This window comes from Antechinus flavipes, chromosome 4 (genome assembly GCF_016432865.1).
Source record: "Antechinus flavipes isolate AdamAnt ecotype Samford, QLD, Australia chromosome 4, AdamAnt_v2, whole genome shotgun sequence".
Lineage (NCBI taxonomy): Eukaryota > Metazoa > Chordata > Mammalia > Dasyuromorphia > Dasyuridae > Antechinus > Antechinus flavipes.
Window position 1 is genome coordinate 416,503,756 of NC_067401.1, and position 72,089 is coordinate 416,575,844.

The 72,089-nt window shown below is 38.9% G+C and overlaps 1 protein-coding gene across 1 annotated transcript; it reads right to left on the minus strand.

Moving 5' to 3' along the window:
* Positions 1–12,338: 12,338 nt before the first annotated feature.
* On the minus strand, positions 12,339–50,125 carry FAM20B (FAM20B glycosaminoglycan xylosylkinase). Its single transcript, XM_051998864.1, has 8 exons — positions 50,022–50,125; positions 31,946–32,455; positions 27,397–27,483; positions 26,309–26,418; positions 21,979–22,150; positions 21,569–21,760; positions 18,713–18,772; positions 12,339–16,779 (listed from the first exon to the last, which is right to left on the minus strand). Exons 2-8 carry the CDS (start codon positions 32,320–32,322, stop codon positions 16,548–16,550), a joined length of 1,230 nt encoding a protein of 409 aa, XP_051854824.1. The 5' UTR covers positions 32,323–32,455; positions 50,022–50,125; the 3' UTR covers positions 12,339–16,547.
* Between the last annotated feature and the right edge of the window lie 21,964 nt (positions 50,126–72,089).

Genomic DNA, 72,089 nt, shown 5'->3' on the forward strand with positions numbered 1-72,089 from the left:
AGGAGAAAGGATTATAGGGACTGAAAGCACATCACAACATAGCATTTTCACCTTTTTATTGTCATTTGTTTGCTTTATTTTCTTTCCTTTTTTTAATCTGATTTTTCTTGTGCAATATGATAAATGTGGAAATATGCATAAAAGAATTATATGTGTTTAATAGATATTGGCTTACTTGCTATCTAAGTGAGGGGAAGGGAGGGAGGAAAATTTGGAATACAAAGTTTTGCAATGGTGAATGTTGAAAATTATGCATGTGTTTTGAAAATAAAAAGCTAAAAAAATTAATGGGAAAAAATAAAAAACAAATACTCCTGTGTTAAAGCTATGTGATATTATTTCATGAAATTGGGGAGTCATTAACTGGTGAGTGATATTGGAGAAAACATACCAAATGGGAGCTCAAGAGCAACTACTAGAAAACTCTTCAACTCCCAAGGTTGCTCCTAGAATCCTGAGGGGATCATAGCATGCTCTGGAATCTGACCTGCCAATACAAGTGGGGGATGAAAGAGTGAATGCAGAAACTAGGAGCTACTCCTTCAATGAGCAGCAACCAGGATATTGTAACCTGTGATCTTCCAGTGTTTGGTTTCTTACCCAAGACGTGTAATCTCTGGTGATATTCTGTAGGTTCCTGCTGGCAGCATCCTTTGTAATAACATGAATCATTACAAGTGGTTGGCAGTTATTTGTCTGGACAAGTTCGGGGAGTCTTCGTCATGTCTTGGATGGATGGCTGGGGAGGATAATAAAACCTATTATTGTTACCCGGTTAACAAATACATAATTCTGTATCCTTAAGTAAGGAAGTCAGCAATCACTATCAGGTTTTTCTTTTTCTTTTTTGAAAACCTTTATTAATTGGGAGACCCTGAGTCAGGCTCTCATGTGTACCATTGTCATTGATAGGGAGACTGGGCTGGGTAGACAGAAAGGAAGGGGAAGGCAAGTAGGCTGGCAAGTGGGGGGTCAGCAAGGACAAAGGTCTGATCTAGTGGATCGGAAGACCTTCCCTTCTTGCTTCTAATTGGAGAGGTCTTTCACATATTGCTCCTTCCCCTCTGCAGAGATCTAGTCAGTGGAGTCAAAGGGCCTTCATCTCTTTATTTATTGTGTCTTCCAAAGTAGCTTCTCAGGTGTCTTTCCCTTAGAGTCTGTGCATGTGGCCCAAGAATGTCAGGACAGTGCTGCTCTAAAACAAGGTAAAGTCTCCATCTTTGAACTTGAGGAGTGAGCTGCCCATGGAGACAGCTGGCTTTGAGGTATCCCTCTCATTTCCATTACTACATCCTCCATGTAGGTCTGGCCTTCATCCACCACTACCATCTGGAGGGCTTCACATTGCCATCAGATGAGAAAGAGGGAAAGAAGGCAAAGAAAAATGGTATAGGAAGGCAGAATAGGAGCAGTAAGTCCCTATACTTGTCCTATTCTGGCCCTGTTTTGCCAGATCTTCTATCTCTTGAGAGCTTCTGTAGCTCTACTTTATCATTCTTTGGAAGATAAGCAGCTGCTTCCTTCTCAAAGCATTGAGATCTCTCTTTAAGAAGAGTCTTCAATGGGGTTTTTATAGATACAAATATACGCTATTCCTTTTCCTTTCCTTCCTCCCAGTGGGTGACATTCTACTTTCTGACCTCTTGAAAAAGGTCAGTGTTTTTTCCTGTCACTTTAAATTACTTTTCTCCTTCTGTGTGTGTGTGTGTGTGCTTTAAAGAATATTTCATTGTCCCTGATAACCTGAGGATGAGGCATTCTTCAAATTAGTGTTACAGAAGTGATAAGAGGGAAAACTTGGGAATAGCAGGAAGCTCACCTACCCTTGGAAATGCAATTTTCTAAGAATTCAGGAATAGTACTGATAGGATCTCATAGCTTAAAATTCCCTTTATTTATGACTAATCATGACTAAAAGAATGGACATTCCCCCCATTGGCAACGAAGTGATGGATATAAAGTAAAAAATCAGAAATACATTCTCAGTCATGAGCAATGTGGTGCTGCTATATTTTACTTCACTATATGTACCTATATAGATAACATACACACACATGTGAATTAAGATAAGGTTTCCATTCAGGGATGGGGGGAGAAGGTGGGATGTGGACATGAGGAATGAATGAATGAAAAAGCACTTATTAAAACTGTCTATAGAAGTTTCATGTGTGGTTACAGAGGGTTACAGAGGGTCTGTGTTCAATGCCTGGGGAGAAGCTCGATAGTGTGATGAAGCTACCTGGAAGTGTCATCTTGTTCTACATTAAGAGGGGCACAGACAGCTTCCATAAATAGGAAGATGATAGTCTCGTGGCACTCTGCCCTCATCGAATCTCATTTGGATCTCTGTGGGATCAGTTCAGAGTACCAAGGCTTAAGAAGGACATTGATAAATTGGAGGGCATTCAGATAGGGCCATCAGGATGGTGAAACACCTGGAATCCGTGACATAAAAAGATCAGATGAAGGATCCAGGCATATTTAGCCTGGGCAAGAGAGGACTTGGGGGAACAAGACAACTCTTGTATTTGAATGACTTGCGTAGGGGAAGGGCTGGGATTGTTCTCTTGGGTCCCAGAGAGCAGAACCACTGTCAGCTGGTAGAATTTACAAAGAGGCCAATTTATCCCCAATGTTAGAAATGATTTCATAAAATTAGTGTTATACCAAAGTGGAATGGTCTCCTTGGGTGATCCTAGCATCAGGCAGGGCGGTTGGAACTGCCCCCAAAACTCCAATGCCTGCCCTCTGTCCTTTGTGCTCTTCCTGGGACCTGCCCGGATTTGTCTCAGGATCTTGTGAAACTGCAGATTCTGTTGTAGATTCTGAGGTTTGCCCGGGGAATCTAGAGTTGATTCTTTCTCTTTGAAGAATAATGAATCTCTAAGCAATAATGGAGGGTTGAGGAGGAGGGTGGAATAGAGGGAAGAGAACATCCTGTTCTCTCCCAAATTTGATAAATGTATTTGGTAATGAGGCTTATTGCAGCATTGGTCGGGAAATCTTTGTTGAGTAAAATCAAGTATATAAATTTAAAAACTAATGACAGTAGCTGAATGCTTGTGTGATATGACTTCACAGACTCTTGAAACTTGCTGTTAGCTAAGTCATTCAACCAGGAGTGAATATAAATGGATGTGAATTTGTGGGAGGATGACAAGAAAGCTCAGCTGGATCCCAAATCACACGGTGATTCATACTGCCTGTAAGAATACAATTAAAATAGGAAGAACTCAGTTTAGGAGCTTCTAACCAGTAGTTTGGAATCTACCAACAGATATCAAAGACTCATCTGATAGATATTCATGTCTTTTATCAATAATAAATATTCTGTCTTCTCCCAAAGTCCTTCCGGGTTTCCTGGAATTTTTCAGAGAGGATGGCAATAAAAGGACTACAGTAAAGTGGAAAAAATACCAATATGCCCAATTCTAAATCTAGGATCCGATGATATAACTTATCCTTCTGGCAGCCTGATGGCAGAAATCTGCTGCTAATGCAGAAATCAGACATCAATAGAACCCTGGCTTACTCTGGTTATCATTCTATTCATGGGGAAAAGGCATATCTAAAACCAGGGCAAAGAATAGGCAGCTTCGGTCCTGCTGCCAAAAGTTATAATCCTGTTGTGCCATTTGTACCACCCTCCCAGTTCATAAAGGCATTGATCTTGGCTTGCCCACCTTAAAAGTTGCTCTTTGTCACCTCCAATCTACGCTGTCCTTTTGGACAACGATACCTAGATGACCTACTTGAAAACTGTCCCTTGTGGTCTGTGCTGAATTCCCGGATAATTAAGCTAGGAGTACCCCCTTAAAGCCCCCTGCCTGCCCATAGGCAGCTCATAGACTTCAGACTTTGAGACTTTAGGCACTCTTCTCAGCTAACTCTACTGAAGGCTAACACCTTTACTTATTTAGAACCTCAAAATCTGTCATATCCTTATAGAGTCTTGGTCTTTAGGGACCTCTCTGTTTTTTACTGCTTAGACCTAACACTGTCTTTTAAATTTTATTTTTCCCAGTGAATTTAATAATCATTAAAAACTACAAGCAATTCCATGTACAAAAGAAAAAGCATTATATAATAAGCTAAACTGTTACAATTTGGGTATTCAAAATATATGTATATATGTAATTATATTTATGATATGTAGCTTTCATATATCTGTGATATATATGTGTATATATATATATCTATATATACATATTTGTATATATATACGCATATATACATATATACACACAAGAGGCAGTGTGTCAAGCACTAGTGATACAAAATAAGCACTAGTGATACAAAATACAAGCAAGGAAGCAAGATGGTCCCTCCTGCCAAACAGTTTCATTCTAACAGATGAAGACAAAATATTATAGGAATAGTGAATAGAGCAATCATAAAATGGTGATGGAGTTGCTGGGCAAATTATTGACATGTTCATTTTAGGAAGAATAGTGCTGTTTTCTGTGCTTAAAACTAGCAATGAATCATGAGTAGGAGTCGGGGTTGGGAAGGGAAGTGTTGTGGAGGGGGGTGATATGAAGATAGCCAGAAATAGCCTAGAACCAAGCAAGTAATTGTGAATGCTCACCAATTAGAGCCCAGGGTCAAGGAGGTAGGCAATAATGGACTGGGGTTGGGGGTGAGGGCAGAAATAACAATAAAACATTTTTTAAAATGCATAGAAGAAACAAAAAGATGCCTAGAAAGAGTCACAAACTGAACAATGTTGTTACTGTTTTGTGAAACTTAAAATATTTATTTTAAAAAAACATATATAATATGCATTCGGAGAGCCAAGCAGAGGCTCTTAGCCCTGAAGAGTGACTTGGCAAACTCACAATCTTTGAACCAGAAGGAAGACTTGACTCATCCTGAGGAATTCCTGAGAACACACTGTCTGCATGAGAGACTGGGAAGGAGGAGAGGGGATCCTGGACTCAATAATCAAAAGGAGAAATTGCCGAGAAACAGTTGAAATGGGGGTTGACCTTGGATGGAGAAGGGAGAGATGGAGGTAGGTGATTGAGCCTCGCAAGTACCTTGAACAGAAGACTTGGACTGGAGTTATTGGTTGTTCTTGTCATTCAGAAAGTAAGGTGAAATGCCCCCACAGGGCTGCTCTTTCCCAAGCTCACCTTCTTCCCCACCTCCAGCCTATCCAACCACAGACTCTGTATTCAAATCCAATGACATTTTTAGCCTAAATGTTTCCTGCATCCTTATTTTTGCCTCAAACATGGAGACTAGAATTTAGCTAGATACACAGAAAACTAAATTAGGATAAAGAGTCAAATATCTTTCCTCACATTAGAAATTTTCCTAACTAGAGAATCTGAGATATTATGATTGTACTAATAAACTCTACATAAAAAAACAAAGGGGCCATGTGGACTTGAGGCTCAATAGACTGACCTGTGAAAAACAATTATTTCTCTCTTCTATTAATAATAATTACTGAATCAGAACCAAGGTTTTTCCCCTTTTCTACTTCCTCATCCTGAAATCAACCGCGTGGGAAATCTTTCTCATAGATTTACTCAGACCAAGATATAATCAGACAATAAAAAAAATTCTAAGTTTAGGCTAATGGGTATTTTCCTGCTCATGATTTGCTCAGACAGGTCTGGGGAAATGTCAGATTTTCCCTTTTGTCAGACAGATGATATGGAAATTCATGTTTCTTTGATCAAGAATTAAGTGATCCAAGTCTTATACCTCAAGATGCTCCCATTCATCATAAGATAGTCCAACCTCTTTTTGTAATATTAATTTTACTGTTAATCAGAGTTAATTGTTATCCTTGGGACTATTTGCTCTTCCAAGATTATATATAAACTGTGAATCCACTGCCATAATGAGTCTTTAGCCTAAGACAGAGAAGTTCAAATGATCATTCTTTTATTAAAATGTTGGCATTATCAATAAAATGACTAAATTCACCAGAAACTGTCATCTCTCAAACTTTCTTAATAACAGATCTTAAACCATGGGTTTTTGCAGTGTAGTCTGGGGGATCTCTGGGGGATCTCTTGCCCCTTTCACGGGGTCTCTGATGCCCAAACTATTTTTATTACAAGTGATTTTAATTTCATATACAGTAAATATAAACATAATCCACATAAACAAAAGCTCTTGGGGGGGGTCCTCAATAATTTTTAAGAATTTAAAGGAGGAGGGGCAGCTAGGTGGTGCAGTGGATAGAGCACCAGCCCTGAAGTCAGGAGCACCTGAATTCAAATCTGACCTCAGACACTTAACACTTCCTAGTTGTGTGATCCTGGGCAAGTCACTCAATCCCAATTGCCTCAAAGAAAACAATTTAAAGGGGTCTAGAGGCCAAAAAATTTGAGAACTGATGCCCCAGGCAAAAAATGAGCTAGCTACTATAAAAAGATATTGATAATTAATTCTCCAGTTTCCAAAGTAAGAAAAGCAGCAGGTTGGACAAAGTCAAGGTGACATTATGCTGTACAATTCCTGAGTAGAACGGAGCACTTTCCACATTGCAACAACCAGTATTACAAACAAACGTTTAGTTTCATTTGCAATCCTCCTTACTGATCTTGGTTTTTGTGAAATGTTTTTCTTTGTTGATGATTACTAAATTCATAATAAAAAGGAATATCAGAAAATAATTCTGCTCTAGAGATACAGAGCATACTCAAGTGCAAAACTGTGACAACACAGCCGTTCACAAAAGCATCTGATGAAGGAAAGAAAACAAAATGCTTCACAGGTAGAGATGAGGAAGGCAATTAGCTCAGTGGAGAGAGGGTTACATCTGGAGGCGGGAAGACTCACCGGCTTATCTTCAAATCTGGCCCCAGATGTTAACTAGCTGTGTGACACTGGGCAAGTCACTTAGCCCTGTTTGCCTTGATCCACTGGAGAAGGAAATGGCAAAGAACTCCAGGGGGCTCACAAAGACAGATAGATATAGATAGATATGTATATACAGACACACATATATGAAATGAAAGAAATAAATAGGTAGAGAGTGAAAAGAGTACTGAAGACTTGGATTCGTATTTCTGTTCTGTCGTTCACTGCCTACACACCTTAGGGCAATGGAACTTGATAAGGGCTGCTCGGATGTCAAAGGAAGCATTGGACTAGATGAACAGTTTTAATATCCTCTGATTCCACCATTCCCAATAAAAGGGCATCAGTTAGAATTAGCTGGAGCTGGCAGAGACAAGGCAAAAACCTCTTGGAGTTAAATTGGAGGTTGAGGAAGGTTAGAGACAAAACAGTTAAGGATGGGATGGTGTTAATGGACAGAGAGCTTTTCAACTTAGTTCATTTTCGTTTTTTCTACCAAGAAGAATGAATACTGAGACCAGGAAGAACTGAATCAAAATGTTTACTAAGGGACAGAAATGCAGGATAAGTGTGGAGATATAAAGGTAGTATCTCAGAAGCCTTTAATTAGGTCGTCACCAGGTTTAGACAAACCACATCTGAGAGCTCAAAAGAAAAAAGATGTGTAAGACTGGGTAAGTTGTCAGGAATTTTTGGACAAAAATGAAAAAAAGAGGTGCTATTAGACAGAAGATGAGGAAGCAGACCGATTTCTGAAAGGAGGAAGAAGGGGGAGAGAGATTAGAAACTCAAAGCTGATTTTGGTTTGTGACAAAATTCTAGAAGGTATTTTTAAAGGGATGCTGTGTGAGCATTTTAAAAAGGGAAGTCCTGATGACTAAGAACCATTATGAGTTCATTAAGAACAGGACGTGACAGGCTAACCTCATTTCCTTTTTTTGACAAGGTTGCTAGACTGGAAGGTCAGGAGACTGCCATTGACCCAGGATTTCAGCTCAATTCTGACCAAGTCTCATGATCAAATGAGCTAAAACCAAAATAATTTTCCAAGTAGAAGGGAGAGAAATGGTCTGGAGGCCAAATTAGATTCTGAATTGGTCCAATAAACTAAAAACAATCATTAATGACTGGAGGAAGTTTTTAACCTATCTCTCTTTGGTCCTTTGCCATTTAACATTTTTGTCAATAATTTGAAGGAATAGAAAACTTACTTATCAAATATACAGATGACACAAAACTAGGAAGAATCACAAAAGAATCTAAAAAAATCACCTTGACTGACTGACCATAAGCAGCATGTTCTAGTACAAGGAGGGTCAGGGTTCAAATCTCCCCTCTCCCATTTATTACCTGGCCATTTAAGGCTCTCTGAGACTCAGTTTCCATGGATGAGGAGGTTGCAGGAAATAATTTTCAGGTCCCTTTCAGCTCTAAATCTGTGGTCATATAACTAAAACAACCCACACTTAATAAGGTAAAACTTAATAGAGTTAAAAGTTATCTTATACTTGGGTTTAAAAACTATCCACCACATGAGTTCAGGAGGGGTGTGATTTGATAGTAATATATATATATATATATATATATAAAAGACTTGGGTGAGGAGAACTGACTACAATAGCATAAAAGAAACACTTTAAGATCATAAGATCAGATCAAAGTGGAAAATAAAACACAATGGGGGGTGGGAAGGTGGTGGTTTACATGCAGGAGTAGAATAAGATCCTCAAGCAGATCCTGGTGGAACATTTGTCAGGCAGATCACAGAGCTCAGGCTTGGGCCGGCCTTGACCACCCAGAGGTTCTGGAACCTCTTGACCCACGAGATCTGGTTTCCAAGCCCAGGCCCTGTTGCGGGTGTCAGAGCAGTGACACTGATTCCCATGACTTCTCTTTCCTAGTAGACTTCTCCTCATACTTTGAGCCAGACGGCCCGGGAGGATGACGCAGCAACTGAGGCAACACCAGGAGGAGATTTTGGCTCTCTAGCTTTGGAGCTTCTGGGCAACAAGGCTTATTCTAGCCTCAAACTGTGCAAATGTCCCAGACAAATGTACTCAGTGCATCCCCTTAGTCATCTCTGTCTTGCCCGCGTCTCCATCCAGGCCCTACCCCAGGCCTGGAGTCACACCTCCAAAACTTCATGCCCAAATCCTTTTCCCTTTGACTCAGTCACTGAGTTCTGAGCCCTTATGGAAAAGCTTTCCTAGCTGGAAAAGTAGTGATTCCTCCAGGTCACCCTCCACTTCCCCTCACTTACCATCCCATCAACGGCCCCTCTAGTCTGGTAGCAGGTTCTTTTTTTTTTAACTTAATTACACTTAAAACCTTAATGCTGTCTCTGTTATACTGGAATATATTGAAAGCTCAGGGAATGGGTGCTTGGGATAGCAGTACCTTTACCTTCTGTAAATTGCAGCTTTACCTACAATTAGCTTTAAGAGAGTGCTTGATGATCACACGAGGACAGGGTGATACTTAGTTTAGAGTTTAAGTATTCCAAAATAACCCATACTTTGAGGCTGGTACCCATTTCTCTTTTTACAAAGTGAAACTCGCTGCCTGAATGTGTGGTGGACATTATTAGTGAGTTAATGGCTTCAAAGAACTTGTTCAAAAGACAAATTATTGGGGAATGTCTATCAGCATAAAGCTTTCTTGGGAATACCGGTCCATTCCATGAGCAGAACTCACCCTCGCAAGATGTGACCCTTACACTTGGATTTACCCAGTGGCTGAGCACAAGGAAGCGGGCACTGCTCTGAGAAGTGTGAGCCAATGAGAAGGGAGGTTGAGGAGAAGGGAATCGTTTCCACTAGAGTTACCAGTAGAACACCGATGCTGGAGCAGATCTTTGGCTACATCGACAATACACTCTGGTGAGCTGCTCACACAGTTCAGTCTTTCATTTCACGCATGGAAATGTGATGCAGAGGATAGCCTACTTTAACCCTATTTGATTATTACTCCATAATAAAGTAATTTGCACCTAAGTATGGGCATTTTAATGTGTATTTATCACACCCAGACCTTCAACTATAAGTCTATTCTCTCACACATTTATTTTCATGGAGCATCATTAAAAAGTCAGTTTTTCTAAAAGCATTCAGACGTAGAGATTCAATATCAGCAGGACTCACCTTGAACTGTTGTTTTTGGCTGAAATCTCCAAATAACCCAAGACTCTCAGGCCATCTAGGGGTTGGTATGGATATAACAGGATTTCTTGAACAAGTCTCAGGGGTCCTCAAACTTTTAAAATAGGAGGCCAATTCACAGTCCCTCAGACTGTTGGGGGGTCAGAATATAGTAAAAACAAAAACTTTGTTTTGTGGGCCTTTAAATAAAGAAACTTCATAGCCCTGGGTGAGGGGGATAAACATCCTCGGCTGCCACATCTGGCCCATGGACCGTAGTTTGAGGACCCCTGAAAGGCTTGAAATCATAAAAGGTCTTTTTTTTTATCTTTAAAATGATAATTTAGTACTTTTAGTTTAAAGTCTTTCAAGGGGGAAATTTGGACTATCAAAACATCTATCTAACAACCTTAAGGAACAGTTAACTCTGACATGAAAATAATTTTTTTTGAGACAGCAAATGATGCCCTCTTGTGGGAAAACAAGAAAAATAAGCTTTTAGTGTCTCACTATCTGAGAAGCAGTGGCCCCCTATGTAGTATAAGTAGTATTCCCATTTTACAAATGAGGGAACTGAGGCACATATATGTATACCTATATATATTGCATAGAGATAGTCACTAAAAAAACTCAGCTTCTTTCTCCAAATGCAAAACTATTATTTCTGCCACATCAACCCTGATCCTGAGAGTTCAACCATACTTCTCTCAGTTACCAGCAGCCTGTTTCCTCATGTGTAGAGAGGATTATTATTTATCAGTAGTTCTTGAAATGTGGTCTGTGGACCGCTTTGGGTACCTGAGTCACAGCTGTTTTCATAGTAATATTAAAATGTTATTTGCTTATTAAAATATTTCTTTTTCCAACTATATTTATGAAGCCAGACTTTCCTCACATACTTCAACCCAAATCATGCATTCACAACAGAATGAATGCAGAAACAGACGAGATCCCCACCATCTTCTATTAGGCCAAATATTAGAGTTACAAAAATATGTAAAACCATGATAGTAGTTCTATTTTTTTTGGCATGGGAGAAATTATTTTTCATTAAAATCTTAAAGAATGGGGTTAACTAAAACATTTAAAAAGTTTTATCAATTTTAATTTATAACAATATTGATAGCTATAATCCACCTAAATACAAAAAGGGTCCTTGGAGTGTTCCATTATTTTTAAGCATGTAAAGGGGCCCTGAGACTTAAAAGTTTAAGAGCAGCCAGTGTAGGGGCCTACAAGGTCCCTTCCAGTCTAGATCTATGACCTTATGCTTATAAAGCACTTTGTAAACCTTGGAAGAGTCAATGATACCAGTTAATATTTTGAATCTCCCTTAAGGCCCACATTCCACTGAAGAAATACAAATGCTTCACTTGTAGAGCCAGTTGGATGGCATGGTGGATAGAGTCCTGGGCCTGGAGTCAGGAAGAACCGAATTCAAGTCCAGCTTTAGACACTTATTAGCTGTGTGGGCAAGTCACTTAACCTCTGTCTCTGTTTTCTCACATACAAAAATGGGGATTATATTAGTGCCTATCTCCTAGAGTGATTTTGACATTAAAGGCATTCTGAAAACCTATTAATACTTTATAAATGCTGTGATTATGAACTTAAAACTATGATGCCCTTGAATTTCTATAGTCTTCTAATGCTCAGGTGCTAGCTCATGTTTAAATTCTATCAGTTCTCAAGTGTTAAAGACAATTTTAGTCTATAATATTCGGAAGCAGGTAAGATTAGTCATTACAAGTCATTTGGAATAAAAGATTAAGTCAAAGAACTTAAGACTCCTTCCCTCCTTACCACAGTGCCTACCTTTTTAACCGCAGGCTCTCATACACTGAGGAGCTGTGCTGAGATGGGATGACTGGAGGTCAGACACTGACCTCCCCAGAGTGAGTCGATAAAGTAAGCACAAGGATTGAATTTTCCCACGTTTCAAGTACAAATGATACTGATCTCAGCATGTGTAATTTTGATGGATGAAAGCCCCAAATCCTAGTTATTTTCCATTGTTCCCCAGTAATCCTTTTTTTTTTTTTTTTTGAAGAGCATGTAACACAGGGAAAGACCCTTGACTCACTCCTCTTGAATGAGATGTCCAGATGCCCTAATAGTTACTCCCTCAGCTAGTTGTTGAACCATCATCATTTACAATTCACCTTTGAAAAAAGTGCTAGCTAAAAAACATGCAGAAGCACACACACAATGATCCTGGAGTGTACACCTGGTACTGCTACCATCCCATATTGGAGTTTTGGGAACAAGTGAATTCACAGTCTCAGCCATTACAAAAACCCACTGCCTTTCTTATTCCCTCATGAAACAGGAACATCCAAGGAGAAAAAGAGATTCAAGGGCGAAAGATGGCACACCAGCATTTATTAAAGTCTTTATTTGCTTCACGTTTCTTGATTCAGATCTTGAACCTACAGAACATATGTAGAAATTGAGATGTGGTTTTGATGTTCTATGGAGCATCTCTTTTTACCAAGAATGACCTTTAGCAGTATAGCTAAAGCTTTGCAGCTTCAAGCAGAGTTCTTGCCCACCCTTCCAAGTTGCCATTAGTGAATAAGTTACCTTCTCAATAAATTATCCCCTATCCCACCCCATCACCTCACTCGTATTTGTTTGAATGAATGATGATTCAGTTCAGTCTCTGGCATTGTTGATTGGTGGGCTCCCTTTCCTTTCCCTTCTAACCCTATTATTCTGTCAGGATCCTTGGCAGAAAAATTGGGTATCCATGCACCTAGTTCTTATTTTCAAGGACTGGGAAAGGATCTTTTACCCACTTCAATTTCAATTCTTAGAGCAACATGGACCCTGCCAAAGTTAAGCATGTTCTGTGGTCTGTGACTGTGCCTGGGATGTGTAGGGATTTTCTTGTATTTAGGGACCCAGATCAACCTTCTCATTTTCCACAGAAGTAAAGGTGACTTCCCAAAACTCACTCAGCATCTTGTTCTTCTAAATTCTTAGCTCAGGCCACCATCTCCAACATTATTACTTTTCTGAAACCTTAAAATTGTAGGAGATGCTGCCTTATTTGAGTATGATAGCTCACTAGTGGTTATAAAACCCTAGGTTGCTTGTGGTCCTTTGTTCTCCAAGAGAATCAAAATGACATCTCTGTTTGAGTCAAGTTAGCGTGTCTGACTGCAGCTGATCAGACCAACACAGGTTCGGAAGGCTTGCCCTAGGTCCTGGAGCACAGAGTCCCTCTGAACATCTGGGGGCTTCTCTAACTTTGTGCATCTCACAGTTCTTCTGGGCTAATTCAATACTGCTTTGCTACGAGCACCTTCTCTGATGAAGATACACCTTGCTGGGCGATCCTGTGCCAATGTCTCCCATGTCATACAATCAAATCTAAAGTTCTTAAGAGTGTCTTTTTCTGACCACCAAGTAAGCCTTGGCCTATGTGAGTTCTCCATAAAATAGTGACAAAAGTATGTTTTGGTAAGCATACTTTTACTAGTGGACAAAAGATTGGTAGTGTACTGGAGAATTTGGGAGATGGGTGGAAAATGGAGGGGAAATGTACTGTGCCCTGGAAAAGAAAAATGAATTCCCAGTGGAAAATGAATCATGCTGATTGATAGTCATTCCACTTTCTTTTTCATGCACAGGATTCATTTTTTTCCTACAAAGACCTCCAGAAAATTAATAGTCCAGTCACCAGGTCTTCTATTCTCTTCTTAATTTTCAAATCTTGACATGCAACATGTTAGCTTCAAGTGTGAACACGCAGAGAGAATGACTCACTGGGAATATATGATCTGTGAGCAAATAAAATCCTATCCAATAATCTTCAATTTATTTACTTTTTTTCTCCTCCTCACAATGTAAGCAACACCTCATTTAACAAGCAGTTTTAGAATAAAACTTGCAAAAACACTTCCCTAAGCTTAAAAATTAGGGTTTCAACAAGAACCAAGAAATAATTTCTTAATCCTAAAATTTTGTGTGGGATATATCAAAATATAATCTATCTATTCTAAAGACTTCCAGGTCCACTTAGCTTTGGATTCTTATTTCAATGCACACTTGAGCTGACATCAGCAAGCCTGACAAAAATGACCATACAGTGGCTGAATTAAGCACACCTTGTTTATAAGTAGCTCAGAATCCTAATGAAATGGACCAAAGCCCAAAGGCATTTTATTATGATGATTTATAGGTATCTCATTTTTTAAGGTGAACTCAAAGGATGAGTGAAATTTATAGTTACTGACTTATGGCTGATTTTCATTTAGAATCTTCTAACCCCTTCCCAATTCTATTTAATCCTAACATAGGACACATTCTACACACCAATGGTAGAGAAATTTAATTTTAGTAATAAAGCTCTAGCTTTAATTATCATTCTGGTCCTGAGTCTCAAAGTCCATGAATTTGTGCTTGGTAAGAAATGGAAAATGAAACAATGAATTTGTTGCAATAAGGAAGTGAATCAATGTTCTGGGGATGAAAAAAAAAAAGGCCCATTTTAACCAAGCCACCTCTATTTTCTCTCTTCTTCCTTTAGCAGAATAATTTACTTTCAATCACCAGAATGAAATGCCCAAGGTTTCAGAAGTTTCTATTCTTTTCAGTTTGACCTCATAAAGGCAAGAGGTATGTCAGGAAGGATGTGATCACATAATCTTCTTTTATTCATTTGTATCTGTATAGCACGAAAGTAGCATTTATCATAAAGAGCAAAGCTAATAGTCTTGAGATCCAACTCTATCTCTGCAGCTATCTCTCAGAGATTTTAAGATAGGTGCTATCCAAGTGACTCTCAGCCTATGTGAGAATTTTCCTGGATACACAAAGTAAACTATCTTGAAACCGAAATAAGCTTCTCCCTTTGACATAATGTTAGCATTTTGTGTGATTACTTTCCTTCCATTCACATGGCAAAATCTTTTTTTCCCTAATAGCCCATTCTCAACCTGGTCTCAGATAATGTGTACACGGTATTTTTAAAAAGTGTCCAACTTCCATGATATTGCCAAAAGGTTACTCAATATTGTTTCTTAAATTCAGAAAACTGGGCTTTGGATATCTTCAGTCAGTTTCAAGACTACTTCCCAATGACTGAGATCAAACATGTTCAATTATCATATAAATAATAGTCTCTAATCAAGGGAAGTATAAACCTAGAAAAGTAATAAGGACCAGAAGCAGATGACCCATGAGTGACACAGCCTACTCTTAGAGCTGACAGTCCATCAGGCCCGTTTACCTCACACATCCAGAGCCTTTTTTTCCAGAATACAAACACAAGCTTTAGTTACAACAACCTTGAGTGCCCCCGATCTGGAGTTACGGAAACGCAGCCAGAATATCACGATGCAGGGTCAGGACATAAGATGAGAAGAAGGGTGAGATGGGATATGAAACATGTGAGTCTTGAAAGTTACACGTGTCGATACCGACTCCAACCGAAAAGCTCGGAAAGCCCCTGCCAGTTCTCTCTCTATCTTTCAGAAGGCCCCCAATTACAACCCCCTGTCACAAAAGGAGCCCTGACTGTTCCTAGAAGGGAGATGGTTTTTCTCACCAGGACCCCCCGGAGCACTCTCCTCTGAGGGCCTGAGAAGTCTCCATGACTCTGGATCCCCATGGAGCTTGAGCCTTAAAGGCAAAGGAATTCCAGACTCTCCGAGGTGCCCCGGACCTCTGAGGCCGCCTGACCCACGCCGTCCCTGATGGCTCTCCTACCACACATAGGGCTGTTCTCGTCCAGACGCAGGGAGGACCCGGCCCGGGCCCAGGCCCCCCTCGCTTCTTTCTGCTTGGAGCAAAAGTTAAGCCTGGGCTCCAGACGCCGGGGGCGGTGCTGGAAGCTTTTACATTTCTTGCAGTAGGATGGAATCTTTCTCCCAGGACTCCCGAATGCATAGGAACCTAACCTGACTCTAAATGAAGGTGACTTCCTGCTTCTGTTCTTGGAGGGCAGATTCATTCTAGCAACCACAGGGTTTGTAAAGGGCAGAGCAGGGGGCCCTGTGTGCCAAAGGTGTGGGCTCTGTTTGCTTGGCGACGGCTTTGCTCACCACCACAGCCACCTCTCTAAGAGGGGGAACCGCCGTCTCCAGGGAGAACCAAGCTGCTGAAACTGCACCTGAAACACTTTCAAGTCTCTTTAGATGATGAGTGAAGGAAGGGTGGGCAGAGGGGACAAAGGATGGAAGGACTGCAGGGTTCAACCGAAACACACACACGCGCACACACACACACACACACACACACACACACACTCCGGAACCCCTCTGGGATTCACGTTCCGACTCCAGACTTCGATTAGTCCTCTGCAACCGGACACCAGTTATTATTGTGATGCCCTTTACCAGAGATGGACACGCCAAAACAGGGCAGCGCCAGCGATGTCAGGGGCCGTGCAGGGGCCTCGCGACCGCCTGAAGCTTTCAGTTAGTGCTTTAGCTCGTCACGGGAAAGCACAAGACCCAAAGACTGCCCGTCCCCTGTGGCCAGAGAGCGTGTTGCCAGTCTTTGCCCATCCATCCCTTTGGAATCATTTGTGCTGTTTCTCTATCATTTGTAAAAAGAAGTTTCAATTGTTTTCCACTAAAATTACAAGTGGGAGAGAGTCATCCTGTCCTCCACCAGCACAGCGTCCGTCCCAAACTGATCGGTGCACTGCTTCACGGTGGCCAAGATGCTCAGGAGTCGCTGATCCAGAGCCTCCAGGTGGGAGTCGGAGAGCACGGGGGAGATGGGGTCGTGAGCCGTGGCCGACTTTAAGGCAGACTTCAGCACACCGTTCTTTAGGTAGTTCAGCCTGTTCCAGGTGGAGACCCGAATTCTGGAAAACAAGAGGTGAGCGTCGGTCACTGGGAGGAAGCCTGCCGGGAGCGCGGCTGCTCCTGCCTCGCGCCAGCTCTGCCGGGACCCAGCTGGCTCCCCCCTGGGGACTTCTGACTGCTTCACTGGCCCAGAGGACAAGGGTGAGCCCCGAGGGCAGGGGCACACTTCGGCCCTTCTTCTGGCCCCAAACAGGCCCCTGACGAATGCCGGCGGACTAAGCTCTCATTAAATCTAAGCAAGAAGACAGGCCTTCTAAGCCAAAGTCAAGCCAAGTCAGGGGGGGCCATGTGGCTCTGTGTAAGGACAGTGCTTTCTAGGGTCAGTCATCCAGGGAGGCGGGAGCAGAGCTCTAGAGGCCGCCCTGCTCCATCTCCCGCCCGGCATTTGCCGCTCTGGGCAGGCTGGCTCCCACCGACCTTCCCAGTTTCACTGTATGTTACTGTGTCCTCCACACACAACAGCCAAGTCAAAGCGACTTTCTCACTCTTCCTCACACCCAACACTCCTTCTCCTGAGTCAGCTCAAGCACCCCTTGAAGTCTCTGAGAATCCAAGCTGCATTTAATGCCTTCTTTCCTCCAAAGTACCTTTATTTATTCTGTGAATACCTATACCTCTATCTATCTATCATTCATCTATCTATCTCTATCTGTCTATTCATTTACTCTCTCCCTTTTTCTAGCCCCACACTCAGCCTCAGTGAAAGGAGGTCAAGTTCCTTGAGAGCAGGATACCCGTCACTTCTGTCTCTCTGTGCTCAGTGCAGTGCTTAGCACATAAGTGCTTAATGAATGCTTGCTGACTGACTGAGCTAAAGTAAAACCTTGACAGTATTCATCAATGTACAGGGAATCTCCTACTTATAAATGGGGTGTGCTCCAGAAACGCATTTGTAAGCAATTTGGAACTCTAAAAATATTTGCTAGCAATTCAAAGTGCACAAACCATGTCAAAAATGGTGACTGGGTTCTCTAATCAACACTGAACCTCAGCATCAGTGGGTTGATAGGAAAGGGCAAGAAATCCAGAATTAATGAGGGCGCTACAGTCCTTGTGGTCCTCAGGCCACCCAGCTGAACATCTTTTCAATCACTCATACATGAGAAAGGCATGAACTATACTAAGTCTTCCCACATTGTGAGAAAGAACATATAAGAATAGTCAGTAGGAAAACATTTTGCTAAAGTCAAATATAAATTTAGGGCTAGCCTGTGTCTCTGCTTTTGTCAATCTGTAGAAAACCCAAAGCCAACTCCATTCCAATTATTAGTTGCTAATGAATCTAATGCTATCAAAGGAGAAAAATTAGATTTCTTGCTTCCTATGTCCAGTCCTGTGGATCGGGAGGACTTTAGGAAGCATGCCTGCCACCAGTCACACTCCTGACAGTACCCTGGGAGATATACAGGGCTTACAATACGGAGGACACAGATTTTGCAGTCTGGAAGAACTGAATTCCAATCCTGTCTCAGTATGTCCTAATTAGCTTGGAGATCCTGCACAAGATACCAAACCTGTTTGGTTAGTTTCTTCATCTGCAAAAATGGAATAATAAGAGTACCTGCTTTCTGGATTGGTTGGGATCACATGCAGAAACTCACATCAAGTGTTAGCTATTATTATTATTAATAGTATTGGTATTATTCTCTATGGAGTAAAATCTTACTAGATGTTCTTGAATATTCAAATCAGTAAAAACAAATTAGGGAGAGGCTTCACAGTCAGCATCCCATTTTCCTTTTATACTGTAGGTTCTAAAATGAATGTGCTTAAAAAAAAACAAATATGAAAAAGGAGAGCAAAATTGCTTTTGGCTTTAACTTCAAACTTCTGTAACTGTCACAAAACTTTGGGTTGGGAGGCTTATGTCCTGCCTAGGTCAGTATGACAGAGGTGTGAAATGCCAGCTTTGTCTGGGAAGGCTTAACTCACATGCAGCACTGGTAGAGAGGGGCGAGGATGCTTCTCTCATCCAGAGTAGGGTTTCCAAAGCTGAAAAATAAATGAGAAACCAGTGGATTAGATTCAGAAGAGCCAGCACTCTTCTCAGCCTCAGCAAGTTCTGCAAAGAATCCTAAAACTGGTCCCAGATAAGTTCATACTATACAAGCTCCAATCACTGAAATTAAAAAATAAACAGGGCATGACCAGACACAGGATTCCCAATGACTAGTTCCGAGCACCTAACAAATAAAAATAACAGTCCCTTTCCAGACTCCTTTCTTCTATCAAGATCTCCCAAGATGGTCCAGTACCGCCATTTACTATAAGATAATTGAATTTATATCATTCAATGATATAAAACAGCAATAAGGGTCAAAAAAAAAGGAATTATGATGGTGAGGGAGGTTCAATTTCAGGAAAGGGAAGGAAAAAAGTTACAGACTCCATACAGACCATTCTACAATCAAGCAGATTTCAAAAGAATTGCCTCACTGTCCACGAAAATGACAAAGGAGAGGCTCATCCTGTTACTTGCTAGCAGACTTCCTCTCCCAAAGTAGTATCCTCCCTGTTTCACAGAAGCTCAGGAAAGCCTGATTCATTGCATATTAAGCATTTGTGTTAAAATGATCTTGGCAGATAATTTAGAGACAGAAATGAGGGACCACATTCTTCACATTCCATTCTGGAAATGGAACAGCCCCATGTCACATTGAAACAATGTGCAGCACAAATCTGCATTTTAAAATGATAAAACAGCTACAATGATGATTCCAAGGTAAAATTCTGCTATAAATAATTAGGCTCCAAACAGGTATCAGAAAGCCTCAAGAGATGCTGTCACTTTGGGCTGGCTTGACTGTGAGTCAGAGAAGCAGCAGCAATGCTGGCAGGCTTCTGTCATTCCCCAAGCACCGGGTACCCCATGTTTGGTACAAGATGGTGGCACTTTTAGCAAATGCTGTGCATTCTTTTTTAAGAAGCAGCCTCAGTATTCCCAGAAGCAGTGTGAAACTTTCCCCCATTGTGAAGGGGGATGTAGCATTTGCTACATTCTGAGTGCCAGTCAAATATCACATTGCTGCCCTCACTTAGTAAGCACCATCAAGTACCTCAGAAAACATGGGAGAGACGGAGTATTAATCAGAATTAGGCTCTGCTTTGTTCCCAAATCTTACAAGAAAAAGAAAGAAAGTAAGAGTAAGTTTTTCTTTATCCCCAAAGATATTTTAGTCAAAGAGAAAGATGAAAACAATTTTTCTGTTAAATAATCATGGATTAATCTTTCTTCTTCTGATCACCAAAGGGCAATGTTTAGACAGCCATAACTAAAACAATATGGAGAACAACTAAATCTACTATATCAGGTGTTAAATTATTTGTACCTCTGAACAAATGAAATCTGAAGTTGAACAAGTGTCAGTGTCCATTGCACCTTCAGTTTTGCAAACTTGTCTAGCCTTCCTGGCCCCACTGTCAATAAAAGCAGCCCTCCCCCCCTACCCCCCCGACCTTTGGAAAAGTGACTTGACATTTCACTAAAAATTTGAGTGGAAAGGGCAAAGATGGCAAGTCATTTCTGAATGTTAGAAGGAGAAGGAAGAGGTACTGACAGGAAACTATATTCCCCCTTCCAGAGAAAGGGATGGCAGCAGAAAGGAGCTTAGAGAAGATAACATTGTAGGCCTGGAGCTGGAAGGAACCTGTATCTAATTCAACTCTCCTATTTGGAAGGAAGGAAGGAAATATGGAAGGAAAGAGAGAAAGAGGGAAGGAAACAGGGAGGGAGGAGAAAGAAAAGAAGGAGGAAAAGGAGGAAGGAGGGAGAAAAAAGGAGGAAAAGGGGAGGACGAAGAAGAAAGGGAAGATGGTGGTCATACACAGCAGGCACTGTGCTAAGTACCTCACTATTAGATCTCACAACAACTCTGGGCAGTATGTGTTGTTATTACCACCATTTTAGAGTTGAAGAAGCTGAGGCAGAAACAGATAAAATGACCTGTCAGGGTTACAAGCTAGTAAATATTTGAGATTAGATTTGGACTCATCACACCCTAACTCCAGGCCCTGAACTCTCCATATGATGCCTACCGGAGATAATTCTTGAGGGCTTTCAGTAGATCCAATCTTCTGTTTGCAAAATTTTGGCCTTGGGGTTCTATCTTAAATACCAGTAATGGGCAGAGTGAACTCCTCCCCTTAAATATCTTCAGAGCTGAGTAGGAATTCCATATTGCTTAAAACATCCCACAGTCGTCTCTGTCCCATTAAATAGAAAAGCTAGAAGCAGCCCACGGGCTCTCAGTGATCTGGCCAGAGTAAGGCCTGTGACAGTGGCCAAAAGCCCCCTTTCTTGCTATAGGGGGTTTGAGTATCATCAGTTCCTCGGGAGCTCCTGTGGGCATGAATCAGCACCAGACCCTAAACAGTGACTCATGTACTGGATCCGGGTCCCTAGCTTTGTCTTCCAATGTCTGCTCCTGCTTGACCCAAAGAGGAACCTATAAAAACTCAGCAGGCTTTCCTGGTTTTGCTGCCCCCTTCTCACCCCAAGGAGACCCCATACTCCCTGAGTGCTCTAACTCAAACACCATTAAGACCATCATATTGCTGCAAAACACAGAAAAACAAAGAACGTCCAAAGGCAGTGACGGCAAAAGCGGAGACAAGTGAGGACCACTAACAGGGGCCACACCCCAGGATCTCTGCTGGCCGTTTCCCGGCCCCACTAATCGGCACCACCTCTGAACGGTTCCCAATAACCTTTTGTGGCCACGTGTCTGACCCTGGGTCTGGGTTTCTTTCCAGGGCACGTGAGTCGCTCTCCGACAAATACAGACGCACCTCTTGGCGTTGTCCAGGAGAATGAGCATGCTGGCGCCCTCGTCGTCCTGAAAGCTCTCGTAGTGGTGGCGGTCGGCGTTGCCGATCAGATAGTCAAAGACCGCAGTGTCCACGATGTCCAGGAGCCGGGGCCCGGAGTCATAGGGGGACGTCTTCTTCACGGCATCGCAGTAGCTATCGTCGTACTCCCACCTGGAGGCAGGCAGCATCACCACGGTTATTACTGAGCGCCAACACTGGGCTCGGCACTGTTCAAAACAAAGAGAAGCCAGAGTCCCTGCCCGGCAGGCTCACGCTGGCTGCCCGGCCCCGTGGAGCCTCTGAGCGCCCGAAGCCTCCGAGCCAGTGGGCACCAGACCGAGCCCGAGGGGGATTAATTAGCAGCCTGCCCCCAGCTCTAGGACTTTTACCTGGCAAGCTTCCCCTCCCTGTAAGTCCTGCCCCACGGGTGCCGGTGTTTCTGCAGCGGCCAGACATCCGGAAGCCACAGGGTAACAGACCCTTCCATGAGGTCTCCGTCCGCACAGGCGGGCTCCGTTTCTCGGCAATAGTAACACTTCCCGTAAAAGCAAGTGTTGTTACCTTGGAGAGAGAAAGAGGCCAAATATGACATGGGAGAAATGGAAAAGCTCAAAGTCACCCCCCCCAAACATTGTAAAACGGCTCCACAATGAGAATGGGGGCCTGAAAGCTGGGTTCAAACCAAGAGCTTGGTTTAAACACAAATAAACTTTGTCTTTTTCATGATATAGGCCCGCCAAGTAGGCCAAATATCAGGCCCACTGCCATGCACAGAGTAGGAGTGCTTTAAAGGCTTGACCATTATATATTATATTATAAAAGGTACTACAGGGGGCGGTAAGTTTTGAGCACAACATTAGCCGGGAAGAAGGGATGAGAAAGAGAAAAATCTTCCTACAGAGTTCCAGCTTAATGTTCTTTTCATTGCATCACTCTCTTCTCACCAATGAAAAGAGGAGATGAAGAGGGAAAGAAAAGGAGAGAACAAGAGGAAAGGAAAAAAGAAAAAAAGGGAAGGGAGGAAGTAAGTTAGGAAAGAGAGAAGAAAGGGGAGAAGAGAAAGGAACAGAAGGGAAGGAGTGCAAAAAAAGGGAGAAAACTCTATTTCAAACTATCTCCTATTTTGGACAATGTAGATGAAAAATAAGAAGAGAAAAGGGCCTTTAAAAAAAAAAAAAGACATACATGAAGAGATCCTAAAGAAATGGAGGCAGACAATTACTAAGAGCTGTCAGGTCTGAGTTAAAAATAGAATGTGAAGACTAAGGGAGAATGAAAAGACAGAAATGACAATAAGGTTTTCAAAGCCAACTATTTAGAAAATAATATGAAACTCATAGAAACAGGTTATTCAAGAAATGGCATTGACATTGGGAGGGAAGATTAATTTGATTTTAGATATGGTGAATATGAAATATCAAATGACATACAAATGGATTGATAAAGACAGAGATTTGGATGTGACCTATGCAAAGGCAATAGCTGAAACAGTGGGAATACAAAAGATCTTTTAAGAACAAGCATAAAGAAAAAATGAAAAGTAAAGAGGAGAGTCTCTTGTCCTGTAGAATTTCCTCTGTTCTTTAAAATGACTTTATAGCGGGAATTTCATGGAAAATGACATCGGTTGCTATTCTTCAATGGATCAGAAGTAAAAATTTTATAAATCAACAATTCTCAAAAGGATACTTGCAATTAGTAATTTGTACTAATTATTAGTAATTAGTAATTATATTGAAGATTATTCCAAATCAGTAATAAGAAAAATATATATCAAAACAACTTTAAAGTTTACCTCACACCCAGCAAAATGGCAAAAATAACAAAAGACAGAACTGTGCTAGAGAAGCTGTGAAAAGCTCTACACTCTTGATAGAGATGTAAATTGGTTTACTCATGCTAGAAAACAACTTGGAATTCAAATTTATAAGAGACAATCAAAAAGTTCTGAGCAAGATCTCATCAGTAAGTGACTTACTCTAAGGAGGCAAATGAAAGGAAGAATATACCTTTTCTAAATACACCAAAGTATTTACAGCAACACTTTTAGTAGCTGTCTTTTTTTAAAAGACAAAGTAAATTCCCAGTGACTGGGGAAAAATCAAACAAATTTATGTTTTATGGGATGGAAATATAATGGAACCTGTGCCAAGAGAAATGACGAACATGAAGAATTCAGAAAAGCATAGGAAGACCTACATGAACTGATGCAAGGCAGAAACAGGAAAATAAGATACACAGCAATTAAAATAATATGAATGTAAAGAACAAAAAACTCCCAAATTCTATGCTGTATAATTATAATAACTAAGAAGTATAGTCTTAGAAGAATTTAGAAAATATACCTCTCTTCTCTCTTTGCAGAAATAGGATAGATGTGAAATAGTTTATATACTGTCAGAATCAAGTGATATGTTGGTTAGTTTTGCTGACCTAATTTTTCTTGGAAAAGTAGAAAGCAATTTGGTATAAATTAGATATAGGCCAATGTCTTTGCAGCATATTTCTGATAAAGATCTCCTATTCACAATATATAAGGAAATGATGCATATTTATACACAAGCCATTCCCGAGTAGATAAATTATCAAAGGACATGAACAGAAATTTTTCAAAAAAAAAAAGGAAAGCTTCAAATAACCATATGAAAAAATATTTCAAATCATCATCATTATTAAGAAATATACTTCACACCCATCAAAATGGCAAAGAAGAAAAGAGAAAAATGACAAATGTTGGAGAAGCTATGGGAAAACAGGCACATTGATGCATTATTAGCCGAGCTCTTAACTAGTCCAGACATTCTAAAAAGCACTTAGGCTTATTTGTCCAGGGATATAGGAAAGCTAAAAAGTAGAAATCCCAACTAAACAACTACTAGGCTTCTACACCAAAGTAATAAAAGAAAAAAAAAAAGGATCTATACATACAAAAGTACTTGTAATAGCACCTTTTGTAGTGGACCCAAACTGAAAACAAATGGGATGGGGGGGGGGGGGGGGTGTCCATCTTTTAGGAAACAGTTAAACAAATTATGGACTATGAATGTATAGAATATCACATGGTGAAAGACATGGTGAAATAGTTTCAGAGGAACTGGGAAGATCTCTTAAGTGATATAGTGAAATGAGTAAAATTAGGCAAAAAAAAAAAAAAACCAACTATGTGATTAACAACCACTTTACAAAGAAAAAGAACTTTGAAAGATGTTAGAACTCGAATCAACATAATGGCAAACTCTGAGGCTAGAGGACTGCAGATGGAACATACTACCCATCTCTAGGTAGAGGTTACCAGACTTAAAATAAAGAATGAAACATACATTAATGGCTAATATTGGAAAAGGTTTTCCTGGACTTTGTATATTTGTTACAAGAATTTCTTATAAAACATATTCCCAGAGGGGAGATGAAAGAGATAATAAATGCTTATTAAAAATAATTTGTAAAAATTTTTTGTGACCCAAAAAGGTTTTTCTGGACAGTGGAGGGGAAAAGACCATATTCAGAAATGAAGGTGTTATAGAAAAGATAAATGATAAAAATGATAAGTTTTCAAAAATTTAAATGACAATGGCTGGAGCAATGTTAAATGTGCTAGGCACTATGCTAGGTGATGAAGATATAAAGATAAAAATGAAAAAGTCCTCACCTTCAAGGATTGGACCTCATTTGGAAGAGATACTATGTGCCCAGGTTCGTATGCATAAAAGTATCAGATACATTTTAGAGGAAGGACATCAGCTGCTGGGTGAATTAGGAAAGGTTTCGTGTAGAAATTGCTTAAGCCCAGCTTTGAGAGAAATAAGAGATTCTAAGAAATAGAGGGGAGGCATGAAAAACTGCCAGTGCAAATGCTGAGAGATAGGAAAGAGCTGTGTATGTAATGGACAGCAAGATCAATTTATTTAGGCTATATAAAACACAGTTAAAAGGGAATCTGGTGGGGTTTTGGATTAAAACATTTGGAAAGGAATTAGGAAGATAGTACCACAAAACTCTGAATAAGAATGAAGCTTAGAGGTTATCCAGTTTCCCTTCTCACAAATCTACCACTCCCTTGCGCAACTCCCCTCTCCACCCCCCCAAGGATCCTGCCTATCTGTCAAAGGCTAAATAGGGACTTACAACTTCTGACAAAAGCACATTATATTTATCAGATGGCATTCATTATTAGAAAGTCTTTCTGCTGATAAGAAACTGCCTCTCTGCCCTTTCTATTGACTGGGCTAGTTTTGCTTTTTTTTTTGGAACAACAAAACAAACAGCTCTTCATGTCTTGGAAGACTACTATTGTGTCTAATCTTACTCTTACTCTTCTCTGGGTTAAGTGGGGATCCCCAGCTCCTTCAGTTATTCCTGTGATAGAGTACAGACACCTTTAGTAAAAGGTGCTGTGTTGGGAGCATTCCCTGGATGATCATTTGGCAGGTAAGAAGAGTAGAGATTCTTTTTTGTGAACTAAATAGCAACTCCTTCCAACTTTACAATTTTGTGACCGTCCTCATTATTCTCATCTGAACACAGCTTAGTTTGTCAATTGCTTTTCAGATACGATGCCTCAAAATGAATGTCACCGTCCAGATAAAAATAGTCTGATAAGCACAGAGGGCGCACGCCTTACTCACATATGTTAGAATAAGAGGCATGATCTAGTTTATTCCATTTCTAGTCAGTAGGCTGAATAATCCCTTATTTAAATATTGCTTTAAATTTCCTTACCAAGAGTTAAAAATGTGCTCAGTAACTGCTCTGTGGCAACAGGCTTGATCTCAGTTCGAAGATTCACAAATCTCCCAACCACCAAGGGAGCACGGCGGAAACCTAAGATTCTATCATGAAAGAAAAAAACAAAACAAGTCATTAGTAAAATATTTTGAAGGACATTTTTAGATCTACAAGCATGTGTCTAAAAGTTCCAGTGAGAGTAATTTCATTAACAAAAAATTACACTGCTTGAAATTAAAACTCCAAAGAACAATTCATACTGAGTCTCCTAATATTTGAAAAGGCAACTTTTGCTAAAGGCAATGGAGCCATTACTCTTTGGTTTAGAAGTCTGAGGACTGTTAATTTTATTCTTCTAGATTGTCAATATAGCAAATGTAATCTCAAGTATAAGAAAGAGCATAAAAGGTTTTGGTCCCAAAAAATATTCTTATAGCCAATTTGGAAATTAAAAATTAATCTCTATCTTTCCAGTGATGATCTTAATTTCAATCCAGATAAAGATTTTTTGATTGAGATTTCAAAAGACTCATAAATTTATAGAGTAAAGCCATTATTACTTGTTCTAATATCAAAAAACATGACCTTCAAGGTAGAAATATTCAACATTATACTTTCTTTTACTAACTAGTTCAATTGTGCTATTTTGGTTTAATTTTTGACTTTTGACTTTGCTGGTCTATTATTTGGACAGGAAAATCTTCTTTATATCTTTTATATCTTCTATATATATCTATATATATATATAGATATCTATCTATCTATCTATCTATATATATATCTTTTATATCTTCTTATAGATAAATCCAGCAATTATACATCATCATTTCTTGAAAATCAACAGAGGCCTTACTAGGAACTGAAATGGCTTACATGAGTTAGAATATTCATTTGGGAAGCAATGTTGTCATACAGATGTGAATAGTGCAAAAACAATGGGATTCTATTAATTTAGAATGAATTGAGAATTAAGCCAAAATTATTGAGTCACATGCTTTAGGAAAGCTTCTACAACTCCTTTCTAAGAGAGAAAGATTTAAAAGAAAAAATCCCAAGAATATGTAAAAACATAGTCATTTTACCTGTCCAAGTGAAAAGCTGCTACTTCTGCATTGTGCCTGTCATAACCAGCATAAGGTTCCCCTTCGACCACATAGTCTCGACTATACCTGCAAAAGACAGGCCCAAGCAGAAAGACAGAATGTGAATCCCATCAAGTCCAGTTCTGTCCCATAGATTCTGCTTTGGTCACTCCCTGGAACAATCAGGATCTTCAAACATAGCTAACAGATGGCAGCATTAAAGTGGGCCTCTATAATCTGTCCCCAGGATATCTTAATTTTTGTTTTTTAAATTACATTTGATTGACGTCCTCAGTATTCACATGAAAGTTATTTCAGCTCTCCTCCTTAACCCCTACTGAATTGTGACAAAGAAGAACAATTAAGAAAAAAATATTCAATCCAATGACTCCACAGGAAATAAATATATTTTAATTAATATTTTATCTCAGTAATTCTCCTTGTCTCCTTCATGTGAGAGAAATTAAGTTTCATTATATGTTGTGTAGATAAAAACCAATGAGGTTCCAGACTTCAACTTTCAATCAGAATCAGCTTCCTTTTCTACTTTGGTAGTTACTACTTGATTTGTTTATTTAATTTTCTAAATCTTAAGATATATCTTACCTCCATCTGAAATCCTAATATTATACCTAATATTGGTATAATATTACATTACATTCATATAACAAATTTTCAGTCATTTGCTACTGATATTTTAGTATATATTAGACCATGGTCTCCATCTTTTATTTCTTTGGAGGTGTTGACTCAATAATGGAACTATAAAGTCAAAGGTATGGATAAGCCAATCATTTTTCTTGTATAATTCAAAATTAATATCTAATTCAGAGCAATCTATTAGTTTGCCTGTTTTTCTAGAGCCCCCATAAATATCAACTGTTTCTACTTTTTTTACCATCTTTGCCAATGTTCAAATGATATGAGATGAAACGTCAGTTAAATTCAGATTTGTATTAATTAATTAATTAAGACAAAATATATCAGATGCTTTGCAGTAAATTTACATTTGCTTTCTCATTCTCTCAGACCTGCCCCAGGAAATGGTGCCTAATAGGAGGGACCCTGGATTTGTCAGAAGTCCTGGGTTCTCATCTTGGCTCTGCCACTACCTAAATATGTGAAGAAATTACTTAAATTCACTGTGCTTCAGTTTCTTCTTCTATAAAATGTGGAGATTGGGCTAAGTGATTTTTTAAAGCATTTTCTACTTCTTTGTTTGTCTGATTCTAGGTTCTTACGGTCATTCTGACAGAAGCATCACCTGAACAGAGCAAAATAACCAGGAATAAGAGGCATTCCTTACCATTCTTCCTCCCTAGTACAAGAAATGTAAATCAGTAACTATTCACCTTCCCCATACTTCCTGAGCTGGAAGTGGACCCCGAAAATCTCATTTGGCAACCGAGGAACAAAGATACACTGAGACGGAAGCAAGCTGCTGCAGCTCCCCTCTACATCCTCCCAGCTCCAAGGTGGAGACGGCTGTAGAGAAGCAGGGAGGAGAAGCACTGACCATAGCTACGGGATTTATTCAGGGTCACTCAACCAATATGTGTCAAAGGCAGAACGGGAACCTGGTACTTCCTGCTTTCATACTGGCTTCTCATCCACTACAAAAAAGCTTATTAAGCTATGGATCACAACCCCATATAGGGTCATGTAACTGAATATGGAGGTTGTGAAATTATGACTTATTATCAGTAAATATTTGATTAATATACCTATTTCATATACTTATATACCTGGGGTCATGTAAAAATTTCTTGGGCAAGAAGGGGTTACTGAGTGAAAAAAGTTTAAGAAGTCTTACGCTATACCACATTAGCTTCCATGGCCACCATTAGGGCTTTCAGAGAATCAATGCTTCATTGCTATGGATTCAAAGTCTTAGAGGCAATGTATAAGAAAAAAGGGGGGCTCTATTTAGATATTTTGCCTTTAGCAAATAGACTCCTTACACTTGTTCTACTGCTCAGAGATGAGGACATTAAGAACCAGTTATAAACCAAGATCACTGGTGACCTAAAGAGAGACAGACTTCCTTGTGTGACAGTGCTGAGGGTCCCAGTCCTCTCAGCAGAGAGTTATTCATCTTAAGTCACTGACAGAACAGCCAAGTGCATCTCATAACTACCATTGTATCATATTCTGGGAGAAAATGTCATTGCCTGATTCAGGCCATTAATCTGTTCTTATGCCAGTTTCTGAAGCACTAAGGGTCAGAATGACAATTTATTGGCCATTCCAAGGCAACCGAAGTCTGCAAATATGTATATTAGCCTCCACCTTCCTTAGTTCACCAAATCTCCTCTTGTATGGCAGTCTGGTAGGAATGGAGAACCACCTAATTAATAGCCAATTGGTGCTCAAATATCCAAATTAGTAGCCAACCATACTGCATGTGTATTAGAAGTGGGAGTGTACCCACTATATTCAGGGGAAAACTAAAGTCGAGCTAAATGAGATGGGGCTCATCTATTCTGAAATTAAGAACAACAAAAACTAGCATTTATATAGTGCCTAATATATACCAGGCTCTGTGCTAATCAGTTGACAAATATTCTCTAATTTGATCCTCACAACAACCCTGAAAGTACTACTATTAGCTCCATTTTGCAGATGAGGAAACTGAGGCAAACAGAGATTAAATGACTTGCCCAGGATCACACAACTAATAAATTTTTGAGGCTAAATTTGAATTCAGAGGACTGCAAGCCCAGTCCTCTCTCTACTGCACAACCTAGCTGCTCTGCTTCTATGTCAGAGTCACCGAAGTTATCTGAGAAGGGGCAATAGATTGATTAGTTTATATTTGGGAAGGAGTAATTTAACTATGCAACATGTAGGAAGGATGAGCTGAAAAAGGATTGCAGCTGTAGTTAGGGTCCAAAGGAGGAATGCTACGGGTCTTAACTTGGGTATTTAAAAGATCTCAAGGAGACAGGGTCTTCTTAGCCAGTCTTTGGGTTTGGCCCAGCAGTGCATAGGAAACCTACTGTTATCTCTCCTTATCATTACTCTGTTCTCTCTTCTTCTCCAAGGTAAATTCATCTCTTTTTATCACAAGCCTACTTCTAAGTCTTCACTCACATTTCATTTTGGTCTCAAATGCTACACAAAATCTTCCATTTGGCCATCTTCTCTTGTCTAAATGTAATCCACTTGTTTGCCTTCCTATACACGTATAATTTTATTTCTTGTGCTTTATTTGTGTTCCTTCAGCACAGTCTCTCAGACTATAAGCCCCTATAAATCAGGAAGTAGATCTGATGCTATATAATTCCCATTGGCTCTGCAAAGTACCTGCTTAATGACTTTGGAGGAGTTTCTACACCAATTAGGAAAACAAATTTAATAAACAAATATATTTCCTGCATAGTAGAGTGGAAAGAGAACTGGGTTTCTCTGATCATATCAGATAATCTCTAAATTTCCTTCTAGCTCTAAAGTTCCCTTAGTTCTGCATTATTTTCACAAAAGCAACCTTTATCATCACTATCTACCAAACACAAAACTTTAAATGCCAGCTAATGCCTCTCAATTATTTCTTTACATACTCTGCACTCCCCAGCTGTTGAAGGAGCAGGTGTCCTTCCTTTTCCTCAACTCCATCATGACCTTCAGCTGAATTATGTCTACCTGCCAAAGGGATCAGATTTAATGCTTCTATGTTTCTTTGTTCCTATTTCTTGTTCTCTCAAACTGCAGAATACAGAGAAATACAGAAAAAAAACTTTTCTTAAAAGCTAGCATTATGGAATTGGAAAGTGTCCTTACTATTTGAAAGTACTCTGAGAATCTGACAGATTTTGAGGGATTTCATTGGTATTACTGGCAAAAAAACCCCCACATATATACCCCCTTTCCCCCACATATAACCCATTTCACATTACAGCAAGGTCCCTATTACTGTGAGTAATTAATGCCCTATAGTAGTCTCATTATTGGAATTGTAGGTTTCCACTGGGTTGGAACCAATAGCCATACTTTACATCATTATTTTTGACTAGTGTAAACTCAAATACATGCGACCACTTCAGAAGGTTCAGGATTCACATCAATTGGGAACTAGTCATAGTTCAAGTTCACACATACTGACAATTATCAGTTTAATTATCTACTATTTTATGGCATGGCCATAAGCTCTGGATAATAAAGCCACAAACATCTTTGGAAATCATTATTGTTGTTCCCAGTATGAGCCAGAAGATGTCACTGTCAACCTTTCCACATTTCAGTTTTTAATCTTAGTTTATCTTAAACTTGAATCTTATTTAAATATTTATATTTATTATTTAGATTGCATATTTATATTAGTTTTATCCTATAGCTTAGTAAGTCACTTTAGTGGTTAGTTGTACAGCTTAGCTTTTTCCTTAAAATGAAAAACAAAACTCACAGACCCTAGTATAAAAGCTTAGTACTCCTAGTCCAAAGCTCTCCTGGAAAAGAAGAAATCGAGATAAAGAGAGCTTGTTACATTCACAGATACGTGGGCTACCTGAAGTGTGACGGCTGGGTTCCTCACATTACCTTGAAGACTCACCGCTTAGGTTTGAAGACAACTTTCTGTCCTCCTTCAAGTATCAGTAAGGCTTTAAGCTGTGTGCCCTTGTAGCCCACATCAGCCTTAATGATCTTCTTGGTTGCCATGGCATGCATAATGGCCCCCAGCTCTGGGGTCTCTTCTGGATATACTTCCCGTGGCACTACCCATTGAGCAGCAATCTCCCAAGGAGACTGCAACGTATGTTCCAGGCGGGGATCCAGCTCTACACGGAGGCTGGCCATCATTCGGTGAAAGGCCCGCTGGTCCTCACGGTTGGCAGCTGATGTGTCCAAGTTGTCAATAAGGAAAACTTTTGTAAAAATAAAAATGATGATGAGGATGACCAATAAGACAGCTCGCTGTTTCAGCTTCATGGTGGCCGCTTTCCCTTCTCCCTCAGCCCAGGCTCTCTCTTCGGTCAGAGTGAGAAGATGGCAATTAATGTGGAGAGTTCATGACTAACATTTGAACTAGTCCATCCCATCACTAAAGCATCCTCTAGGATTCCTGCAAGCGAAAACACAAAACCTTTGGTTAAAATTAATTGGAAGACTTGAATCTATCTCTTGATTCCAGGAATCAACTTCAGGAAATTTGTTTACTCCGATCTTCAGAGAATCAATTATTTTAAATTAATTTGTCTCATTGATTAAGCCAAATAGGATTAAATGTATCTAATTAATAAAAATTCTAATCCTTATCTTTTTGTGTATATTCAGGATTTATGCTTAAAATGGGTAATTCGTATTTGTAATATTATATATTACACACACACACACCATAGTTCCTGATCTTCAAATGCATAATGAAGTTGAAAATCAACATAGTAGCAGGGAGAAGAAAGTTATTAGACAAAAGAATACCATTTGAGAGGCTGAGAGGAGAATAGGAACCAGGAGTGTATTTCATTGGTATATAAATTCTTTTATGATACAGACTGACTATTCCTTTGTACCCTTAGGGTTTTAAAGAACTGCTTGGATCACTGGGAGCAGTCACACAGCAAGTATGTATGAGAGAACTCCATCATGAAGATGTCTCTTTTTCTTTGTACATTATGGCCTTTTTCTTTGTACCTTACTAACTTTTTCTTTGTACATTATGAATTCTACAAATGCCCTTTTAACCCTTGGCAGCCAAGAGTTTAGTGATTCTCCTGTTATCCAAACATGGTTTTTATATCACATTATTAAACTGACAAAAATCAAATAAGGTACAAAAGGAGAGGGCATCTCAACCAGAAATCCAAATTGTAACCAATTCCACATGTGTCATGATCAATGCTCATGTATTTAAACAAGACTCCTAGATATATCTCTCTAATCAGTCTCTACTAATTATTCTCCAAAATTAAAACCCCTGTAATATATGGATAATCAACTACAGTTAAATCAGGTAGCGGAAAAACATATTCTTACACCATCTGGCTATTAGCAGAACGTGACCAGAAAGCTAATAAGACAGCACCATCAGGCCATTGATATGAAATGGTGATAAAAATAAGACAAAACTGTCATATGATAAAACTTTTCCCCCTTTGGTTTGAAAATAATATTCTGAGCAGGAATCATTAGGTAAACCTTTTTATATTTAAGACCTCATACTAGAATAAAAATCTTATATATTAATTTCATCCTAAATACTGAGTCAAATTTCTTTCCATCCTAACCAGATTTATAAAAATATTCACAATCTACTATAGCTTCCACTGCAGAGGTGGAACATAGATCAACTCCATCCAAGTACATTTAATAGTTAAGACCATTCATCAAAGAAAGTGAACACTATACAAAGGAGGGTGATGGACTGTGCAGATGAAGTCACTTCTGCCCAAAGTTTGGGACTGCTTCCCTTAATTCTAAACAGGAGGACAATTGGCGAGCTAGCAGCTGTGAGGTTATTCAGTGATTAACACATTCTTCCTTTCCTCTTCCTTTTTCAAGTCAGGAGAACTGAAGGTGAGAGCTAAATTCCAATTCTAATTATCCCCAGCCACCTGTTTTGTTTCTTCACCATTACACAGAAAGTATATGACACTATTAGCTGAAACAGTCAAAGGCAATTCAAGTACATCTAAAATGTGACTGTGACTATAACAAGTTTAGTGTGAAATCCAATAAAACGAGCTGCCTGTGATTACTGACAGAAGAAAGATCAAGGCAATGCCATGGAGACCAGATTTCAAAAAGGTTTTTCCACTAGTTCCATCACCATCTTGAACAATTGTAACAGTTCAATTATTTGCAAAACAACCTTTGAAACCACATCAGCACAAAGCACCTCTGGAAACTTCAGAACCAAAGCTGCTGCTACTGTTTCTTGAGCACTCTCAGATCTGGCCTGGGCTGGAACAAAGGTAGGTAATGTTAGACAGAAGACCTGCAAAATCTGCCTTGTTTCCATAGGGGTAGAGGAGAGTGGAGAGAAAGGAGGAACATATTTAGATCAATCTATCAATATTTTTTAAAGTATGGCTAATACAAAATCATTTTTGGTTTGGTTAATTTTTTAAATAAGGAAATAATACTAGTGAAGTATATAATTCTCCAGTAATTTGATACTTAAAACATATGTTCAGATTCTTTCCAATAGGAAATGACAAATTACACTGTCTTTGAAAACCTTTTTTGTACCTTAACTGTAATAGTACCATTATTTATTTCTAAAAATACGTAAGATTTTCATAAATGAATGTATTCAATCTACCTGACATTGTGAACAGTCATTCACCACTTAACATGATAAGGATACATATCCCACACAAATTAAGTCTGATCTAACCAACTAGAAAAATAGTAAATGCTCTTGGATAGGGCGAGCAAATATAACAAAGATCATAATATTGTCTAAACTATCTATTTATTTAGCACTATGCCAATCAGACTCCCAAAAAACTATTTTAATGACCTAGAAAAAATAACAACAAAGTTCATGTGGAAAAACAAAAGGTCAAGAATTTCAAGGGAATTATTGAAAAAAAAAATCAAATGAAGGTGGCCTAGCTGTACCTGATCTAAAACTATATTATAAAGCAACAGTTACTAAAACCATCTGGTATTGGCTAAGAAATAGACTAGTTGATCAGTGCAATAGGTTAGGTTCAAAGGACAAAACAGCCAATAACTTTAATAATCTAGTGGTTGACAAACCCAAAGACCCCAGTTTTTGGGATAAGAACTCACTATTTGACAAAAATTACTGGGAAATTGGAAATTTGTATGGCAGAAACTAGGCATTGACCCACACTTAACACTGTACACCAAGATAAGATCAAAATGGGTTCATGACCTAGACATAAAGAATGAGATTATAAATAAATTGGAAGAGCATTGGATAGGTTACATCTCAGACCTATGGAAGAGGAAGGAATTTATGATCAAAGAAAAACTAGAGATCAGTATTGATCGCAAAATATAAAATTTTGATTATATCAAATTGAAAAGTTTTTGTACAAACAAAACTAATGCAGACAAGATTAGAAGGGAAGCAATAAACTGGGAAAACATTTTTACAGTCAAAGGTTCTGATAAAGGCCTCATTTCCAAAACACATAGAGAATTGACTCTAATTTGTAAGAAATCAAGCCATTCTCCAATTGATAAATGGTCAAAGGATATGAACACACAATTCTCAGATGAAGAAATTGAAACTATTTCTAGCCATATGAAAAGATGCTCCAAGTCATTATTAATCAGAGAAATGCAAATTAAGACAACTCTGAGATACCACTACACACCTGTCAGATTTACTAGAATGACAGGGAAAGATAATGCGGAATGTTGGAGAGGATGTGGAAAAACAGGGACACTGATCCATTGTTGGTGAAATTGTGAACACATCCAGCCATTCTGGAGAGCGATTTGGAACTATGCTCAAAAAGTTATCAAACTGTGCATACCCTTTGATCCAGCAGTGTTTCTACTGGGCTCATACCCCAAAGAGATACTAAAGAAGGGAAAGGGACCTGTATGTGCCAAAATGTTTGTGGCAGCCCTGTTTGTAGTGGCTAGAAACTGGAAAATGAATGGATGGCCCTCATTTGGAAAATGGCTGAATAAATTGTGGTATATGTATGTTATGGAATATTATTGTTCTGTAAGAAATGACCAATAGGATGATTTCCGAAAGGCCTGAAGAGACTTACATGAACTGATGCTGAGTGAAATGAGCAGGGCCAGGAGATCATTATATACTTCAACAACAATACTATATGATGATCAATTCTGATGGACGTGGCCCTCTTCAACAATGAGATGAACCAAATCATTTCCAATAGAACAGTAATCAACTGAACCGGCTACGCCCAGTGAAAGAACGCTGGGAGATGACTAAGAACCATTATATAGAATTCCCAATCCCTCTATTTTTATCTGCCTGTATTTGATTTCCTTCACAGGCTAATTGTACACTATTTCAAAGTCTAATTCTTTCTGTACAGCAAAATAACTGTTAAGACATGTATACTAATATTGTATTTAATTTATACTTTAACATATTTAACATGTATTGGCCAGCCTGCCATCGGGGGGAGAGAATGGGGGAACGAGGGGAAAAAATGGAACAAAAGGTTTGGCAATTGTCAATGCTATAAAATTACCCATACATATAACTTGTAAATAAAAAGCTATTAAAAAAAAGAAGAAGACATATCATACGATTTTAAAAATTGTTAGTTTCAGTCATTTCAGAATTTAGCTGGAGAGGGAAAATACAAAATATTGAGGATTGAACACTGTTGTCATATTCATTTGTTATTAGTTTTAGCATGTTTAAGGCCGGATGACAAACTCCGTCTTAAATCATCTTAGTCAATGACAGTAAATACAGGAGCTTACTTCCTGGTCTGATTTAATTCCACAGCTACCCGGGTCAGTTCATAGCTGGAGGACTACTGTGCAGTTCTGAGTGCCCATTTAGGGAAGCCGATGACAGAGTGTTGAGTGTCCCCAGAAGGCTCACCAGGAAAATTTGAGGTCACACTACTTATCAACAGTCTTACTAGTTGGGAGGACAGCCTGAAGTGATCAACCAATCAAACCTACTCTTATGGTGGGTTATCATCTGAAGTGACCAACCCACTCCATTAGGGACAACATGACCATACCCACCCATATTCTTTACATTCCTTTCACTCCACCCATCCCTCTGCTGAGTGTGCGCCTATCAAGGGAGACGGCCCCTCAGAAGTTATACCTTCATGCTATGAGCACCCATGGCAAATGCACAGGTACCACTGAGAAATTTCTGCTCTTCTCTGCATAGTTACCTCCCCATCCTCCAGAACACCTCATGGAGGGAGGGTAGGCAGGTCTTGTATTCTGGAAGAGTGCCTGAGAACACTGACTGGTAAGAGCCCAGCAATTCAAGTTATGCAGGTTCCCAGCCTCACCTTTTCATGTTTCCTCACTCTGAAGAGCCAATCAAGTGCTAGTAAATCTCATCACTTCTATTTCTACAACAACTCTTGCATATGTCACATGGGTACATACCAGTTCACCTCTCACCTCTAAATCTCTTCTCTCCATGTAATCTTCCACTTCAGCAGCGTCAAACTCAAAACTCAAATAGAAATAAGAGCCACTAATTCATACCTGAGTCCCTGTGGGCTTAGCTATATTAACCGAGCTTTAAAATTAATGTTGTCTTGTTTTATTGTATTTTTATTTATTTTACCAAATACTTCCCAATTAATTTTAATCTGTTTTTGACCACACCAGGCTGATTTGATACCTCTGTTCTACAACTTGCCAAAGTGATTTTCCTTAAACACAGATCTGAACACATCATTGCCCTATTTAATCTCTCTACTGAGTCCTTTATTTAACTACTATTTTTAAAATTGCAATTTTTCTGCATGTTTGATACTTGTGCTCTTGAGGACTGAAAGGTGAAGTGATTGCCAGCTGTATATTTGGGGTGGAGGCAGGGATTTGAATTCAGATCTTCCTTGGTTCCAAGGGCAGCTTTGCATCAGCTACATAATGCTGCATCTTGTCAGTAATTAATAGTTAAAAATAGAACCTAAACTGTCTCCAAATGCTGGATCTACTTAGTCCCCTTCCACCATCCTTCAAACGCCTATTCTGACAAAAATGAAATCAGATGGGCAGCTCTTTTTGAAGGAAATACAGACATGATATTTTCTTCTAGCAGTAGCAGCTGCTGCCTTAGAGAGAAAAGCAAGCCAAAATATTTGAAGGAACTAATGGTACTCAAACTAATGTGGTGAATTTTGTGCACCAAAAGTATTTTTCTAAGAGACAAGTCCATACTTAAGGGGAACTGTGAAGGAAAAAATTTTAGTGCTGAGATGTATAAAAATCTAATCACTTTACAAATACAAAGACAATCTATTATAATGTAAATGTTGGGAACAATCATTCAACTAATAATCATTTAATAAGTACCTGCCATACTCACAAATAATTGTGAGAAGATCAAAAAAGAATGGGGTTCTTGCCCTTTACTAAGCTTACAATCTTGGTAGTAGAACAGGTCAAAAAGATGTGCAATACTATACTAGACAAAAATTATAAGGCAGGTAAAATTGTTCTTGTTCAGTTGTTTCTGACTTTGTGATGCCAAGGATCATAGCATGTCAGGTCCTTCTATCCTCTACTGTCTCTCAAAGTCTGTCCAAGTTCGTATTCATTGCTTCCATGACACTATTTCTCCACCTCATCTTCTGCACTCCCCTTCTCCTTTTGTCTTTAGGCTGCCATTTAGGGCCCCTAAAGAGAGGGGCTTTTCCAGTGAGTCCCATCTTCTCATTTTGGGGCCAAAACATTTAAGTTTCAACTCCATTATAGTCTGGATTAATTTCTTTAAGTATTGACTATGAGCTATACCATGCAGGAATATCCTAGCTAAGTCATAATGAAGAGTTCTGACAAATGATCACTAGAAAAGGAAATAGCAAACCCTTCAAGCATCTTTGCCAAGAAAACTTCATGGACTCTATTAAAATGATGGGGAAAAAAAAGATGTATCAGATGAACCCCTATGTCTGATAGTGTCCAATATACTGCTGGGGAAGAGTGATGGGTAACTACAAGGAATTATAGTACCATGAGGCCAAAGGAAGCCCAGTTGTGGATGTGTCTGATGACAAAAGATTGCAAAGGAATCTGAAATTTAAGGTTCATGAACCAAGACAAGCTGGAGATGATCAAGGAGGAGATGGGAAGATGAGACAACATCTTAGATATAAGAAATATAAACTGTGATGCAATGTTACAAGAACCAGCTTCATGTAGTGGAAAAAACTACTGGCTCTGGCACCAGAGAACATGGGTTCAAATCTTGCTTCTGCCTCTAACTGCCTCAGTCCCATTACAACTCTTACTAGGCTCAGTTTTCTCATTTTCACATGAAGAGGGAAGAGGGAAGGAATACCCTCAATGGCACCTAAGGTCCTTGAAACTCTAAAACTTCAAACCTAGCATCAAAGGTTCCAACTTCTGAAGGGAAGCTTTCATGGAAGAGGGACATCTGGACAAGTGAATTGTTGGTCCTTCGTTCTTGAAGGGGATTATATGACATCAGGGAGATGACTATGACATGCAAGTGAGTTGGACTGAAACTCACTTGTGCCAGGTCCCCTGATGCACTTTCCTCTCCGGAGCCATCTGGGTCTAGTGGGCAAGATATATAGATCAGGATGACTCGAGATGGCCCTGGGTGCAGTGGGAGACCTTGGCCTTTTTAAGCCATGATCTTTAATAGGTCTCAGTTTGATTGAGGCTACAGGCTACACCCCTTCAAAGATTCAGGCTAGAAGAGGAAAAGGGAAGGCAGGCATTTCAGGGCAAGGGGAAGACATTCTACAAAAACAAATAATACGAAGGTGGGAGAAGTGTTGGATGTGAATAAGAGCAATGGAAAAGAAGTTTTCCTGGAGGGAGCAAGGCAAGATAGGATTAGGCAGGTACAGTTAGCATAAGTCTATGTGGAGTTTGGGCTTTATCTTGAAGATTCCTTCAAGGGGAGATCTTGAGGGATTAGGAGCATAAGAATGATATGATATGCCACATATAGAGATAACAAGAGCAGTAACTTTGAGGTCCTACTGGTCACCTAGAGCCTGCATTGTCAACTGCACAGATGTCTCCCAAACATCATCAGCAGCAATGTTCCCTTGAACATAATCTTGATCTACTTTTATTATCGTTAACCTGAGCTACAGGTCTCATCGAAGGACCTCCAAGAGGTGTTGTCCAACAACAAGAGATGAAGTCCCATTTTTATGCTCAGAGCAACTAAAAATGGCAGAACTATGAGCTATATTAAAGTGTCTGCCTCAGTTTCCTGAGTTGCAAAATGGGGATAATAATAGCAACTACCTCAAGAGAATTGTTGTGAGTATGTGATAATACTTGTAAAGTGCTTAGCATAGCGCTTGGCACACTGTAGGAATTTTATAAATGTTTATTCCTTCTTCTCAAATGCAGATTATAGGCAAATTAAGACTGTAATCTGTATCATTTCCCTAAGGAAGATGAACTTCTTCCAAGCATGGAGGTAGACTCTTATGGACACATTTTGTCTAGTCTGCTCTCTTTCCTGTGCCGAGTCCTGTTTTATTTCCTATATTATTTCCTGAAACACTTGGGAAGCACAGGTTTACTATGTAGCAAGTAGATGGGTTGAAATCTAAGTCCTTTCAACAATCTTCAAAAAAATTGATCTATATCTGAAATGACAAGCTTGGATATCTCCTTTTCCACTAAAATGAAAATAGGCTCTTTAATGTAAAGCTTTTTAAAATGCCTTGGGAATAGCACCACATCTGCAGTTATTGGAACAAAATGTCAAATTCTCCCAGGCACCCAACCCAGATTAGTCCCAGGGCTAAACCTTCCTTTCTGTTTTTCCCTTCATTTAAACATTTACTCAGATTGAGCTGTAAACTCTGCAGAAAGAAAGAAATGCTACCTGGATATTCCAGAAAACTGCCACAATGTTATGAGAGTTTCACAGAGGCCCTAATGGAAGATATTGTGGCCCCTTAGGTAGAAGCAGAAGCAAACGAATAAAGAAAGCTCTTACATGTCCTCTTCTTGAAAGCGCTCAATTCTCCTGACGATGTAGATCTACTTTTAGATTAGAGAGGAATCTAGGAAGAAGGCTTTCTTCTGGAGGCGGGATTGGGCAGGAGCTGACTGAGTGTTGGGGAATAAAACTCCCTGTTGCTATAAGGTCTGTTAAAAAGTCACTGTGGATGGATTTTACTCTGTATAGACTTCATGGACATACTTCAGCAACAGCATTTTCCTTTAAATGATCCAGAGAGTGAATATTTCTAAGTTTTATTCATTTTACTGTTAAGAGTTGATCATTTCTTCTTAAAAGTTTTATTATGTCATATCATTCCTAGATAGTATACAACACAGACTTTTATATATACAAAATACTCAGAATTATAAAGTGCTTTCTGATTTCACAGCTCTTGGAAAGGTAGGAAAGCATTATTTGGTACATAAACAAGTCCAATACCTCAGATATCTGTACACTTAAAGGAAGTGCCAAATTTACTTAAGTATTGAAACCAAATATTTTCACATTTTGAGGGCCAACATGATATACTAGTTACAGCTGGACTGAAGGTGGGAAAGTGTTATTGTTGTTCAGTTGTTTAGCTGTGCTTGACTCTGCATGACCCTCTGGACCACATTAGGCTGTTCTTGGAGTTTTCTTGGCAAAGACACTAATGTGGTTTGCCATTTCCTTCTACAATGCATCAAAGGCAAACAGAGGTTACATGACTTTCCCAGAGTCACACAGCTGGTGTCTGAGAACAGATTTGAACAGTCTTCCTGATACCAAGCCCAATGCTCTAACCCCCAAGCTACTTAGTTGCTTCAGTCAGAAAGACTAGAATTCAAATCTTGTACTGACATATACAGTCCATCTGTTTAATCTGCTTTTGCAGAATAGATTTCAATCTCCATCCATAAAGAAAATTCCTTCCCAGATCAGAAAAGAAAAAAAAAAAAAGATTGTCTATACTTCACGTAGCTTAATCTGACTCTACTAGGAGTAGTGAGAAGTTACAAAGAAAAATGAGACTTTGTTAGAAACAACTACAATTCCTAACAAAGTTAGGAATTAGAAAGGGGGAAAGGGGGGAAAGGGGAGAAGGGAGGGAGGGAAACCTTCCTAATAGTTAGAATTATCCAGAAGAGGATGAGAAGTGGTAGTGAATTTTTTTTTTTTTAGTAGTGAATATTAAAGCAAAACCTAAATGACCATGAGAAAAAGCTGCCAAAGGAATTTTTTTTGAGGGATGGGTTGGAGTAGAATCATCTCCTAGATCTCTTTTGATTCTGTGAACTTCAAAAACAGGAAGCATAAGACTGACTATTCTGGAGATATGTGTGCATGGCTCAAGATGTGTGGTTCCAGCTGTGGCTTAGCAAAGGTGGGGAGGAGACCTGGGCAAGGACTTCTGAACTCTCAATGGCTTGGTATTTAAAAACCTCCAGGCCCTGTAGAAGGGAAAACATTCAAGAAAGACCTCAAATGAATCCTCAATTAGGGTTCAGGTCTTTAAGGCTCTTGCAACTACCTCTCTTAACTTCAAATTTTGCTAGCTACATACATCCACTAAAGACATAACCCAGTACCTGGCACACAATAGATACTTAATATATTAAGACTTGACACTAAATAAGATATTTGGGGGGATCACAGAGTTAGAACTGGATGAAACTTTAAGGATAATTTAGTCCAGGAGAATTGACCTTTTTGGCATCATAGACCCTTTTGGCAGTCTGGTAAAATTTGTGGAGCTCTTCTCAGTGATGTTCTTAAGTACATAAAATAGGATTTATAGGATGATAAAGGGCACCAATTCTATTGAAATATAATTATCAAAATATTTCTGAAAAATCAAATGCATGGGACTGAGGTTAAGAACCCTTGATCTAGCAAGAATTCCCTGAGAGTCAGCACATAATAGATACTTAATAAAGGTTTATTGACTCACTAGTCATTCCAACTCAGTCATGTTACAGATGAAGATACTGAAGTTCAGTGAGTATAAATGACTTGCCAAAAGTCAGAGAAGTAATGAGTGACACAGAGCCAGTATTCACATCCATGCCCTTTGACTCAAAATCCAAGGTTTTTTCCACTGTACTATGATTCATTTGACGCCTAAACTACTGGCAGAACTAAAATAACTGACACTGACCTCAGTGAACAACTGGCACATTTCCCTTACACCAGTTACAGGCTATACCTGTTTCACACCACTAAGAATGACTCATCCTATACACACCTTCCCTAGGAAACTATTCAATAAAAATCAATTTAGCAAAAAACATCTTAAGTACCTACCAGACCCAAAGTACAATGCTAGTCACAAAGGATACAAAATGAAATATGATAAAAGTCCCTATACATGAGGAACTTTCAGTATAGTTGGGGGGAACCAGGGAGTGGAGAAGACAAAACCACATAACTAAAACAGAAGGTTGGAATGAAAGGACAAAATAACATAGTGAGAATTATGGATGATGTGGCACTGGAGACAATGAAGGAAGAGAAGAATTTCAACTCGTAGAGATATGAATGGGGAGAAAGAGGGATGCTACACCAGATAAAGGGGGCAGTGTGCACAGAGATGAGGAAGTTGGAATTGGGAGAATAAGATCAGAGAATATTGAGTAGCCCAGTTTTTTATAACAGCAAAGTGCATCAAGATAAGAAAAGGTAGACTAATGCCCTACTAAGTAGGAAAACATATAACAACTCTAAATGTGTTCAAGTCTATGAACCCAGCTGAATTGCACCCCAGGATGGTGAAAGAACCTGAGCCTAGTATACAATTTTACATATATAAGATATTTTTAAATGTTTGCTGAGAATGATTTCAGAAAGGCCTGGAGAGACTTAACATGAACTGACAGTAAGTGAAGTTGAGTAAAACCAAAAGAACCTTGTACACAGCAACAGTAAGATTATGTGATGTTCGATTTTGATGGATGTGGCTCTTTTCAACATTGAAGTGATTCAGGCTAATTCCAATAGATTTGTGATGGAGAGAGCCATTTGCATCCTAAGAGAGGATTATGAGGACTGAATGTGAATCACAACATAGTATTTTTACTTTTGTTGCTATTGTTTACTTGCTTTTTGTTTCCTTTCGCATTTTTTCCTTTTTGATCTGAGTTTTCTTGTGCATCATGATAAACATGGAAAGATGTATAGAAAAATTGCATGTGTTTAACAGATATTGGATTATTTGCTGTCTGTGAGGAGCAAAGGAGGGAGCTAAATTCGGAACACAAGGTTTTGCAAGGGTGAATGTTGAAAACCATCTTTGCATATTTTTTGTTTTGTTTTGTTTTGTTTTTCCTGAGGCAACTGGGGTTAAATGACTTTCCCAGAGTCACATAGTTAGGAAGTTTTAAGTGTTTGAAGTCAAATTTGAACTCAGATCCTCCTGACTTCAGGACTAGTACTATATCCACTGCATCACTTAGCTGCCCCATCTATGTAGTTTGAAAATAAAAAAGCTATTATAAAAAATGCTTGCTGAATTGAATTGAGATGCTGTTGATCTTTGAGAAACTCTGAAAACAGAAGATGATTAGAAGACTAGAGACAAGAAAAAGTTCTAGTTTTTAAAGGCTGGGAAAAAGGTATTTTGCAAACTACAATTCAATGAGCTTCACTTTGATTCTATATAAAATTCTATAGTGATTATTAAACAGCTGGTTTTCTGAACATTTTGAAAAAGATATAGGGGTCACTAGAAGCCAGGTCAAGTGCTCTAAAAACAAGTCAAGACAGTTGAAACTTATTTCTTTTTTTGACAAGATTGTAAATTTGGCAGAGCAGGGGAACATAGACAGGATGTATTTGGTATTCAGTAAGGCATATGACTAAGCTCATAATATCTTTTGTCTAGTTTGGTAGATCAAGAATTAATCATGGAAGAAGATCCAGAATGAGGATAGATGCTTACTACTCTCTTGGAATTGGGAAAAACTGCCTCTATGGTTTCTTCCAGATCTAATATTCTAGGCCATAACTTACTGGATCCTATTCTATTCAACACTTTTATCAATAATTCTGAAGAAGACATAGATATGCTTATCACAGTCTGAGGATGCAATATCTTGGGAAGAATCTGTTGACTGACAAAATCCATCTCCTTCCCCCCAAACATCTCGACAGGCTAGAATGATGAGCCAAATCTAACTAAATGAAATCTAATGGGAATCAATTTAAAATCTGAACTGAGGTTAAACAAGTAAATTATACAAGCATAATATAGGAAAGGTAAACCTAGATATATGTAAAAATAAGTCACTGGGTATAATTGACAAATTCTATGAACCAATATTGTGATATGACTATAAATGAGAATTTAAGTAGTATTAATGGAGTCTAGAGTAGCTAGATAGCATTTACATAGAGCTTTCAAATTTGCAATGCTAGTGTCAAGAGGCTGAATTTGACCCCAGGTCTCCCCTAACACCAAATCCAGTGATTTTTCCAGTATAGAGAAAAATACATAGTATAGCTTCTCTGGAAGAAATTATGTAGAAGAATAACTAGGAATTATAATCTTATGTGGATTCAAAAAACAAACTTCCCAAATACAAATTGGAGGAAGTATGGCTAGATTGCAGGTTGCTGAAAAAGATCTGGGTGTTTCAGTGGGCAATACAATCAATATGAGCTGACTATGCGATTTTGATAGCTAAGAAAATGAAAGCAAATCTGCTGCATTAAAGATCCAGGGAGATAAGAATCCTGCTGTATTCTTGCCCATCTGAAGGTATTGTGCTCAATTCTAGGCTTTACACTTGAGGAAGAACATGAGCTAGAGAGCAATGGGCCTCAATAATATTGGCTAATAATAGCAAACATTTCTAGACTATTTACTATGTGCCAGGAACTGTGCTAAATGCCTTATAAACATTATCTCATTTGATCCTCCAAATAACCTTGTGAGATAGAAGCTATAATTATTTTCACTACCCTTGAGAAAACTGAGACAAAGGTTAAAAGATTTGCCCAATATCACACAGCTGGCAAGTGTGTGAGGCTGAACTTGAACTCAGATCATCCTGACTCGAGGCCCTGTACTCTACCAGTGTGAGACACAGGTGCCACATGTCATTAGATGCTTTGCTTTTAGTATTTGGAGATATTTATTCTGAAATGATAAGACATAGAGAAAAAGATGTTAGGACAGCTGGGTTTAAATATCTCAAAGGTTGTAATGTGGAAACAAGATTAGATTTGTCCTACTTGGCCCCAGGAGGCAGAAGGAGAAGCAATGGGGAAAGATTGCAAAGAAGTCTATTAATGCTTCCATATGCAAAGAAAAATCCTAATAATTAGAACTATCTAAAAATGAATTAGAAAGTAGTGTGTTTCATTCTAATTAAAGGTCTTCAAATGATCAACTGTCAGATATTTTCTAGAGTTTCCTGTCTGGGTTGAACTAGATGATCTCTGGGATCCCTTAACTCTGAGGTCCTCTGTGAAAATGGGTTAAGGTTCAGTGATACCCACCTATCAAGTCCCACAAGGTATTGAGCCACCACAAGGAATGCTACCAAGACTGCTCCCAAATCTCTGTGAGACTAGATTTGTTACAGTGAAGTAGTAGGCACATCAAAAACTCTTTAAAAACATAAACTTTGACCATCTTCTGGTGATAGGTATAAAAGAAATATCCATTAGTTTACCTTGACAGACACACCTAGTCTTGTATCCTCTAGACCAAATGGCCTTCCTGTATTTCATTTTGCAGAGGCAAACTTGGGTGTGGTTTATGTAAGTTATCAAAAGGATACAAGTTTATTGGTAACAAAATCCAAGTTTGTCTTGGTCTCCTCAGTCTTTAGAACTACTTGGCTCTGACTAAAGTCCCCTAACTTCCGGTATTATGAGAGTATATCTCACTTCAATAAAATGTATCTATTTTATTATTAATAGAGAATTTTTTAGATTACAAATGGCATTGCTCTGCTCCTACTCTGAGACAATAATCAACTAAGACAACTATTGAAATTAACTATTTAAAGAGAAAGAAAAAGAGGAAGCAAAATCTAAGACCTGAAGATTTTGGCTTTAGGGTTATACCAATGAAAAGAAATCGACACAAAGGATAGGAGTTTAAGTTCTTAAAGCAAAGAAAACAAAGGGAATTTCAGTAAAGACTCAAAATTCAGAGGAGATAAAAAGCAGACTTCAAGGCTATGTGAGAGCCACTATTGTTAAAAGACATGGAATGAAAGCCCAAGAATAATCAACTCAATCTAAAATACCCAGATGCCCAAAAGATGATTTAAAAAAAAAAAAAAAAAAAGCAATACCATTTTGATGTTTTTTTTTTGTTTGCTCTCTCATCCAAAACATCTTAAACCTTCCACCTCCCAGATGGAGGTGGGGATAGGGGTGGAAAGATCATTTTTTCAACTTTTAATTTGCCTACACAAGATAAAACCGTTCTTGAAGTTCTAGGGAATCAGACAAAACAATTCAATGTCACATTTTAACCAGCCAGAGGGAAAGCTGTGCTTTTCATGGTTGCCTTTTTATTTCTATGTATGGCTGTTGCAGCGTGTTACTTAAGAGTCAGAGACTGAAGGTCTGGATCACTCTCTTGGGTCTCTTTACTATTCCTTAACTGCTTATGCATTTTCCAGGGGCTGATATACACACTGCTGACTGCCTGCAGTTCTGAGGATCTAGGTCTTTTTTTTTCCCCCCCTCTTCTCTTCCTTATCTTACTCTAGAGCTCTGTGAGACAACATACCCCATGGAACCCATGAATTTCTTCTTGCCCTTGGGCACAAGATGAAACCAACTCCACAAATTCCTTCATGGATCCTTCTAAGAAGATCCAATAGGCCATCCTGCCACAACTTCCTTGGGCCTGCAGGTTTTCATTTTCCCCCTATTTTAATCTGGTAGTCAAAGCATTGGGAGATAGAAATGAGCTATTATTTCCAATCTGCACTGGTCTTACTGGAGCTTGAGCAGATAATTTAGATTCTATGTGCTTCTGTTTATTTCTGGGGTATAGGAGAGAAATGGGACTAATACTTTTCTTTATATACCTGAAAGAATTAAGATTAAAGTAAGAAAGAATAAACCATGTGTGGTAATAACAAAGCATAGATTTATTCAGTATAATAAAGTGTATGAAGAACTTTCCTTATGACAAGCCTGTGAGAAGTACAAGCACCACAATTTCCATTTTTATAGATAAAGAAACTGAGGCTTGGGATGGCATGACCAAACTGTCCCCAGACTTAAACCTAGTAGTCCTGATTAAACCCAGCATTTTGTTCACTATATTGATGCTTTTGAGGTCTATTTGCTTAGACCCAATCACTTGGAACCAAGTTCCTATTTTAATACAAGTTATTATTTTATTATATAAATAGTACTTACCCAGTTTATCTACTTCAATCATGTTTACCTATGGAATTCTTCTCCCAGAATAAAAGATATAAGAAAGAAATTGCTTCTACGTTAACTGAATTAGATTCGAAGATTATTTTTTGTCAGACAAATGCCTGAAGCTCAGAAAGCTTAATGAAATTTTCCAAGATTAAGCAGCCTCCTATAGTGGAAATTCCAGATTACTAGTTTTGGGATTAGGTGAAATTTACTAGATGTGTGACCATAGACAAGTCTGTTTCCTTTTCTGCTAAAAAGATGAGAGGTCATCGACAGCATCTTCTCCAGAGGGTTATAGTGAAGATCAAATGAGACAATGAACTTTAAAGTTTGCAAGCCTTAAAATCCAATCTGCAATTCATCAGCTTTGAGAAAGTCACTGCTGCTTTATGGAGCAATAGTTAGTAATTACAAGATGCTTTTAAGCATTCACAAGTTACAAATTCTTTACCCACCCAAATAAATGGTGTGGCCATCTGCTACAACAGGTATTATCTTATAAAATAATCTCATGACTTTACAGCTGCCCTTTGTTACCTGGTTCTGAAATACACAGATAACACAATACTTATAAATCCTGAGTTAAAATTTATTTATGAACCAAAGTTATCTCTAGGCTGGTCAGTGCAATGAACATTTATTAAGAGCCTACTGTTATCCAATTTATAGTCTTAAAGAAATGTCTGAGGGAGGTGCTGAAAGGCTTTCCTAGGGTCACAGGCCCAATTTGGGAACACTGTTCAATTAAAAAAAAGCATTTAGTAAACACCTGCTAAATATCAGGCACCGTGCTAAAACACAAAAAAAGATAAAAGACATCTTCGCCGGGACAGAAACTTCCATTCATCTTTAGCAGTGATCTTTTGCTTATTATTATTATTATTTTTCTCATTCACACCCAGAAATGGAACCCTGCATGAAATGCAAACTTGCACCTTTTCTTTCCTTTTTCCTTCCTTTCTTTCCTATCCTTCCTTTCCTTAAGTTCTGTCCTACTCTGAAAAGTGTCAGCCCGACATAAAACAAAACAAAGCAATGTGCCTGCAAATTATGCCCAGCACAGGCCTTTAGGTGCCTCTGCTAATGTCCCACCGCCAGAAGGGTCAAAGCAGCACCAACACGGAGGGAGGAACGAGGTCCAAAAAATCCGCTAGCGAAAATAACACTGAGATGCTCTGCGGGGGGATGGGGGGGGCAGGAAGCCTCTGGGGGCGATGGGGAGTCGGAAACTCGAGCCCACCGACAGGAGACGGGCGGCCGGGAGCATCCTCAGGTGCGGCCCACCTCCGGCAGCCTCGGCACGGTGCCCGACTCGCACCCCACAGTGGGCCGAGCCCACCCTCCCGGGGGCTGATCTGAGCCGCGGCAGCGCCGGCAGCGGCGCGCCTCCGTCCCCGGCGCAGGTCCCGGTACAGACGCCAGGCTGAGCCGCCGCCGCCGGGACCTGCTCGAGCCGGGGCACCGCTGCTACCCGCTCACAGCGCGGTTAAGGCCGGGAGTGCCCCTGTGCGCCCGGGGGTCCGGCGGCCCCACAGCCCCGGAAGCCAGGGGGTCCCCGAGCCCGGGGCCCGTCCCGAGGCAGAGCCGCAGGGGTCGCACCGCCCGCCGGCCGGGCTCCTCCCACCCCTCCCCGGCTCACCTGCCTGCCCCGCCGGCCCTAGTAGCGCTCCATGGCCGTCCGCGGCGCGGCCTCGCCTCCGTCGGGGAGGGCCAGCCCGCGCTCGGCGGCCGCCCGCGCTCACCGCCCGCCGCGTCCGCGGCCGCAGCCGCAGCCGCCACTCGCGCTCAGCCCCAGCCGGGCCATCCCCGGCCCCGCTCCCCGCGCCCGCCGTCCCCACACCGTCCCTCCCTCCCCCTCCGCGGGCCCCGGCGATGGTAGCGTCCTAGCGTCACGCCTCTCGCGAAGCCAATCAGAAAGCTCCGCCGTCGCCTCTTCTCCTTCCCCAGCCCCCCTCCCGGCCTCCCGTGGGCGGGTCCGCGGGATCTAACGCGCTCCCGGGCCCCGCCCCCGAGGCCCCGCCCCCGTTGCTCATTAACCATTAACCCCTTCCCTTCCGCGCCCGGCCGCGCTTAACCTTCTCGGGCCCGGTCCCCGTGGGGGTCGTCCCCTGCGGAGCACTACTCTTCGCCCGCCTCTCCCCCCGCGCGAATCGCACGAGTCTCTCCCGCGGCTCAGGCCCCGTTCTGCTGCGCCGTGGTTCGCCCCTGCGCCCCCGAACCTCCGTCGGAGTCCAGCCTTCGAGTCTCCGGTTAATCCCGCGTCTCCAGGAGGCCCCTTAGCGTGCCCTTGCCCTTCCTGCTTCAGCCATAGCAATAGTAACACAGTTATCCTAATTCGTTATTGACATTATCAGAGCAACACAGTATCGAGGGCCCTTTCCAGATTTCATGGGCTTTGCAGCCTTAGTAACTGAATAATATTATTATATTAGTAATTGTATTATTGACAGAGTTATAACATTCGGCGTTTATGGAGCACTTTCTGCATCTCCTGCGTTTGCAAACTTAGTAATAGAAATAATAAAATAATTTAATAGAAATTTTATTATTGATATTATAGTAACACTTGGCGTTTATGGAGCACTCTGCATTTCATGCGTTTTGCAGCCTTAGTAATAGAAATAATAAAATAATAGAAATTCTATCATTGACATTATTATAGTAACACTTGGCATTTATGGGGCACTTGCCAGATTTGGGGACACTTGGCAGCTTTAGTGATTGTAATAGTAATATTGTTATATTAGCAATTCTATTGTTGACATCATAATAGTTGCACTTGGCATTTATGGAGCGCTCTCCAAATTTCTTGCAGCCTTAGGAATAGCAATAATAATATTGTTAGGAATTCAGTTATTGACGTTATCATAGTAACGCTTGAAATTGATGGCGCACGTTCCAGATTTCCTGTCCCTAGCGTCATCTGACCCTCCCAATCCTGCGGGTTGGGTACTAGAGGTACATCACAATTTTAGGGACTCCCTGAGTCTCAGGGAGGTTCAGCAATCTGCCTCTCTGGTCACGCAGCTAGTTAGAAGTGCGATTTCAACCCAGGACTTTTCTGATTTTTTAAAGGACTTTCTGAGCTAGTTCTACTACATGCTACTAGCTCTTCCTTCCCCCTTGCAGCCTGTGATGTGGGTTTCCTGGATATGTAGCGGGCTTAGGAAGGGTAGCGGGTTAGTGGGAATCAGGGTTTACTGATTGATCGGAATACATGGAAAGCATGAAACTGTCATGAAGCCGGGGAGAAGAGAGAGAAGGAAAGGGAATGGAGGGTGAGTTTTCAGTAGTTCAGCAATTCATCTATAACTTGTAGTCTTAGAAAGATGTCTGGGGCACTGAAAAGTTAGACAACTAGTTATGTGTTTGAAGCAGCATTTGAATTCAGGTCTTCCAGACTGCAAGGACTTTAGTCTTTCTATCAGCTAAACTGCCTTTTTTTTAGGATAAGCAACAACAAAAAACATGTTACCAAATAACTGTAGAGTCAGAAAAAGAAGTTGGGGGTGGGGGGAGAATATAGGAAGGCCTCCAGTATTTTGGGTGGACCACTTGTGTAAGATTAATGAGAGACAATCTACTTAACAGCTTCCTTTTCTTCCTTATCCCACATTTTCTCCTTTGCTCCAGCATGTTATGAGCAGGTAGCCTTTCTCCTTGCCAACTAAGGCTAATCCATTCACTTGTGTACTTGATCCCATCCTATTCAGTTTCTTCTGAGAACTCACCCCAGGTGAAAACCTCCAGATCCAGAGTTTGTGTTCTGTCTCTGTCTCCTTCTCACTTTCTTCTTCTCTTCCTTATTCCTCTTCCTCTTTCTCCTTTTTCTTCCTCTTCCTCCTTCCTGTTCTACTTCTTCTTTTGTTTCTCTCCCCTTTCATCTATACTATCTTTAATCTTTCCCTAGCTATTAGCTCCTGCCCATTACCTGCAAACTTACCTTGCTCTCCCCGTCTTTTTAAAAATAAAATAAACCCTTGAATTTATTCATCCATCTTCTTAAATTATTTTTCCAATATCCTTCCTCCCTTTCATTGTTGAATTCTTAGAAAAAGCTATCCAGGGTTCTTGTTTTCCATTTTCTGTCCTCTCATAAATTTCTCAATTCCTTGAAATCTGGTTTTCAGCCTCACTGTTCAATTGAAACAACTCCAAAGTTACCAATAATTCTAAAGCCCTTTGGCAGAAAAGACTTCTGGACTTCACTACAGATTTTAGTTCTGTTGACCATCTTTCCAAACTTGGTAATTTATCCTACATTTTGGTCAATATGTTGATAAACTTTTCTAGATTTAGGGAGTTTGGAATCCAGACTATATACATGCATTCTATCACCAAGCCCTTACTGTTAGACAAATACAGTAATAATCATATTATTCCACACACTATCCAAAGTGGTAACTGTCAAAGGGTAAATGAGGCTTTTTCTCACTGAGTTGACATGGGAGAAGTTGATTCTCTCTATAGCTGCCTTGCACTTCATCTCTCACTCAGTCCTCTCTAATCTGTATTGCTATACTAAGCAATGACCTAGATTGCCACTACCAAGGATCACGCTGCTGTGGCACCCCTTTCTTGAAGCTGGACTGCTCTCACACAAACCCTGGAGGCCATGATAGCCACATTTATGCTCAAACTGTCCTCTGCATACCACTCTCCATGCACGTCTTCCCTGGCCTTCCATCAAAATTTGCCTCAGGCTTAAGAATTCCTAATTATAACCCCATAAATGAGACTATGGAACAGAGATTAAGGAAAGATACAGAGTACCCCAATATTTCAGAACAGAGAGTGATCACTTTCAATTTAGAAAAAAAGCTTTCCACACTAATTGTATGCCCAACATCAACCTGAATGCTGAAGGGGTATTTTAAAAAATATTCTATATGAAACCAGGTCCTTGTCTTTAGGAACTTACAATACAGGTAAGAAACAGAACATGAATATATTTTTAATATTTCAATAGCTCTGATCTCACAATTCAAGCACTCCTTAAAATGGGACAATTTCAACCCATCTAAGACTTCTCATATTCAACAGAAATAGCAAAAGAGGTTAGTATATGATTAAATGCCAAAGACCGATCGAAAGATGAATGATGTGAGCAATAGTTCCACTAGGTATAGTTGTAAAGTGTTTGTAGATAATAAGACCTGAATTCAATCTAGGCTCAGATACTTACTAGCTATGAGACTATGAGCAAGTCACTTTACTTCCTTCTGCTATAGTTTCTTCAACTGTAAAGTAGGGATGATAGCACCGACTTTGCAGAGCTGTTGTAAGGATCAAATAAGATAATAAAAGTCATAGCAGTGTCTTAGAAGTGTCTTCTAAGGAGCTTCATAAATGCTTGTTCTCTTTCTTTCAATGGATGATATAACACCAAATAAAAATGAATGATATTGAAAAGAATTTATGATGTTCTCTTACTGATATCTATAGCAATTCAAAAGTGCTTAGTGGTGACAAGTCACACTGGAAAAACAAAGTGGATGAAAAATACATATTGCATAGACTAACATTCAATTGGAGAGGAAGCTCAAGGAATTGCTTTATCAATATGAATGTATACAGTGAGAAAAGAGCTGGATTTAGATTGAGTAGGGCTTGGATTTGATTCCCAGTTCTGCCACCTACTATCTGTGGTATTTAAATAACTTGGTCTCTTCATTATCTAATCTATCTTCCACAGAAATACCTCAATTATCTTTCTAAATCGAAGATCTCTCCCCTGCTCCCAAATCTTCAGTAGCTTTCTATGGCTCTAGAATAAATTGCAAATATCTCTTAGCATTTAAGACTCAAAAATCTGGCTCCACTTGTGCTTTTTCAGCCTTATCTCCCATGTATCTCTATATTTGAATACCGAGTTCGGACAAATTAACCATTCCAGACATTACTAGAATTCAGTAGTCCACCACCCTTTTCCTCCCATGTATTTCCACAAGCTATTCCTTTGGATAATTAGAATTATTACCTCTTCACTGCCACTTCTCAGAATAAAGGCTTAGCTCTAAGAACCTGAAGCCTTTCTTTTGACCACTCTCTCGTCAATTAATCTTGCATTAATTTTTTTTTAATCTTGCATTAATTTATTTGATTCTGTGAACCAATTCTTCCAGTCTAAGGCTGTGTGGCAGAGGAGATAGAAAGCTGACTTTGGCATCAGGAAGACCTAAATTCAAGACCTGCCTCTTTTGTATTGCTGTTGAACATATCTGATCTTTCAATCTTAATGGTTCACACCCTCAGTGTCACCCTCAACTATTTGTGCTCCTTTATCACACACATTGCTGAATCTCCTTTCTATGTTCACAACATTTCAACCCCTTCTCTCCACTCACACAGACACTATCTAGTGCAGGTTTTCATCACCTTTCCCCCTTGAGTATTGTATTGATACCTCTGTGATATTAAAGGCAAGGAGAAAGGCTACCTGCTCATAGTAGTTATTATTACTGCAATAATTTCCTATTTGTTCTCTCTTCCCTCAAGCCTCTCCCTACTTCCCATTCTCCATATTACTTTGGCAGCTGACAAAGAATTTTTTCTCAATAATATTTTATTTTTCAAATTACACATTCATTTTTTTAAAAAATTATTTATTTATTGCAAAGCAATTTAGGGTTCAGTGACTTGCTCAGGGGCACATGGCTAGTAAGTGCCTGAGGCTATATTTGAATTCAGGTCCTCCTGATTCCAGGGACTATGCTCTATCTATTGTACCATTTAGCTGCCCTTCATTTTTGTAAGATTTTGAGTTCCAGGTTTTTTCTCTCTCCCTCCCTTACCTTACCTCTCCCCAAGACAGAAAGCAATCTGATATAGGTTATATATGTACAATTATTTTGAATATATTTCCATATTTGTCATGTAGTGAAAGAAGAATCAGAACAAAAGAGAAAAAAAAAAAAAAACATGAGATAGGAAAACAACAGCAACAAAAAGATGAAAATAGTAGTTTCAATCTGCCTCGCTTAAATCTAATTTACACAGGGGTCAAGAAACAACTCTTGTGATATCACTGGTTCTCTTCAAGAAGGAAGGAAAGTAATAACAACAAACCTCTAACTTCCAGGATCAATATAAAGTCCTCTATTTGCCTTTTAAAGCACCTCACAATTTAACCCTTTCCCATCTTTTCAATCTTCTTATATGTTATTCTCCTCCACACTTCCAGAATCCAGCCAGTCTCTTATTTGCCGGTCCTCAGACAAGCTAGCCTACCTTTGTGTCCCCTAACTTCCACATCTGGGAGGATCTCCCTCCTCACGAAAAAATCCCTGACTTCCTTTAAGATTTAGCTCTAAAGCCATCTTCTATAACAGATCTTTCCTGGTTCCCATAGCCGCAGGTATTTTCCTTTGAAGGTCATTTTGTATCTACTGTTTTTTTATCTTGTATATGGACTATTTGTACCCCACCCGTGGCAGAGCATTCCAAGCTTATCTTGGTCTGATCAGCCAAAGATGAACACACTGTAACTTGACTCTAACAGTGATAACATTTGGAGGATAACAACCAACCAACCAGCTATCTCTTATTTTGTATATACTGATTTATGTATAAATTGCCTACTACATTATAAAGTAAACTCCATGAATACGTGGACTTTTCAATATTTCTTTGTGTCTCCACTTGGCAAAAGTATTTAATTAATACTTTTTTGATCGATCAGCCAATTTTTGATTGTATCAGTTATACAAACTGGCTATGTAATCCCTGGAAAGCCTCTCAGTGTCTCTCCCTGACTCGTCCCTGGCAACTCTTTTAGACCATACATTGGGAAACAGTAACTGATCTGTATCTGTAAAGAGAATTTCCTTACCATGAGTTTGCTACAGGAATGAACAACAGTTCACTTGGTGGAAGATAAAACCCCAGGAGGTGAAGCACTATTTTGACTTTATCACAATCGTAGAATCATCAAGATAACGAATAACCCAAGAGAAACGAACTATTCCCAGTGCAGCAATGCATGAAAAGAAGGCTGCATTAGGTTCACAATAACTATTGATACAGAAGGGACTGTTTCATTATCTTTATATCTCTAGAACCTGGCACATTGCCTACCATACCACATTGTAGGAGTTCAAGAAATGCTTTTGGAATTGAATTCTAAACAAAATCTCCCCTAATCCTAACTTTGACAGGGAGAAAGGATATAAACTCACTGTGTGACTGCCACATAGGAATTTTTGCTGAGAATATTTCTGCATAGAAAGGAAGGTGGGATCATTCACATAGCATAAATCAATCAATCCACAAATATTCATTAAGCACCTATTATGTCCCTGGTATCATGCTGGGCACTGGGGTTATAGAGACAAAAATGAAATAGTCCCTACCCTTGAATTGCCTATATTCTATCAGGGAAACAACATATACATAGTTTGTAAGTATATATAAACTAAGTACAAAGTAAATGGGGGAGGTAGGGAAAACATGATACTAGTACCTAGGGTAGGAGTTAGGAAAGGCTTTATAGAGAGTGCTGCTTGAGCAGAGTTCTGAAGGAAACTGAATCAGAGGTGAGAAGGGAGAGCATTGTAAGCATGAGGATAGTCAGTGTACAAAGTAGAGAAGGGAGATAAAGAAACAGCAAAAAGATCAGTTTGACTGGATTGGTAAGTACATGGAAGGGAGTAAAGTATAATACAGTTGGAGAGGTTAGTTTGGGTCAAGTTGGGATGAGCTTTAAAACTTAGACAGAGAAATCTGTATTTGATCCTGGAGATAATAGGGAGCCAACAAAATTTGTTGGTCAAATCTATACTTAAAAAAATTATTTTGGCACTCTGTGGAGGATGGAAACCAATTAGAAGATAATTCCAACAGCTCATTTGAGAGGTGATAAGGACCTGGAGAAAATGGTAGCCGCATAATTATAGAGAAGGGAATGTATGAAAAAAATTGAACAATAAGATTTGCTAATGGATTGGGTATATAAATGAGGGCTAAAAAAAATTGTTATCAAGGATAACAATGGGATAAAAAACCTTTTTTGACTGGAAGGATGTTGGTGACCTCAGCAGACATATGGAAAAGGGGTTTTAGGGAAAAGATACTCATTTAGATTTTACATACACTGAGTATTAGAAAGAGAAATGACAAATGGGTGGCTTGAGTATTGTATTGATACCTCTGTGATATTAAAATGACAACTGGAAGAAGGATTCCAATGCACTGGGTGGATCCATTATTTATGGAAAAACATGGGCAAAACCCAACACAGAATGAGAAAGTATGTCTTAATCTGCCTAGTAGAAGGAATAGTCATATGGATAAAATCATATATCTTTTAAAATATAAAAATAAGCCATATCACAATTATCACAAAAAGATTTTGTTGCATCTTTTTGTCCTAGAAATGTGTATTTAATAGGGGAGACTGGAGGTGGGTGGGAAGGAGACTAGTCAGTGGGAATCCAGTCCTTAGAGGATATGCAATTATGTTGCTTGGTATCTGTCTGGTATCAATGCTCAGGTGAGCCTGTTTCAGGAAGTAGGAGACTAAAGGAAACTTATCTCTCTGTGTGGGTTTTCTTGGACTGTTTCCTGTTGGCTTACTGAGTGGTGCTTTAATTTGACCTATGAGCTAGAACTAATTACGCACACAAAAAAAAAGAACAGGTCCCTTTCTCTTCCTAGGTAGTATCTGACTTTGCTATATAAATGTTAGCTATTCTGCTGAGACTTGTGGGTGAAGGGATCCCAGGTTCTCTCCACTTAAGCCACTATCTTTATACCTTTGCCCCTTTTGCCAATTCTTCCTGATTTTATGCAGATGATTGTCGAATGAGGGCATAACCTTGTGAGTTTTCAAGGATAGGAAGAATCGTCAGGGTTTCAACAACAGGAACCAATATCATTTCCTCCAACCAAGCAGTAACTCTCGAGCTTCTCAATCCCTTTGTAAAAGCTAAATGATGTTCCTTGTTTCATTGATAACAATTGCTATGATATTTACCAGGTTAATAGTGAGGCGATATTGAGAAATCAACTGTCAGTTGATACTGGGGATGATAATAGTTGATCAAAATGGTAGTGGGGAAATATTAACTGATTGGTGATTTTTGAAGGAACCCTAATTGAGGACCTATGAGTGATAACATTTGAAAAAGACATCTCCAAATCCTTGAGATTATCCTTAAAACCCTGTGGGGGAAATACTTTTCCTTTTGAAAAAGAGTAGCTTTACTCTGGGTATCCAACCTGCTATTTAGAGGATTGGATTGGATTGGGAGAAAGAACCCAGAGCCTATAGGCACCTATAGGTGCTAAATATATTTACTTGCAAACAGCTGTTCTAATTGATTCTTTCTCTCCCACATGGAGACACCATAAAAATGGTGTCTCAATTCTAAACAAAATCTCCCCTAACCCTAACTTTGACAGGGACAAAGGATGTAAACTCATTATGTAACTGCCACATAGAAGGCATTTAATAAATGCTCATTCACTGAGTGATTGCCTCACATTATTTTGGGGTCACAGACCTTGAAAGAACCTGAGGAGTTCGTCTAGTTCATTGCATTGCTTTCAAGAATATAGACAAAAGGCTCAGGCTATTTACAATTAAAAACTCAGAGCAGATCCCAGGTTCCTTTTAGGCTTCAGCAAATTTTTAATTGTAAGGGGGCAAATTACAAAACTAATGAGATATAAAGGTGCATCTTTCTCAGATGACATTTGCATTTAGAGTATAAACCCCATTTTAAATATAAGCAGATCATAACATTTCACTCCAAGATGCATTTCCATCTGGTAGAGGGTGAGGATCTTTTATATATGAGTAAATCATTCTTTACCTGATAAAGGATTTGCATTTGAAAAGGCCATAGAAGACAATTCCACTTCCAAGATACTATTGCCTAATACTTTTAACCCATTCCCTAATTTTCATTGATCAACTGGAGAACCTCAGAGTCTAAAGAACAATTACTAAACAAACAAAATCCACATAGCCTGAATTCTAGAACTATTTGGTGACTATTGATCAAATGGCTATTGTTTGTTTACTGCATAAGTTAAAGAGATGAATATTTGAGAAATTTGCTGAATAAGTTTAAGTGAGGTTTCCCACTGAGAGGACCCAATCTTGAACCAGAAATAGCTGTAAAAAGGAAAGGGCTGGCCAATTCTTAGAAGAGCTTCTTGTCCTTACCCACTGCCTGGAAATAGTAAGCCTCAGAACTCAATACCTGAAGAAGCATAATTGAAGAAGCTTTCGTCAGTTTTAGGCTAAAAAGAATTCTGCTCTTTCTAAAAAAAAAAAGTAAAGTAGTATCCTAGCCAAAGGATGTGTGTGAATAGAAGCTGGAGGTAATGGAGGCTACAGATCCCTTTGAGGTGTAAACCTGGGGAGTTTTCTAGCAAAAATAACATGCCTTGTGAGGAGAAAACCCAACTGTACAACATTTCCAGCACTGACATCATTCTCAGTAGTGAATTTAATGAGGACTCAGAACATCAAGACATCTACATTGTAGAGTTCTTTAATTGAGTTGAATTAGACACACACATTCCTTATTTAAATGCATCATTACCATTTTTCTTTAATCAGGTTCCTCTCTTCCATGGAATAATCAAGAGAGAGGCTTGAACGAAGAGAGGGAACTCAAACTGGTCCTTTAAGGATTAGTACGGTAGGATTTAGGTTCTACTTAAGGTAGTCCATTTTACTTTCAGACATTTTGTCTCTTGAAACATTTTTCTTTATATCAAGTCAAATTGCATCTTCCTATAACATCCACCCATTACTACCAGCTCCTGTAGCCCTTCAAATGTGTAAAAAAGTCATTATTACCACTTCATTATTTGTTTTAATATTTCCTTCCTTTATATTTCACATAAAATATTTTATAATTTCTTGGTTGAATTCATATGCAGCAATCCCACTCTCATTGGCAAGTTACATGTCAGAACAAGTAAACATCTTCTGCTTAGGGTTCTAGGAATGCTCCTTGAAAATTTGAAAGTATCTTTTAAATTCTATCAGCTTAAGCTTCTATTCTATTTTTAATATCAATCATCAGTTATAGTTAGTCAGCCCAGTCTCTGATATCATTGATTAACTCAACACAACAGTATCAATTAATGTAAATTAGCTTTTACTGAAAAAACAAAAACTGAACAAGAACAGAAACATAGGACATATTTCCATGGCACACTCTCTACTATATTACTTTTGTCTTTCAGGAGGACGGGTTTAAATTTAATGTAGTTGCTACATAGCATTTGCCCCTCCCAAGTTTATTTCTAAATATGGCATAAGAGGGAAGGGGAAAAAAGGAAATAGGCATTTATATAGGAATTCCTTTTTATGAAAGATTTAAAAATATCTCAGTTGATCCTCATAATGAGCCTATGATATAGGTGTTACAATATCCTCTTTTTTTTATCCTGAGTAGAGATTAAATGACTTACTTAGGGAAACAGAGATAAAAAGGTATATAAGATTAAATTGGAACTCAGTTCTTCCTGATTCCTCATCAATGCTCTATCCACTGTGCCACCAGTTATCTCTGAAGTTACTTCTTTGCTAGGTTGAGTTACTGGTGAATTTGGTTAACAAGATTGATTATGAAGGCTGTACTGACAATGTCTCAAATGAAGGTTTTATTTCTCAAATATATAAAGAACTTTGTTAAACTTTATAAGACTATGAGCCATCCCTCAACTGATAAATCTTCAAAGCACACAAATAGGTAACTTTTCAATGAAGAAATTAAAACTGTATATGGTCATATGAAAAATCATTATTGATTCATATGAAAAATCATTATTGGTTAGAGTAATGCAAATTAAAAGGACTTTGAGATATCATTTCATATCTATCAGATTGGTTAAAATGATAGACGCCCTTCAATTGGAGAATAGCTAAACAAATGGTGGTAAATACTACTGTGGTGGAATACTACTGTGCTGTAAAAAATGATGAGATGGATGAGTTTAGAAAAACATAGAAATATTTGCACAAATAAAATAAAAGTGAAATGAATGAAATAATGGAAAATGAAGTGAACACTCACTAAGTGAACATTGTACACAGTAACAGAAATGTTGTCCTAAGAACAACTTTGAATGACTAATTTATCTTGAGTACCATACATATCCAAATAAGTACAAAGGACTTAAGAAGGAAGATGCTATCTATCTCCAGAGAAAGAAGTAATGGTTTTTATGGTATATATATATATACACATACACACATATATATGTACATACATATATTATACACACACACACCCACATACATTTGCGTTTAATTGGGGAGGGAAGGAGAAAAAATTAAAAATGCACTGCAGAGAACAAAATAAAACTTATAAGGCAGTGCAGAAAAGCTTTGAAAACAATGTATTGTGTTTATTACTAGTTATTTTTAAAAATAAAGTCTGAAATGGAAATTCATGGTTTTATATTGAATTCTCTATGTTGTATTATATAAATACAAATGTTACTTTTTATTTAAGTTAAAATGAATAAAAATAAAGTCTATATCTGGGGGATTGTATCATACTATATATAATAACATGCTAAAAAAAGGTTGGGTTCTCTCTGGCTAGTCCTCAGTTACATGAAAAGCTATATCAAGGACTGCCTTTTCAAGCTTCACAGAATTAGTCTTTTCTTTTCCAGGCTAACCATTCCTTGTGTGAATTCAGGGCCACTCACTGTCCTGAATAACTCTTACAGAGATTTTTTTTTTTTTAATTTGTTTGTGTTTTTTGCAAAATGAAGAGGCCAGTCTTGCTGGAGTAGGATACTTGGGATGGGAAGGGTTGGGATTTAAGTGGAGGTGGGCTCAGATTGGGGGGACAGGGAGGAGTGGGGAACCTGGAAAAACTTCAAGAAGTTTATATTTTTGTCTTGTAGGACATGGGGAGATGTCAAAACAGAGGAATAAATAGCATGATAATTAGAGTTGTTAGTCTGGCAGAGGTAGAAAAGAAAGACTTTTTAGGGGGATTTCCCAGCCCTCTGGCAGTTATTTATAGGTTCTTTCTGAACCTACTTCATGTTCTTCTTGTCCCTATTTGGTTGTAGAGTACAAGAACCCTAGTAAGAATTTGACAAATATAAGGGAAGGATTATTAATTCATGGATTCTATAAACACAAAGAGCTTCTTTTACCACAATGAACACACCCAAAGACAGCCTCCACTGAAGCTATTAAGTTAATTCTACACTTGAGGAAGTTTAGGAGGGTTGCCACGAATGCACATCCTGTATTTCACTGTACTCCATTTTTAGGTGCTTAAGACGTGTGTGTGGATGGCCACAGGGGTTAAGTGAGTGAAAGGACACACTATCCCTCTATTCCCAGCTTGTTCAGGATCTGCTCAGCGTCTGTTTTTCTCCCTGCATCAGGCATTCTATTAACAGCTGCTTCTGCATGACTTTCCCAGCTGTACAAACTACTTCCTTTCATTTTGCTAACAGGAATCCCAGCACTCACAGAGTGACCCCCACCTAGTGTTCTCCCACCGCCCCCCTTTTGTTTAGCTACAATGGAACATCCTGCATTTAACCCTTCCCATTAAGTTTTTGTCAGTGCAAATTAACTGTCTAATTCCCAGTGCCAGAAATGGCATAATACAAAACCATAGAAAAGCAGCTCAAAATAAATAATCCTTCAATTGGGCAAGACCTCTCTTTATTCCATTCATCTTTATCTCTGTAAGATTTTCTTTCCTTCTCTTTTGTGGGTAGTATTTTAAAATTTCATTTCTGATATATATGGGATAGCAAAGATAATTATTCTTCTTTTTTTTACTTAATAATATTTTATTTTTCTAATTATATGTAAATATGGTTTTCAACATTTATTTTTGAAAGACTTTTGAGTTTTAATTTTTTCTCTCCCTCCCTTATCTCCCCCTTCCCCAAGATAGTAAGCAATCTGATATAGACTATACATGTATAAAGATCTTAAACATATTTCCATATTAGTCATGTTGTGAAAGAAAAATCAGAACAAAAGAGAAAAACCACAAGAAAGAAAACAAAAAACAAAAAAGGTGAAAATAGCATGCTTTGATCCTCATTTAGTCTCCATAATTCTTTTTCTGGATGAAGATGGCATTTTTCATCCCAAGTCTATTAGAATTATCTTAAATCATCACAATGCTGAGAAGAGCTAAGTCTATCATAATTGATTATTTCACAATCTGGTTCTTGCTGTACATGTACCATGTTTTCCTGGGTCTGCTCATTTCACTCAGCATCAATTCATATAAATCTTTGTAGGCTTTTCTGGAATCAGCCTGTTCATCATTTCTTATAGAACAATAATAATCCATCACATTTATATACCATAACTTATTCAAATATTCTCCAATTGATGAGCACCCACTCAATTTCCAATTCGAGGGTTATTATTTTAAACTTCTCAGAATCTCTGAGTTAGAAGTGACCTCAGCTAGTTTAACTAGAATAAGTATTTTCTTTATAATGTACCTAACAAGTGGTCATTTTGCCTTTAGGCAAATCTTAGGATCTCCATTGGGGCCATTTCCAGTCCTCCTTACTCTTACTACTGGACCCAGATGGCTTTAGAGGAGACAGCAAGGCTGGTGACTTTGCACAGCACTCCGTCACTTCAGTCCAATTCACTTACATGCTATGGCTTTCTTCAAGAATAAAGGACAAACAACAAGGATTTGCACTGCAGGGGAAGTTACTAGGTAGCTTATTGCATTTTTGTACAGTTCTAATTGTTAGGAAACTTCTCTACATCAAAATTAAATTTGCCTTTTTTCCCCTAATTTTCATGCATTTCTTCTAGTTTTTGTCTCTGAGTCCAAGAACATCTCTTTAATATGTCTGAAATATGTAAATTCTTCAGATACTTGAAACAATTATCATATTTTTCCTATATCTCTTCTCCAAGCTCCAGAATCTCTAACAACTGAACTCAAGATTTGTCCCATCCTAATTGTCCTTTTCTGAATATTTTCCAGCTAATCAATATTCTCACTAAAAATATAAGGCCCAGATACAATTCCCCAAAAATGTGCTGCCTAAGATAGAGTGAGTAGAATGATTACCTCCTTATTTCTGGACACTGTGCCTTCTAAGGAAGACCAAAACTGCATTATCAGCTTTCTTGGCTGGCTTAGCAAACTAATGCCTCATATTGACTTTTCAGAACCCTATAAACTTAAGCTGTTTTTCAGATAAACTAATCATACCTTCTTCATGAAGTACATGGATTTTTCCTTTTAAAAATCAGCTTCACCAGTATGACACTACATTTAATTTCTAATAAATGTCATTTTATTCTAATCAGCCCAATATTTCCAGGTCCACAAATTCTTAGGTTTAAAACTTGAAGAGACTTTATAGCCATTTGGTCCCTAGTTTATTTTAAAATTGTGTTTCATGACCCCATATGGGGTCTCATAACTGAATGTGTCATGATATTATAATTTATTATCAGTAAACGTTTGATTTGTATATCTATTTTATATATCTTTATACACGGGATCAAGTAAAAATTTTTCAGGCAAAAAAGAATCAAGACTGGAAAATGTTTAAAAAGTCCTGATTTTAGTCTGCTTCCCCATTTGAAAAATTTCCATGAGGAAATTTGAATCTAGAGAGGTAAACTGCTCAAAGTCATTAAGGTAGTCAGATGCAGGTATTTAGTTTCCAAATCTATTTCTCTTCTACTACATCTTACTACTTCCAATATAGCTTTTGAAAGATAATATTGGATACTGAATGACTGTCATTTATTAGCTATCCTTCCTCACTCTGTACACCTGTAATGCACACCGTGAAGCAAGTGTATCACCCCTTCTGGACTTACTCCCCAAACTTGTACTTGGCTTTCTAAGTTAAGGTATCCAGAGGGCAGCTGTTGCCCTCTCATGTGGGTACATTTTGAGTACTATCATTCATATATGTTCCCCATCTATTATCAGTCAGACTTAATTGGCTTTACTAAGTAGTTATGTATCAGGGACAGTTGTTACAGTGTTCCTTTATACATACTTTCTTTGGGGAGAGTGGGCTCAAACTTAGCTATCACATGTAGATAAAGCATAAACTTATACATGCTAGCCTTTTATGCGAGATGGAAAGCCTTTTATTCCTTTGTGGAGACCTCAAAGTTGTTCTTAGATTTACTTCTCTGCTCCATTCTAGTTGTCAGTGTCCTTGAAGAGAACTGAAGCTTTCTTTTCTTAGAGGAATGCAGGTGGATAGAATTAGGAAAACTTAAGTTCAAATCTGCCCTCACACTCATTATAACACTCTCCTCTTAGGGTTATTGTGAAGATCAAATGAGATATATTTGGTTTTGTTTGTTTGTTTTTAAGCTTTTTATTTTCAAAACATATGCATGGGTAATTTTTCAACATTAACCCTCGCAAAACCTTATGTTTCAATTTTTCCCCTTCCCCTACCCCCTCCCTTAGATATTAAATAATCCAATGTATGTTAAACATGATAGAAATATATGTTAAATCCAATATATGCATACATATTTATGCAATTATCTTGCTACACAAGAAAAATCAATCAAACAGGAAAAAATGAGAAAGAAAATAAAATGCAAGGAAACAACAACAGAGTGAAAATGCTATGTTGTGAATCACTCTTGGTTCCCACAGTCCTCTCTCTGTATGTAGATGGTTCTCTTCATCACGGATCATTGGAACTGGTCTGAATCATTAAATGATACATATTTGTAAAAGATTTTAGCACAGTGGTGGGCACATGGTAGGTGCTTAATAAATATGTCCCCTCCTTTCATTGGTGTGTCCATATGATCTCTGGGTTTCTTATAGCTTTTATAAGAGCTAAGTCCTATAAGACCTCAGAGCCTTCTGATAGTTATTCCTACTGGTGGAAACTCCAAGTCTTCCAATTTTTTAAACCTCACAATTTAATTATTTGGCCAGTGGTAGGATTGGGGAAAGAGAGAAATGGAATCTCCCTTCCACCGAGGGGACACTCAAGACACTTGGCAAAGAAAAGCCTGGATTCTATTTACCACCACTTAATTCACTCCTGCTGGAATGCCTGGTTCCAAACTGGCTTGCTGTGTTCATAGAGGTGATCAACTTTAACACAAAACAAAGCAAAAAGACATTCAGATGTGGCTATTCTGGTAAAATTTCCCCCAGACTAAATATATAAAAATTAAGGGGTCATCTAGGTGGTTTAATGAATAGAGCACCAGCCCTGAACTCAGGAGGATCTGAGTTCAAATCAGATCTCAGACACTTAACACTTCCTAATTGTGTGACCCTGAGCAAGTTACTTAACCCCAATTGGCTCAGCAAAAAAAAAAAAAAAAAAAAAAGGATTTATAATTCAGATTTTTAAAAATTGCTTAATGGGGGTAAGGTAATAGGCATAAATTAGTTCAAGTAACAGCTACTTACTACTTAAAAATTAAATGATAAGCTATTAAAAATTTCTAAAAAGTCAAAGTTTTATATGTGTGTATATATGTATATGCATGTGCATCTCTACGAATCCCTATTTTTTTTAAAAGACTTTAAGTCTTCTATATGAGGACTTTCCTAATCCCCTCAGCCAATGGTACCTCTCCTCATCCCCTGTTGCCTGTTTTGAAAACAACTATTTATCCATATGTCTCCATCAACTAGACTATAAGTTCCTTAAGGACAAAAGCTGTTTTCACTGTTGCCATTGTATTCTCAATGTCTATCATATAGAAGGCACTTAATAAATTGCCTATTGATTAATTGATGCTGGTAGGGTTCTTGATCCCTCTAGGATGCAGATTGACTCATTTACAACATTTGTCTCAGAGAACTGTCTCAGGTATAGAGAAATTGTCAATTAATAAACATTTTTAAAGTATCTACCACATACCAGGTACTATACTAAGCCCTGTGGATACAAAAAGAGCCAATGTATGCCCTCAAGAAACTCACAATCAAACAAGGAAAACAATAAATAAATATGTAAAGTGTAGCAATTCTTTCTATGATAGCAAAGAATTAGAAAATGAGTGGATGTCCATCAGTTGGGGAATGGTTGAATAAGTTATGGTATATGAAGATGATGGAATATTATTCTATAAAAAATGATGAACAAGCTGATTTTAGAAAGGCCTTATTTATATGAACTGATGCTGAGTGAAACAAGCAGAACTAGGAAAACATTGTACACAGCAACAGCAGGATTGTGTGATGATCAACTATGATAGACTTGGCTCTTCTCAGCAATTCAGTGATTCAAGACAATCCCAATAAATTTTGGATGGAAAATGCTAACCACATACAGAGAGAGAACTATGGAGACTGAAGGCAGATCAAAGCTTAGTATTTTCACCTTTTTTTTTTTCTCTTGTGGTTTTTCCTTTTTGTTCTGATTTTTCTCTCTCATCATGACTCATATAGAAATATGTAAAAAAATGAACGTACATGTATAACCTAAATTTTTTTTAAATAAACAAATATACAAATAAGCCATACACAGGATAAATAGGAAAGAATTGAGAGGAAAGTCACTGGAATTTTGGGATTGGAAAAAGCTTATTATAGAAGATGGAATTTTAGTTGAGACTTAAAGGAAACCATAGAAATCATTAAGCTGAGGTGAGAAGGTATGAAGTCAGCCATAGAAAATGATTGAGGTCAAGAAGTTGAGTGCCTTGATCATGGAATGTCCAGGAGGCCAATGTCACTATAGTGAGAGTCTGTTTAGGAGAGTAAGGAGTAAAAAGTCTGGATATATAGGAATTAAGTGACTTCCAGGATCACACAACTAGTATATATCAGAATCCAAATGGAGTCAGGTCTTCTTGATTCTGAGTTTATTCAGTATACTACACTGGCTGTAGTATTCTGGTTGGTTTTCTGGAGGTCTCTGGACCAGCCTTCATTTCAACAGAGTAATCACCATGAGAATAGTCAGGGATAAAGTCCAAATTCTTTATTTTCTCCTTCACAATCTAGTTTCCTTGCCTGGGACCCAGGCTAGCTTTCTTGGAGGCCCTCCAGAGTCTTGGTTTCAGTGGAGAATTGAAGGAGGAGAACCACCATGGTGGTGCGAGATGGAACAAATCTCTCTCTGAGTCCAAGGGCTTGTGCTCCAGCCTCCAGCCACTACAAAGGTGGGAAATGGACTAGATGTGTCTCTGAGTCCGAGTCCTGGCTGAGTTTGTCCCAGTTTATATGCTCTATTATAATTAGATCATTTACAGTATACTGAGTATAAACCAATCACTATATCACTAGGGAACCATTATTTGTGGTAAGATTAAATCAGTCATACTGAACGAGAGAACTATTAATCACCATGCAAAACTAGATAACCACTGTCTTATCAATTCCATTGTCTTAACACCTTGTAAAAATCCTTGTTTCAAGTATAGTGTTCTGGCCCATAACAATTGGCAACAATATTCTACCCAATGAATGGAAAAACTGAAAAAGAAAGCCTTGTCTAGTAGTATAGAGGGAAATTGCTGTTGGCTATATGCAGTAATTAGGAAAATGTGGATCTTGTTAAAGGGCAATCCTTCAGGATTGAGAAGATGCTCAAGAGACAAGAATAGATGAATCCAAAGATATTAAGGTTAGCCAAGATGTTAAATCAAAGGGGTGAATTACTTTCTGGCTGCCAGAGTATATAAAAACTAAGGGAATAAACTGAAGTTTAGGAGGGGAAAATGTTGGTAGCGAACTTTTCTGAACTGAAATTGTTTCTTTTCATGTCAGAGACATTCTTGACCCACCCTGTATGATGTTTAAACTCTTGATGAATCTCAGAAAGTCCTACCTTCTCCTACTAGCTCAGTAATCCTTGATGAGTCACAAGCCTGAATAAAATCTGCCATTAGAAGATTTAGGTCAATTTATACTCAACAAAAATTGTATAAGTGGACACTTTTTCAAAATTAGCTCAAAAATGGATTACAAAATTGGCATTGAGAAGATCTAGACAGATTGGAAAGCTACTTTATAGCTAATAAGATGAGGTATAAATAAAGACAAAAGTCATCTTAGGTTTTAATTTTTTAAAATCAACCATATAAGAACAAGATGGGAGACATAGGGCTTAGAAAAAGTTTGTAGGGAAAAGAACTGGAGTTGTAGTGGCTTGTAAACTCAGTATATTAGCTGTGTAATACAGCTATCAAAAAAGCGATGTAATCTTAGATTGCATGGAGCAGAGTATCATGGATGAAAGATTACTCTGATTTCTGACACCTGGACTGTCTTGTTTGTGTTCTGGATGCCACAGTTTAGGAGAGATATTGAAAAATTGAAACATATCTATAGTTGGACACTAAAAATAACATCTAATATGAAAGTCAGGTGAAAAAATTTAGGATATATAATCTGAGGAAGAGAAGATTTGCTGGGGATGGGGAGTAATATTAACTGTTTCAAATACTTGAAGCATTATCACATGAAAAACTTAGATCTTTTCTGCTTAGTCCTCAAGGGCAAAACTAGGAAAATTATGTAGAAATTGGAGGGCGTTATCTATCTATATAGATATCTAGAGGCACCACATACACACGCAAAAATTATGTTATCTATGTATCTATATTTTAACATACAGAAAAATATCCTGATAATAATAGATGTTTGAAAATACATTGAACTATCTAAAGGTTTAGATTGTAAGCTCCTTGAGGGGAGGGCTTCTGCCTCTTTTTGTATTTCCTGATCTGTATCTGGCCACTGCACCCAGATGACTCTGGAGAAGAAAATAAGGCAGGTCACCTTGCACATCTAATTTAAATTTAAATCCAATTTTGTGATGACTGTGTATTTAAAATCAGCCGGAGTCAGAAATTCAGGTTAAGAGAAAAATATTCAATCTTTATTCTTTTTGAAGTGAAGGGGGATTGCAATAGCAATATGGGCAGCTGTGACAGGAAGCCAGCCAGCAGAGGTGAAGGGTGATTGCAGGTGAAAGGGGGATTGGAGGTGAAGGGGGGTCGCAATAGCAATGCGAGAAGCTGTGACAAGACGCCAACCTGTAGCCTCTCTTTCCACTTCCCTTTCCACTCCCCTGCCTCCACCCACCAAAAATCATCATTTACTATATTAACACATCAGGACTTGCACAAAGAGTGGGCAGGGCCATTCTTTCTCCAAGCATATATATTAAGAGAGTATGATCCAATTACTATTTAGCCTCATGTGCTTGGGACCTCAGTGCATCAACTCAAGCCTCAGCCCATTATATCTCCTGCTTTCTTTTGTTTTAGAACACAGGTGGTCATGCTATCCCTGACTCTTCAGGGAGGTCAGAGCTCCCAAGGGGAGGTGATCACACCTTCCCTGACTTCTCAGGAAGGGAGGTGAAAGCACCGAAAAGGAGGTGATCACGCCCTCTCCCCCTCCCCCCCCAAATTCTTAGGAAAGAAGGTGAAAACACCAAAAAGGTGATCACGCCCTCCCTGACATCTCAGGAAGGGAGATGAAAAGCACCAAAGGGAAGTGGGGGTTGCTAGTGGGTTTCTGGGCTGAAGGGTCTTATTATGCACAAACCCATCAGCATGGGAGGTATTACACAAGCACATAGCAACAACGCAGAGGCTATTAGTGATGACTCTCCCAACAGTCAGTGCAGGCTTGATGTGGTGTAACAAACATGAATTGTACACACAAGTAATGGTATAAGAAACAATATAAATCAACATGGTGTTGTAAAAGATTGCCAGAAGTCCTAAAAGGAGAGTATGTAAACAGCAGTCACAGATACGCCTTCTTCAGCAGCCAAGAGATAGTCCAAAACCAAACTATTGTCCATTGCTTCACATGTCAGGGAATCCAATGATCCCCCCAAGTTTTAGAAGTCCTGCAAAAGTCTTTTTATGTGTTAGGGAATCCAGTGATTCCAGCAGATTTTGAAGTCCTGTAACAGTCTTATCATTTCTCAGAAAATCCAATGATTCCTGAGGGCTTTCAAGTCTTATGTCTCAAAGAATCCAATGATTCCTGAGGGTTTTCAAGTCCTACAACAATCTTATCATGTCTCAGAGAATCCAATGATTCCTGAGGGTTTTGAAGTCCAACAATTTTCTATGTCCATGAGTCAAACACCATAACTGCCATGCTCTTTCAATGGTGAGCACAATCAGCAACAGAACCACCTGATGTTTCTTGGGTCTTCTCCTTCGTTTCAAGGGTCTGCTCCGTCTCTCTGCGATGGACGAGGCGAATACGGCTCGTTTGCACCCATCTGATTCCTTCTCCACCTGTAGAGATACAAGCAAACCCTCTCCCCCAAGCAGTTAGCCTATCTGGTCCCTTCCATTCACCACTTTCTGGGTCTCTCCACATCACCTGGCGATTATCTAAAGATAGTGGAGCTGCTCGCACTGGACACTGCCCTTCCAGTGGGTTATAAAACCTGTCTGCTGGAGCCAGTGCATCTTTGTCAAAAATCAAGAAGTTAATAGTATGAAGGGCTAGATTCAGTAATTCTCTAGGCTTACCTGTGGCTCCCCCTTTCTTTTGTTTTTGGAGCAGCATCTTAATGTCTCTATTTCTCCTCTCTACTATTGCCTGTCCTTGAGGATTAAAGGGTATGCTAGTGGTGTGTAAAATCTGATACTGTGCACAAAAGTGTGCAAAATGTTTGGAGGTGTGTGCAGGACCATGGTCTGTTTTTATTGCTTGTGGCACACCCATAATGGCAAATGCTTGTATAAGGAATTCAGTGACCACTCGGGCTGTCTCTTTTGCTGCTGGTA

Coding starts and splice junctions, on each gene's coding strand:
- FAM20B (XM_051998864.1), bottom strand. CDS start 32,322: ATGAAGCTGAAACAGCGAGCTGTCTTATTGGTCATCCTCATCATCATT. Junction 27,484..31,945: donor GTTGTCTTCAAACCTAAGCG/GTGAGTCTTCAA, acceptor TGTCTTTTGCAG/GTATAGTCGAGACTATGTGG. Junction 18,773..21,568: donor CTCCTGGACAACGCCAAGAG/GTGCGTCTGTAT, acceptor TTTATTTTTCAG/CTTTGGAAACCCTACTCTGG.